This window comes from Pelobates fuscus, chromosome 2 (assembly GCF_036172605.1).
Source record: "Pelobates fuscus isolate aPelFus1 chromosome 2, aPelFus1.pri, whole genome shotgun sequence".
NCBI classification, from domain to species: Eukaryota; Metazoa; Chordata; class Amphibia; order Anura; family Pelobatidae; genus Pelobates; species Pelobates fuscus.
The window spans coordinates 362,626,400-362,692,975 of record NC_086318.1 but is presented as its reverse complement, the minus strand read 5'-3'; the positions used below and the strand labels follow the sequence as shown (position 1 = coordinate 362,692,975).

The window sequence follows — 66,576 nt, the reverse complement described above, 5'->3', positions numbered from 1 at the left end:
TGTTTGATATTGATTGTTGGTTAATTAGCTAGTAGCTATTGTTTGCAAATAAGCATAGGTTGTGGTCATTAGCTTGGCTAATATAGCTTGGTTGCTGCTTCTAAGTGCTGCTTCAAAGTGTGTGCTTGGAGATAAACTGGAGCTAATCTGAGGTATACAGGAGGACAAAAAAAATTAAGATTTGTTTGATTTAAATTACTCACCTTATTAAAATGGCAGACTTAGCTCAGTGTAATAGTTGTTATGCATTTGTTTCACATTCCACTTTTTGGAGATTTGGATGCTGTCTAATCTGGAGACAGTTCTCTATGTTGCGGCAGGAGACTGTATTTTTTGAAATCTGAGATTTGTAAATTAAACAAACTCAGGCTGGAACTGCTGCAAAGTCACTGCCGCAGAGACATACTAGGAATGGCAGACGGATTACTGTAGGATCTGGTAGACTTAGAGTTGTGGATAAAAGGCATATTGCACAGAATGTTGCTCTACATAATTCATTTTTGGCACTTTCAGAGTGTAGGGGTGTTATAGAGACAGGCTCAGGCACCAAGTGTAGTGGTGTTATGGAGACAGGCTCAGGCACTGAGTGTAGTGGTGTTGTGGAGACAGGTTCAGGCACTGAGTGTAGTGGTGTTGTGGAGACAGGCTCAGGCACTGAGTGTAGTGGTGTTATAAAGACAGGCTCAGGCACCGAGTTTGTGGAACCACCATTGTGACAAGACCAATCTCGCCACATTGCATTGGAGGAGCCTGGTTGCCCGCCTCTTGCCCTGCTACTATGGACCCTGGGAGATTTGGCCCATTCAGGAGCCTGAGAAAAGTGTGGCAGCCAGCAGGGGCGCCTAATGTGGATAAGTGCAAGATAATGCATCTTGGACATAAAAAAAAAACCCAATGGCAGAGTACAGAATATTTGATAGAGTCCTAACCTCAACATCTGAGGAAAGGGATTTAGGGGTAATTATTTCAGATGACTTAAAGGTAGGCAGACAATGTAATAGAGCAGCAGGAAATGCTAGCAGAATGCTTGGTTGTATAGGGAGAGGTATTAGCAGTAGAAAGAGGGAAGTGCTCATGCCATTGTACAGAACACTGGTGAGACCTCACTTGGAGTATTGTACGCAGTACTGGAGACCATATCTTCAAAAGGATATTGATACCTTAGAGAGAGTTCAGAGTAGGGCTAATAAACTGGTTCATGGATTACAGGATAAAACTTACAAGGAAAGGTTAAAGAATCTTAACATGTATAGCTTGGAGGGAAGACGAGACAGGGGGGATATGATAGAAACATTTAAATACATAAAGGGAATCAACACAGTAAAGGAGGAGACTATATTTAAAAGAAGAAAAACTACCACAACAAGAGGACATTGTCTTAAATTAGAGGGGCAAAGGTTAAAATATCATGGTCCCGTAGGACGTATACTGCTCCTGGTTTATCTGGTGGTTGATGATGAATTTGCCGTCCTGGTGCTGGTTCTGGTAGCTTTGAGAGCTCATGATGCTGGCTGCTTGTGGTAACGGGTTCCGTCCAGTCACTTTTGAAAGCGGGAATCCCTCAAATGGTTCTCCTGACACCACATGACCTATCTAAACTAACATGCATTGATGATTACATTAAAAAGAAAATCTCTACCATCTAGCAGGGTGTTTTCTGCATGCAGCTATATTTATTACATGTGTTGCTTGTTTAAAAGCAGGATGTTGAAATTTAAACATTATACAGTTTATTTCCATATAAACGCTATTTATACCTAGGTAAAATGAGAGCAGGAGAATGCCACATGGATGTCTTTCCTGTTGTATTGATTTCTTTGTGCCAGTTTTATGTCAAGCAGAGAAGACCCTCAGGTAAAGATTGGGTGGAATTACACCATATTTGCAACCTGGTGCATCCTTATATCCTTTAAATATAATTCTGTTAGATATTTTAGTGAATAACTTCAGGTGTGCAAGATCTGCATAAAAAAGTGATTTGACTCCTAAACTGAAGAGGCATGATCAATACACCAACTGCTTCAGTAAGCTTAAGTTGTTTTTGTGCTTAGAGTATCCCTTTAATAAAAATCTAAAAGAAGTTAGGACATTTTCAATGTGTATTGAGGAGTGACATTTAAAATTCTTCCTGGGAAATTAGTTTATTCTCAAGAGCCCCTAGAAAGAGTTGGATCCATGTTGAGCAACTTTTACCCCTCGGTATCTCAAAGATGGTGCGTAAACATATTAACATACTGTTGTTGATTCATCAAAACAATGTTATCTCCTTTATCGAATGGCTTAATGATCAAGTTAGTATCTCTAGACAATTCCTGCAGGACTTATCTGGCTGAAAGGTGATTGTATGTGGTGACTTGTTCTGAGAGGCTCTCAATTTCCTGACACACACATTTTAGGAATATGTCGATATTAGAAAATTCAAAGAGAGAAGAAGTAAATATTTACTCTTAGGTTTTCATGAAGTATTGGAAGTGGTTTGCTCTTGTTCTTCCAGAAGAAATACATGAGTTTGGACATGCTGGTAGTCTGAGGTAGATAGCCCCAGACTCCTGGCCTCCCTGTCGTATTTCTTCTGGAAGTGGGCATTGTCTGCCAATTTCTTCCCAAATAAATATAACTCCTTAACCCACTTCCAACAATCAAATTGAGGGGTTTGGATAAAGGTTAGTCCGTGACCAAGAAGATAAATATGTCTGTATTTCAGATGGTAATTGGATAAGCTAAGTATCTGGTTGTTATTATACCTTATTTTCACTGGGCTTTGTATTCCCACTGTTTGCAATCTTGCAATTGTACTGAAGGGAGAGGATATGATACCGTGGGTTTTGTTCCAAAAAAGAAAAAGAGACATTTCTAGGAATCCCTTTGGTCTGCCCTTTTTGAGCACCCCCAGATCTTAAATTGTCAGAGTCACTTTTGCTGTTTGCAATTTGTAAAGCTGGCAAGTATTGGCTTACATATATCAGCCCATGCTGTCAAATATATGCTGTCAAAACATCTTCTGCCCCTCCATCTACAGAAGATGAAAATACGTCCCTCATTAAAATTCTATAAATCTCTTTGAAAGGTTCTGTGTTTTTTAATCCTTAAAAAAAGTTCTGATATTAATCAATACTCGTTATTAATTTGTTTTTATACATTACAAGTATATAGTAAATCACCCTTACATTTTTTAAACTGATCAATTTCTTTCTGTAGTGTAATGTTTATCTCTGAGAGATTGTCCTTCCCAATTTCAACTAGGAAGGTCATCAGATTAAATGAACACTGTAATCGGTGGTCCTACCATTTTTTAATATGTTCCTCCTTAGTTTTTCTAAAGGCTGGTGGCATACCTGGACATAGCCTTCTGGGAACCATTTTTTTTTTTTTTTTAAATGTAGGATTCAAGGTTTTTCATTTCCCATCAAGTACTGATTTAATTTTTCTATGAATTTTGCACTTGAACAAAGTCCTGATTGATATTGGAAGATTGGCCTGGATTATTTGATAATTAAGAAGCTGTTGAATATACATTAGATGTATCATTTTACCACAGTTCTGGATCCACAACAGAAGAAATAAAGTCTATTATGTTAAATGCCTTATTAAAATATCTTATCACATATAAGGAGTGAATTGAATAATATTACCCTATGTGTTATTAACAGCAACAGAATTCTGGATAAAGTGTGAGCAAGGAAGATAACAGATGCAAACACAGAAACAAAACTTGTTGACACACAATATTTAGAATTAAAGTTTATAGATGGTCCACCAAAAGACCGAGTGGTTTAGGCCCTCTAACGTTAGTGAGAAAAAGCAAGAAAAACAGTGAAGATTACGTCTTAATCTTTATTAAATTGTTAATTAAGAAAGGAATATCAGCCCAGAATGAGAAACACCATTTGAATATATTTTAACACTTAATAAATCGTTAGGAAATCTGAAATAACTAACCGATCTCTGGTAAGATATTAATAGATTAAATTGCCCAAAGAAATTATTATTGATATGTAATAAATCATGGCGACCAATTTCGCACATTTGTTTTTTTGAGGTTTTTGGCTCCATTGGAAAGATCCTCACCATCTCTAAATACCCTTTAGGGGAGACAGGCGCATTATTCCATACATTTTATAAATTCTCTACCTCGTGGAGTTTTTTCTTCTTCCTATGTACTTCACCATATCTTGTCCTTTCTATTTGTAGATCTATTTTTGCCACACAGGTTGTATTGTTCTTATCTGGGTGTATCACATAACCCCCTATCCTAGTATATACTTCCCCGTTTAGGGACATATATAATTTTTTTGTTTCAGTATCTTTGAAGTGTCTGTGAGGTACACTTTTTTAGAGTGTTTTATCTACCCTTTCGAGTGTGTATATAGTAACTATATTGTGTTATACTCTGACAGTAACTTCACTTCCCTTGTAGAACTTCGCTCAGTAGTCTTTTTATTTTTTGTTTAAACTATTGTGTTTTTCTCTTTTTTTATCCTCTACACGGATAAATACCACCACCACTTATATCCCGGAGTGGGGGTCACACCACTCTACGCTGCATTTAAGGAATCGACGTTCAGGCTCCAAATTATTAGGGTGCACAATTTATATATCTACTTTGTCTACTGTTATTCTGGTCCGACATACTACACCATAGTATTTTCTTCTGTCCCTACATGCTGACGAACAGACCTGTGGACTACACTATATCCCTAGGCGGAGATCATTCCGCCCAAGTGAGATAACTGGAGCTGAACCTAAGCTCCTGAAAAGTGAGTGGACAATTTTTATTACTTGCTTTTATATGGTATTTTACATATCACACTATTAGCTTCTTTTCTTCTCATCTACATATTCCAAAGGACACATTAGGCACTACAACATCCCTCTGCTTTTGAATATATGGATCATGTCTTCTTGCAGAGGAGATATATAGATGACGTCCTCATTGTCTCGATGGGTACCAGGGAAGTATTCGCCAAATTTGTTGAAATCCTAAATGTTAATGATCTTAATCTCAGGTTCACTATGGAGATAGGTGCTCCATCACTTAAGTTTTTGGACTGCCAACTTACAATAACAGATAAGCTTGAGATTAATACCACCCTTTACCGTAAACCAACTTCAACCAACACTATGCTTAAATGGGAGCAAAGCCGGCGCTTCCTACAAGGCGAACTAGGCAGCCCCCATCGCCGGCCCTTTAAATGCTACAGCTGCCTAAGCGCTCTAAATAGAGCGCTCAGGCGGCTGCCATACTGCCTCACCTCCCCTTCCCTGTAGCGTGGCCGAGCTCTTCTCCGGTCCACAGTCCCGGCCGGACTGACAGGAAGTGCACACCTTCAAAGCTCTTTTGACACATTATAGATCCCCCAAGGGAACACCTTTTTCTTATACATATTTACTACAGTATATATATAAAAAGGAGGTTGTGAGGGTCATGTTATCAAGAAATTAGAGTGTCAGAGTAATTAACATCAAGGTCTAAAGCAGTCTGGACCTGCTCCCAACCTACCAAGAAACCCATACTAACTAATCACTCCTTACAGAATGTTCTAGTATAACTGGGGGAAAGAGATCAAAGGAAAAAAACTAGTGTAAAGACAGAACAGCTCTGGAAAAAGGATGTTGGATGAACCACTTTTTAGGAGGTACAAAGAATTTTGGGATATCTAGTTAAGGACTGCAAGAATCAGTCTTGAAAAGGAGAACAGCCAAGGAAGTCAGTCTTGGGGAGGAGAGTGCAGAAAGCAGAAGTGCTCTGGGTCAAGGTGGTGAACTGAGAGACCCAAGATGATTAATTGAAAGACACTGTCCCAAGATGAAGCCATTTTTTTGTGTATATCTGTTGATTATGGACTGGATGTGTTTACAATGTGTATTTAAAGTCTGAAACAGTAACCTAAATCAATAATAAAAATGCATGTATCTATACACCTGTATTTGTGTCTTGTCACACATTTCCTAAAGAATAAACTTGTAAAAGAGTTATAATTTCTTTCACATGTTTAGGTTAATGCAGCCTCCTGGTTTCACATGTGGGCATGTGTATGTGTATATACACAGTCCATATATGTATATGTATTTAGTCCATATGAAGAACTTTACTGGACATATATATTTTATGGCAATAAGGACAGTTTTTCTGACTTGACCTGTGAATGTGTCTTCAAAATTATGTAAATGATCTGCCTTTAGCATCTTGACACCTACATCTCAGGCAGAAGTTACCAAGACATATATGTTAGATTGATATATGTATCTGATACTATTTTTTATTTTTTTTTTGTGCTTTGTTTGTTCGATCTCTATCCATGATAACATTGTCACTTCTGAGTTTTTCATATAGATAAACTCTTTATAAAATACTCATGTTGGCTGCATTTGAATTACATTAAAATTCTATTTCAATCAAAACAAATCAAAATACAACGTAAAGATTACTTTGTCGTATAAGCAAAACCGAGGTCGATAAAACGTAACAAAAGGGTAAGCTTTCAATGTCAATTATGGACAGCTGTCACTAGCAAATGCTGTGGGCAAAGGTCTCATTTCATGCATTGAGCAAGTAGTTTTATGGAGAATCTAGTGGAATTATACATAGACATCAGTGTTGCGCTCATGAGCGTGAGTTCAACAGTAAAACGGATTCCTGACAGATACATTTTCAGAAGCTGATTAAAATCCCCAAAAGGAAGATGGTGGTGCCCATAATAAGAACTTTGAGTATCTCTTGTTTGCTACTTCCCCAGTTGCCACACACTAAGGAGATGTCACTTTTAGATGTTTGAAACATATGTAAAATCCTCGAAAGTGAGCAGAGCCTTTTTTAAAGGGGGAATCTAACTACCATAACCACTAAATCATACTGTGGTGATTATGGTACCAGAAGTCTGCTGGTGCTTTCACCTTGTAAGGAGTCTAACAATTTGTGAACAGTTTTACACTTACCTGAGTGCCAATGGTCGTTTTTAGGCTTCACAATTCAGCTAAAGTGGCTCTCATTCCACTTTCGCAATATTAAATTTTTACAACTTTTAACAGCATTTATGGGTTGAAAAAGAAGCATCGCATGAAAAGGTTTACATAAATTACACTTGATTGTGGATGTTTTATTTGACTATGAAATTTCAAGAAAAGGGAAACTCCCTCTTAAAAGGTGCAAGAGATTCTTGAACTTCTTGGCATTCTAATATGATATTAAATCAAAAAGATTTCTATAATATCTGCAGGCTACATCGCCACAAAAAACACTTCAATGTAATTGGAGATTTCGTCTGGATCATTGTAGACACAGCATCCAATAAATGATTCATCAAAAGTTTTTTTCTGGGAAATCAACATGTACGATAGAACTTTTCCAAGTCTTTTAAAATCTGAATCTACAGTAGAATGTTCAAAAGACCTGAAAAACAGCAATTGCCCTTTAGTTAAAGAAGAGGTGACTTATCTAGTTAATGGAAATATATAAGGTGTGATTAGGTTTTGATATAAGGTAATATACTTGTCATTTAATCAGTAACATAAAATTATTCTATGTACGAATGTGAAGACTGTTTCTTACCTAATATATAAGGACTTTTCAGTATACGTGTTATGGAAAACATTGGAGATTAACGGTTCAGGAGCATCTACTGTAGGGGGCAGGAAAAACGACAAGGTAGTGTTTGCACCTTTCTTTAATGGAACAAATATCATAAAAGGTTGTCCTGTCTCCACTGATATACCTTTAAGACAAACATAAGAAATTGAGATTGCAATTTTACCATCCTTTCATTCCTTTCATTTCTACAAATACATGCCTATGTGATCTCTCTCAATCTCTAAGTCTTTTTACTTTGAGTGTTTTCTCCTCTCATTAAAGATTACCCTGGTTTTTATACTATGTATGGCTCTTCTGTTGTTTGTCGGGAACACTCTTTATATAAAAGGTTTAAATACATTTAGAGGTTTTTGTTTAGTTTTTTTAGATTCATGTCCGTTCCCCCCCTCCTTTTTTTTTAGATCTGCCAGCATTAGGATAATCTCCTCTTGATACGTATTCTGTCTCTATTGAGATCATCAGTTATGATGATCTTGGTCCAATCCAATGCTTCTCATGGAAAAGAATTGGGGACCTACAGCCTAAATGCAATTGCTTTATGATGAGAAGAATTTAATCCAATGCTTCATTACGAAAAGAATGAACAGGCTATGACATCATCATGCGGAAGTGCTTATGTATTGCCTAGCAAAATGTAAAGATGAATTTTTAAGGCCAGTAATATTGCCATTATGGTACTGGAATGTCCTCAATAGGGGATTCTCCTTTGTAGCTGTATTGCCATGTTGCCTTAATTATTTTTGAAACTATTTATGGATAGATAATTGATGTGTGGAGCCTAGAATTATCTGCTTCCATATTTCAGAATGTATTTTAAAGGGTTAATCCGAGCATTTTGAGTGTGGGGACCTTTACTGTTTAATATGCCCTATTAGGCACGACAGAGAAGGTCCCCCTCGCCCCTTGATTTGCAGAATAACCAGGAAAATAAGCATTTTACTTAACTTGATTCCAGCATCAGGCAATGCTCCTGGCACTGATCTTCCATGCCTCCTCCGATGTCTCCGGTTCCACTCACGGCCCAATTACAGGCTTATCATAGATCAGCCTTTGAGTGGACTGTTTCATTGGATCAGAGTACATGCTGGCTTTGGCCAGCAAGAGGAGGGAGACCGAGAAAGAAGGGAGGAGCAGAGAGGGAGGGTTAAAAAAAAACAAACCAAACTATGTACACCAGAGAAAGGAGAGAGCTCACATTAGGATGTAGGGAGAAGCAGTCTCCCCCTTGCAAATGCTCTGCTGCAAATGGAAGATTTTTATGTCTGTTGGGAACATGCAATCACAGAGTTCTGAGCTGCCAATGCCATGTGCACTGGGGTGCAACAATATCTCTGTATGTGCAGTGTTTCAAGCAGAAACACTGCACATACATCATCCTACCATTTCAAATCCCCAAAGTGGTTATGGTAGTTGTGGTGCTTACACTACTCCTTTAATGCATCATGGGCTGACCAATGGTCTGGTTAAATAATATTAGATACAGTTAAATAACATTTCATAAGTCTCGATAAGGACTTTAAAATTGATATATTTCGGGGGCGGAGCTTGACCTGCTAACTGAACAGTCACATGTTCGCAGAGCTCCCGCTGTTCTCAGCTCATTCCCCACCGCAAATCGCAATCACACGACTTACCCAAGCACCAAACTGCTCTACCCGAGACAGGGGAGAGCTGGTGTACCCTCCGATACCTGAATTATGCGATTCCAGCACCGGGAACCTGAGCTAGCTAGCCGCGGCCTGCAGATGGCGGAGATTGGGGGAGACGGCCGCTCTCCTCGTCTTGACACTGGCGATGCGGACACAGCGACATACTACCTCTCCCCTCCCCCCCAGGGACCGGTGGGGGTGATCCCGGTCCACTCCAGGGAGGCAACCCTGCTGCACGGGACAAACGAGCAGGTACTGATCGAGCACTACCCAGCAACGGAGAATCGAAACATGGCAGGCGCCACGTGCTCTCACCCACACTGGGACCTCGAAGCCAGACTAGACAGCCTGTTCACAGCCTTCTGGAGGAAGCTGGAGAGTAGGCAGCAACAAGCACTGCTACCTACCAAGACAGATCAAACGCCTCATACACTGCCTCCCCGCTCCAGTGATAAACCCACAGTATCCAAGATACAGAGGGACAGAAAATGGCGGACCACAAAACCTGGCTCCCAGCACACACGGGCCACGCACCGGAAAACAACCAAGCTTCCCAGCATGCGAAAGACGCCACAAAAAGCCACAACCAGCCTGCCACAAGCCGACAGGGCTGCAGCACAGTGCCTGCTTTACAAAGCAAGCCGGTCTCTGAAGCCACACAGAAGAAGCTGCCGCTCCTCCACAGCCGGGCTTCCACAGTGACCCCTGAATGCAGACCCTCACCTGGGAAAGCAGCAAGGCTCCATCAAGAGACTCTCAGGGCTGGGAAGCGCAGAGCCCCCACATGGCATTGGATGACCTCGAGGCTGAGTATAGGTACCATGGATACACCCCCAGTGCCCACACCTTGAGCCCAGAACCACTCCAGTTTAACCCAGTGTGCTACCATGCTCTTACCCTCAAATTGCCATAACGAAACTCAAAGCCTGATTTACCTGGGGGGCCTCCCGGGGAACATACTCATCTACCACAGTGCTATAGTCCACAAGCTTAAGTCATGAAAGACAATCAAACACTAGCACTGTTTTCATGTTTACACGTATGCCTCATGCTATATTATAAAAATGTGCATTGTTTTTTCTCTTGCTATGCCTTTATAAGTCACTGTAGACTGTCATAACGAGTGCATATGCTTTTGGGGCAATGCAACCGCAAATGTAACTGTCTAACCTCTTTATGCACGCAAAAATAAAGAATTAAAAAAAAAAAAAATTGATATATTTCCAAGAATAGAGATGTGGAACTGCACTCAATCCCTTAAATAATGAGTCTGGGTGCAACCAGGCCAGTCTCAGTACCAGGAAACCAGTTGCTTAGTGAAACAAATGTAGAAATGGTCAATAAACAAGGCTTGATAAAGACCATATTGGTCGAAACATTGCGATTTTGCTGTGGGTTCAATAAATGGCCTTTTTCTTGAATTCTGGAGTGCCTGGACCTTTTCTACATTTGTTTCGGTAAGATTGAGATAAACCTGAGTAAGCTGTGATCAAAGCCAACTTCCATAGAAAATAAGGGTCTTATTTTGTTTTAATAAGTCTTCTGGTGGGCATGTTGCTTGGAAAACAATGCTAAGGCTGTATGGCAAACTGTATGCATTTTTCAAAATAAACACAATTTATAATGACATTTTCATGTTTAAGAGTCAACATTATTTTAGCAGCTGCTAGCACTGAACTGCAAGGACTGATTCCTAATTTATTATCATACACTGCATTTATATAATTATGTAACTTGTTTTTCTCTGATTTCTCACTCTCCAATCTATGAATTATTTCTTTGGTAAAAAAAAACAAACAAAAAAAAAACTATGAGGAATCTGTTTACTAAACTGGGAAATTAGGTCACTTTAGTTTAACTCAGTTCTCTTCTATTTCTTCTCGTAAAATTTATATGAGAATTGTTTTATTGGCTATCAGCAAAATAAAAAAATGCATTGAAATCAATGGTGAATTCTATTTTTAAATAAATTTAATTACTGCTGTAACAATACAAAAATTATTGCAACTGAGAAGCAGCTAACATTCCTTGCTGTAAAAACAAAACAAAAAAAAAGACATTGCTAACGGAAGAATAGGGTTTGGGGAATCAACAACTGTACTTGAACACCTCTGCGAAGCTCAAGTCACTGGCAAGCTTTCTATAGAGCTCTCCTTTGCTTATAGGTGATGGAGAAACCATCTTATGCAATTAAGTGGGAGGAGATGCAATGTACATTCTCCGCAGATCAGTGGCAGACAGTGATTGGCTCACTGGGAAACTAGCAGGATGCTTTTATTTAAATGGTACATGGTCCCTAGTAGACTCGCTTACATATACCCAGATTCATCACCCTTATGCTGGTGCTACTACTACATGTCTTTTGCAGCTGAACAAAAATTGGTCCATATTGACGCTCTGTACATAACCTTCGTAGACATCCCATTTCAGATGATTTCTAAGCTACAAGAAAGCAAGACGTGATGTCACATAGGCTGCTAGGCTCCTACCACAATTTCCATGGGGTTTTGTTTTCTTCGGACCAGTACTATACAAGGTCTTCTACCCCTCAATCCCGTGGGTTCTCCTTAATGGTTTTCCCTTTATTGTCCTACTCTTTATGAGCATGGCAACATGTGTACCATCATGTTTCCTCACACAGGGGACCTTTGTTGTGGTTGATCCTACGTATGGAGTAATACCGCTCATGATTATCCCTTATTTTATGTACAAAAGTTTATGCACAATTGTTCATGCCTCGGCACTGGTTAGTTTGGGCATTCCTTTGTGTGTACAATTCTTTTTAAATGCTTGAGATAGTGTATATGCTTGGTCTGTGTTTTATAGGGTCTGGGGAGAGATTTATGGTTGGGGTGTCAGGGGAATTTGATTTTAAAAAGGGAATCCAGTTGCAATTCAGTCTTTTGCTAATAGTTGAATTGCCATACGAATGGCAGTTCTAATTTGGATTAAATTAAATTTGCCTTAAATGAATAGCCAGTTGGGTTTCGTATTTAAAATTTTGAGTTGATAAAGCCAAATTTGGACAACAAAATTCCTTTCTGCATTTAGCAAACAGACCAAATAAATCGCATTTGCAAATATGAAAGTCACCATTTACAGTACATGTACATCTCATTAGACTTTCCTGACTAGCATGTTTTAAACAATACAATTTAAGGAACAGAAATTCAGCTTTACAGTTTAAAATCCAGATTTCTGCTATATTAACAATATTAACGACTCTTCTTTGAACCCCTCTTTGGGTAAGATGCTTTTTCATATTAAGGATGGTTAAGAAATAATGCCAATAAGCTTGTCCATGCTCTAGTAATTTCCTGCATGGATTATAGTAACCCTCTCCTGATTGGTCTTCCCAAAGCCGTACTGCAGCCCTACAGTCCGTAATGAACGCTGCTGCTAGACTGATTTTCCTCTCTAGTCGTTTCACTCACACCACACCCCTCTGCCAGTCCTTACATTGGCTTCCTGTATGCTATAGGAGTCAATTTAAGGTACTAACTCACACCTATAAAGCACTGAATAACTCTAGCCCCTCTTATATCTCCTCACAGATCCATAGGTATGTCCCTTCTCGGTCTCTCCGCTCTGCCCGTGACCACCTCCTGTCCGTTGTCTGCACCCGTCCGGCCAACTCATGCTTGCAGGACTTCCCGCGGGCGGCTCCCTTCCTATGGAATAGCCTGCCTACCGCCATCAGACTCTCCCGTAGTCTTGTATCTTTTAAGAAGTGCCTTAAAACCCATCTCTTTAGGAAAGCTTATGGCCTCCAAGACTAACCCCTACCTCACATACCTGTCTCTTGCCCTCTCCTAAAGGGCAGCCCACCTTATTTGATTGCAAATTCCTGTCCTAATGTGTTTTACACCCCACCTCCTATAGAATGTAAGCTCGATTGAGCAGGGTCCTCTTCAACCTATTGTTCCCGTAAGTTTTCTTGTAATTGTCCTATTTATAGTTAAATCCCCCCTCTCATAATATTGTAATGTGCTACGGAATCTGTTGGCGCTATATAAATGGCAATAATAATAATAATAATATAACTGATATTACATTTTGAACAAAACATGGCAGATACCAAACCTTTTGCATTTGATCCCTTGATATACTGGTTGAGACGAGAAAATCCATTGTCAATGTCATGGTCATCATGACTCCAATCTAAATCGGTTGTTACCCAGTTTGTTGGCTCATACGTTCTATGCTCAAAATTCTGAAATCCAGACAGAGATAGATAGAAAATCATTACTGTAATGATAATTATGTTTTCTGTGCAGGTTTTTTTTCTTGGGGAGAGTGAGCTGATATAGAAAGATAAAGATATAGAAATACTACTTTGCAGTTATTATATCAGGCTGTAACTTGCTTATCTTCCTGTTGAAACCATACTTATTCTATTAGGTTTTATCATAGCTGCATTTATGCCCTATTGGTCATTTGTAGCTTGCCCCCCCCCCCTTCCTCTCTTTAAAAGTTAAAAATTATTTAACACTTACCTGAAATCCAGCGCTGAGCAAAGGTCCCTCTCTCATCACCTTCCTCTATTCAACATCATGGCAGCACCGGTGCTGTCCAATCACAGGCTTCTCATAGATTGGACTATTTTGCCGGCTCACAGCACATGTGAGCACTCTGAGCTGGCAAGGGGAGAAGGGAGGGAGGGAGTGGAGGGTAGGAATTTGTAAAAAAAAAACAAAAAAAAAAACTTAATACATGGAGGTGGAGGGACCACACGGATGATGGAAGAAAAGGGACTGGTGAGTATGATTATCACGTATGTTGCCAGCGCCCTGTTGGCTGCCTATGTCAAGTGTGCCAGTGGTGTAACTAGCCCCAGGCTCACAAGTGCAAATATCTCAGAATGTGCAGTGTTTAAAGTAGAAACAGACAACTAGTACTATAACCCTTTATGTATTAGTATGCCGAGTCTCTCTGACATAACAGTCCCCAAGCATGAAAAAAATTAATTCACTATTACTAAATATATGCATGTACATAGGGTGGGTGTCTTCCATAATCTTGTCCTGTAATAAAAATATATTTTTTACTTACCTAATGCAGCATGGTCCCATTGACTAGGCATCCTTGTAATGGGAAATTGAATACATATCACATTCTATCAAGCTTAAATACAGCCCTTCAGTTTGTATTCTTTATAAATGTCCCAATACCTTAAAAGGTTGAGCCCTGTTGGTTGAACAATTTGTAACACTGACAGTAATAAAGAGTGCAGTAAGACAGAGAAGAACATAGCTTCCAGTAATAAGCATAACCTTTTCATTCCCTTGACAGATACATGACACACACAGGTCTTTAGATTACATAATTTTATGGTACCCAGGTTAAGTCACACTATACAGCCCACTTACACTATATTTCTTTACCACTCGATACCTGGGACACTTTGCCCCTTTACAGAAATGAGGAGTCTGGTACCCATCAGAAGCTTCTTTTTCAGCTGTTACCCCACTGCCCCACACACAGAGGAAGCTCAGCACCAGGATTCGTAGTGTGTACATCTTTACAGCTTGATACCCAGAGCTTAGTGCCAGGAATGGGCATGTATTGTTCTTTTATACTGTATGTAGGGGGTGTCACAGAAACTAACCAGTGCATTGCTAGACAAAATCTCTCAACTAAACAAGATGTAGAAATGAGGATATCTTATATTTCTTTCTTATGGCAAAATTAAATCTTTTAATAGGCACCTTGTTTTTTGTACTGTAAGGTAATTATAGGGTATAGTGTACCTCCTGATTAATGAAATGGAAATAGAACAAGTTATAAATCTGAATTGTTAGTGTAGGACTAACATAATAACGTGGCAGGTGAGTATACACTTAAATGGCCATTGGAGTGATATTAAAAAGCCTCCAGTTATTTAAATGTGCATGGGGATTTGGGATTGTGAGCAAGTAACTTTTTCTTTGTTTTTTATTGTGTATATTGAGACTGATGTGTACTATAGCCATTGCTGCTGCCCAGGAGTAGTGGGAGTTTGAGCGCAGGACTTAATTTTGTAAGTTTGCATTTGCGTTTGTATTACACAACCATGTTACAGTGCTGCCATCTACCACATGTGTTCCCTATAAAGGGTTAATAAGTGTGTAGGGGTTTAGAGAAATACCCCTCTCAGCAGTGGCGTACACATGACCCATGGGGCCCCGGTGCGAAAATTGATCCGTGGGCCCCCCCCAACCCCCCGCGCTTACTCTGGCGGGCCGGGGCCGCAACACATTGCGGCGGGCACCTGGTCGCAGGGGTTGCAGGGCTGCGAATCCTGCGACCGCGGTATGTACGCCAGTGCATGCAGATGCACACACACTTAAAGGACCACTACAGACACCCAGATCACATCAACTCAATGAAGTGGTCTGGGTGTCAGGTCCCTCTAGTTTTAACCCTGCAGTTGAAAACATAGCAGTTTCAGAGAAACTGCTATGTTTCACTGAGGGTTAATCCAGCCTCTATTGGCTGTCTCACTGACAGCCGCTAGAGGCGCTTCCGCGATTCTAAGACACTGAACGTCCATAGAAAAGCATTGAGTAATGCTTTCCTATGGGCGGTTTGAATGCGTGCACGGCTCTTGACGCGCATGCGCATTCGGAGCTGAGAGGCGGAGGGATCCCCTGCACCAAGGGAGTCCGGCGCTGGAGAAAGGTAAGTGCTGAAGACACACACACACTCACGAACAGACGCATACACACTAGCTAACAGACACACACATTTACTGACAGTGACACACTCAGCGACAGACATACATACACACTCACTTACAAAACATACACTCTCACTGACAAACACACACTCACTAACAGACATCAAACAGACTCACTAACACACACAAACACACTCAGTAACATACACACACAGTAACACACTCACTGACACTCACTAGCAGTCACACACTCAACAGACACACTCACTCACTGACACTAGCAGACACACACACACTCACACTAGCACTCACACTAACACACACAAACACACTCAGTAACAGACACACACAGTAACACACTCACTGACACTCACTAGCAGTCACACACTCAACAGACACACTCACTCACTGACACTAGCAGACACACACTCACACTAGCACTCACACTAACACACACACAAGCACACTCAGTAACAGACACACACAGTAACACACTCACTGACACTCACTAGCAGTCACAAACACTCTAACACACACTCACACACACACACTAACACTTACACACACACTCACACTAACACTTACACACACTCACACGTTTTTTTTTTTTTATTTAATCCCCCCAGCCTCCTTACCTTTTGGAGTGCTGAGGGGTTCCCTGGGGTCCAGTGGTGCTGCTGGGCTCCTGGGGGGGCCGGTCACCCGGCGGGCAGTCAGGCTGGCGGGCGCGCGAGGGAGCACTCTCCCCTGAGTGCTTCCTCTTCAGCTCCCTCGCGCGCCGCGTACTGATACCGGCGCCGGAAGATGACGTCATCTTCCGGCTCCGGTATCAGTGCGGTGCGCGAGGGAGCTGAAAAGGAAGCACTTAGGGGAGAGTGCTCCCTCGCGCGCCCGCAGGACCGGCCGTGGGGTGACAGCAGGGCCAGCCTCGGGGGGCCCGGAGGTGGCCGGCTCTAGGGCCCCCCAGGAGAAGAGGCTGGCCAAGTGGCTACAAACCGGGTCGCAGGGGCGGCCGGGCCCCCTGGTGGGCCGGGCCCGGTCGCAGCCGCGACCCCTGCGACCCTGGTATGTACGCCACTGCCTCTCAGTTTCATTAGGGATTTTACCTTATAGCTCAAAACAGCAAAGTGAATTGTTAGTGTAGAACTCATCTAAAAAGGTTTTGCCTTTACATGGCAGGTGAGCTTACACTTAAACGGCCACTGGAGTGATACCAACAAAACCTCTAGCTATTTAAATGTGCATGGGGTTTAGGATAGTGTGCAAGTAACTTTTTATTTGGTCTTTATTAATCTAGACCATGGGTAGTCAACCTTTTATTACCTACCACCCTCTTACGTATCTTTTTTATGGTAAAATACCCTCCCACCGGTGCTGCATTAATTCAATTTTTGTAGCACAAGTGCAAAATTACTTTCAGAAAGGTTTTATGGTTTTATTAAAAAAAAAAAATGTACTTAAATGTATTTTTTTCATCTCTACTTCCTTTTCTTTTTTTTTTCCTTTTCCTTCTCTTTTCTCCTTCCTTATTGCAATCACCAGCATGAAGGCTGAACTATGTAGCCCAGTTTATTATTAGTCAAAAACAAAAAATAAAATGGAAAAAATGAATATCTATATATCAGGGTGTCACGGTTCTCACCATAACATCCAGAGGGCCATAGGTGGTCGCCCCAGAAGTGCCCAACAGGGGATATGAACCTGGATCCTTATGTGGCCTGGGCCTGCTATACTGCCTCTAAACCACAGCAGATTCTGTCCTTTTGAATATGTTCTATCAATGTTTTTTTTTTTCATTTATTTAATCTATATTCATTTTCATTGTTTTTTCTAAAACAAAAAAACATAACTACACAAGACATGAATTCCATAATATTCATACACTTATATAACATTTTTCTCCCCTATTCTAAAACCTCACATTTATATTATGACATTATCTCATTTTGTTAAGCGGGGTTACATATAGAACAACATATATGTCAGGCAGGACAGCTCCTAGAGAGGTTAAATATCTTCTCGACTAATCCTTGGGTTATTTATTATCATGTTCACACAGGGATCCATTTTATCCATGTTATCTATGTTCTATCTGTGTTATTCCTGGCTTTGACTGCAGCACTAGGGGGCTAGACTCCATCTGTGGCTGATACCTGTGCTTCATCTGAGGCAGATCGCTAATCAACCGGTTATTTAAACACTGCCTTGCCCTGGGAACTTTGTCAGTTCTTTGATTCTGATGATCGTGTGTTGTTCCTGTTTTGTCTCCTGAAAAACTGTTCTCCAGATTGACCCAGGCTCCTGACCTTGGCTTATCTTCATTTATCCTGACCTCTGGCATCCTCTGACCTTGGCTTACCCTTGTTTATCCTGACCTCTCGCATCCTGTGACTTTGGGTTCTCCTCGACAATCCTCCTGCTTGTGTCCTTACCTGTACTGCGACTTGGAGCTAGATCCTGCACAGCCCCGTGCATAGACTCACAGGCCAGGTGGCTTCTTATCTGGTCACCTTGGTCTGTGTTTATTTGCAAGGGTAAGCACAAATCTCTGCCTACTGGACTCCCACCTCAGGTAAGACCCTGACACAGGAATCTCTTTTTTTCCTTTCTCTTTATTATCTCCTCCTCAGTCCTTTACTCATTTTTCTTCTTTCTTTTATTTTACTTTAAATAAACCAAGTAAACAGAAAATAACAGAACTTAGCTTGCCAAAATTCACTATCAGCCACTCTAAACGCCACGCTTCTTCCTGTCCCCGCTTTCACATCGAGTGCATCAACTCCCCTCCTCTTCTGGCGTGTTTCATCGCCCCTGTCCATACTGATCAGGAGTGCAGATGTGCGCTCTTCCTTTTAGCCATCAAGAGAGATTGAGCAAACATAATTTTTGTGAGGTCTCCCTCGAAGACTGGGGAAAGGTGCACTCCTGTGCGGAGCATGTGGTTTTGCTGGAGAACCGAGTTTCGCAGATAAAACCCACCACTGCCCACCATGAAAGCTTGAATCGCTCACTAGCGGACAGTAGAGAGCAGCTTGACGACCAATGATTCTAGACAAACTGAGCAATACATAAATTACTCACTAATATACATATCATAATTTAATCTCAATTTTTTCTTTAATGTGCGCATTTATAAGTACTGGGCAAATACATACATAGCTTTTGTATCAAGACCATTTGTAGTTTACAAACTGCACTGATGAAACACATCACACTGAACGCAAACAATCTTAGTTTTCTGTTTTTTCCCTACACACCTTTTCCTGCTTTGTTGTAGCTTACTATACACCACTAGTTCTAGTGCTCTATGTTCAACACACAACCTTGATAGTACCACTGCTTTACCATATGTATGTACCCTGCTGACACACAGCACTGTATTAGCCAATTCTCAAACTTTATGATGTATGCTCTACATCTCACATGGAACTACTGCCGGCATGGAATTATAGTTCTTGTCAACCACACCAAGAAGTATCATATTTGAATTACTTATGTCTATAGACAATATTTTCCAAGTCTAACATTTTTAAAGTTAAAGTTGAGCATGCAAAGAACAAGAGGTTAACTTTCAGTTGTGACTTTCCCCCCAGTGTGTGTTTATCAGAGAGGTATTCTGCCTTGCCATTTGTAGGATCCCCCAATCTTCATAGGTTGGTCACATGATCTCTCAGTTCTTTCATGGATTTCACCTGCTCATCCAGGTAATGAGTCTCCAGAAAGTCACAGAGATGGGGGTCATTGGGATCCATGGATAGTTTGTGCAGCTCCAACAGGGACTGGTTAACATTCTTCTACAATTGCAGGGCTCACTCTAGAGCTTCTAGACAACTCCCCCATTTATTATGGTCTGGTTTCTACATATCCTGCATGAATATACACTTGCCGCCTTGGTTTTCTAGTTCATCAATTTATCTGCATGCTCATGTTCTTCATGGGTCTGGTGCAGAAAGTACTTTGAGATATTTTTTAGCGCCACGTCATTACATGTAAAGTAACAAGAGGATGGACAGGTACCCATAGAACACATACACAGACTCACGCACACACACACACAGACTGACTCACCCCACATAGACTGACCCATACACACAGACTGACGCATATACTGACCCATACACTGACCCCCTCACACACTGACTGACCCATACACACACACACACACACAGACTGACCCCTACACCCATACACACAAAGACTGACCCATACACACAGAGACTGAACCACCCCACACAAACTGACACACACAGACTGAACCCCCACCTCCACACACAGACTGATCACCACACACAGACTGAACCCCTCCACACCCATACACACAATTTGAACCCCACCCATGCACAGACTGAGCCTCCCCCTCTCACCCCCCATGCACAGGCACAGATAAAAAGGTTTTAGAAGTTAAAGTTGATTGTGAAAGTTTTATTTGATTATGTAATTTCAAGAAAAGGAATAACTCCCTTTAAAAGGTGCAAAATATTCTGGAACTTCTTGGCATCCAAAAATAAGATTTAATTAATAAAATTTCGATAGTATATGCAGGCTATATCGCCATAAAAAACACTTCAATATGTCGGGAGCTTTTATCTGGACCATCATAGAGACAGCATCCAATAAATGAACCATCAAATGATTTTTTCTGGGAAATCAACATTTTTTGTAGAATATTTCCAAGTCTATAAATATCTGAATCTACAGCAGATCTCTGTAAAGTCCTGAAAAACAGCAATTGCACTTTAGTTAAAGTAGAGACGACTTATTTAAAGTTAATAGAAATGCTTTAGGACTGATTAGGTGTTAATATACTAGTAATTAAATCAGTAATATAACATTCTTCCAAGTACCAATGTGAACACCATTTCTTACCTAATATACAAGGACACTTCAGTAAAAGTTTCATGGAAAACATTAGAGATTAATGGTTTAGGAGCATCCACTCCGGGTGGCAGGAAGTATGATATGGTAGCGAATTGGCCTTTTTTAATTGGAACAAATAACATCACAGGTTGTCCTGTCTCCACTGATATACCTGGAAGATAAACATAAGAAACTGAGATTACAATTTTACCATTCTGAGGATCTGCCCATTATAGCCCAGCTTTCATTTCTATTTCTGAGTATTTCCTTATCTCATTAAATATTACCCTGGGTTTTACACTATCTATGGATTTTTGTTGTTGCTGTTATTAGTTCTTCAGGTTGTTACCGGTCGTATTTTGCTATGACTTATTTGTATTGGCTAGCAAGTTTGGACACAAAGACCATGAAATCCCTTTTCTAAAAGAAGGTATAAAAATAAAATGTGAGAATGACAGCCTCCTTCTGCAATCTGTAAATTCAGTGTGAATCTCACATTTTACAGAAAAATTTACTATTTGCAAATATCTTCCAAGTCCGTTGTATCTAGGTGAAATCGCCAACAAATGTATACTAGAAGATGTATATCCTGAGCATCATATGGATGAGTTAAGTGCACACGCAACTGTTTTGCAACAAAATAATACTTGACGCTTTCCGCAACAGTATAGTAAAATATTAAAGGCACACTATAGTCACCAAAACAACTTTAGCTTAATGAAGCAGTTTTTGTGTATAGATCATGCCTCTGTTTTATTGCTCAATTCACTGCCATTTACGATGGTCTTGATCCAATTCAATGCTTCTCATAGAAAAGCATTGGGGCCTAAATATAAACAGCTTAAATATAATTGTTTTTTTGTTCCCTCTAATATTCATTTACCAAATCCTTTTTTACAATTCATATCCTTTTTTTTTTTTTTTTTTTTCTTTATTCAACATCATGGCAGAGTAAACAGCACATTTATTTTTTCAAGATATAACAGGTTTGGTACAAGTGGATAGATCTTTTATAGCTAATCTGTGCATGCTTAGTTGAGCAGTGATGATATGGTTCTTAAGTTACAGGCTATGCAAATTAACGTCAGGTATAGATTTCTCAACACTGCTTAGATTTAAATTTAACCACCAGGGGGCAGCGAGTCATATCCTTCTCATAAGTGTTTTATAAGAATAAAAAAATGTTTTAGTTATTTCACATATTTTGTACATATATTTTAGATTCTTAATACGAATTAATCCTTTTTTTAGCTAAAACTTTTTTATTCTGTAATATCAAACTATTGAACCTTCCTCCTTTAGCTATTATTAAGCATGTATTAAGTTTATATATTGATTCTCTTTTTATAACTATGGTGTAAAGATCTATTAAGTCTGCCTATAATATCCACCTTGCACTTTTGATCTATCATTAAAGGAACACTATAGTCGCCTATATAACTTTAGCTTAATGAAGCAGTTTTAGGGTATAGAGATCATGCTTCTCATGTTTCACTGCTCAATTCACTGCCATTTAGGAGTTAAAACACTTTGTTTCTGTTTATGCAGCCCTTGTTACACCTCCCCTGACTCTGATTGACACAGCCTGCTGGAAAAAAAAACTGGTTTCACTTTCAATTAGATGTAATTTACCTAAAACAATTGCATCTCTTTCTCTGTAAATTTAACTTTAATCACATAAAGGAGGCTCTTGCAGGGTATAGCAAGCTATTAACATAGCAGGGGATAAGAAAAACTAAATTAAACAGAACTTGCAATAAAGGAAGGATAAACTTTAGATGACTCTTTACAGGAAGTGTTTCGGAAGGCTGTGCAAGTCACATGCAGGAAGGTGTGACTGGGGTTCATAAACAAAGTGATTTGACTCCTAAATGGCAGAGAACTGAGTAGTGAGACTGCAGGGACATGATCTATACACCAAAACAGCTTCATTAAGCTAGAGTTGTTTTGGTGACTATAGTGTCCTTTTAATAATTCATCTAAACTTATCCCACTAAATTATCACCAAGCACTTTATATATTTGTATTTTGCCTCCAAAAGTATGTTTAAAAAAAGTCAGCTTTCAATATTTTCCACTTTAAATATAACGTTATAAACAAAAAAATAAGTATCAAATATGTAATATATTGTAATGTACATATTTATTCATTAAGGTAATATTTACCGTTGTCATTATGTAACATAGCCACAATTATACAGTATACTCATATACAGAATTATGATACTCTTTTTCTTTTATTTGATGTATTTATGATTGGTATGATCTATACAAATTGCTGCCCGAAAATCTGTATAAGAGTCGGAATGTTAATGGCCGCTGGAACGCATTACGATACGCATGACTGAGATAACGGAAATGACGTAACAGCATTTTACCCGGAAGTCACCAACATAAGAAGACTAGTGTTGTCGCGAACCCGGAATTTTCGGTTCGCGAACGGCAAAAGCGAACTTCCGCAAATGTTCGCGAACCGGCGAACCACGCGAACCGCCATTGACTTCAATGGGCAGGCGAATTTTAAAAACAACAGGGACTCTTTCTGGCCACAATAGTGATGGAAAAGTTGTTTCAAGGGGACTAACACCTGGACTGTGGCATGCCAGAGGGGGATCCATGGCAAAACTCCCATGGAAAATTGCACAGTTGATGCAGAGTCTGCTTTTAATCCATAAAGGGCAGAAATCACCTAACATTGACACCTGTCCTCAAAGCCCAGCCTTGATACACACTGACACAGAGCAGAATAGAGACTGTTCCCCCTACATAGGGTCACTTGGCAGATATGGATTGACACCTGTCCTCAAAACCCCTGATACACACTGACACAGAGCAGAATAGGGACTGTTCCCCCTACATAGGGTCACTTGGCAGATATGGATTGACACCTGTCCTCAAAACCCCTGATACACACTGACACAGAGCAGAATAGAGACTGTTCCCCCTACATAGGGTCACTTGGCAGATATGGATTGACACCTGTCCTCAAAACCCCCGATACACACTGACACAGAGCAGAATAGGGACTGTTCCCCCTACATAGGGTCACTTGGCAGATATGGATTGACACCTGTCCTCAAAACCCCTGATACACACTGACACAGAGCAGAATAGAGACTGTTCCCCCTACATAGGGTCACTTGGCAGATATGGATTGACACCTGTCCTCAAAACCCCTGATACACACTGACACAGAGCAGAATAGGGACTGTTCCCCCTACATAGGGTCACTTGGCAGATATGGATTGACACCTGTCCTCAAAACCCCTGATACACACTGACACAGAGCAGAATAGAGACTGTTCCCCCTACATAGGGTCACTTGGCAAATATGGATTGACACCTGTCCTCAAAACCCCTGATACACACTGACACAGAGCAGAATAGGGACTGTTCCCTGTCCACAGAGACCATGATACACACTGACACAGAGCAGAATAGAAACTGTTCACCGTCCACAGAGACCATGATACACACTGACACAGAGCAGAATAGGGACTGTACCCCCTACATAGGGTCACTTGGCAGATATGGATTGACACCTGTCCTCAAAACCCCTGATACACACTGACACAGAGCAGAATAGAGACTGTTCCCTGTCCACAGAGACCATGATACACACTGACACAGAGCAGAATAGGGACTGTTCCCCCTACATAGGGTCACTTGGCAGATATGGATTGACACCTGTCCTCAAAACACACTGACACAGAGCAGAATAGAGACTGTTCCCTGTCCACAGAGACCATGATACACACTGACACAGAGTGTCCGCGTGAAATAGGGCCGTGAGTAATGACGTCACGGGTAGCCTGCCCATAGTATCGCATAGGGTGGAAGAGCTGATAGGACATCTGAAACGTATTGGGATGGAGATGCTTAATTGTTCTCCAAAATGCTTGACACCACCCCATAGTGAATCTCTGCAAACTTTAATACCATCAGAGGAGGAAGAATGTGGCAGCCCACTGGGATTATTCGAAACATTTCAAATTGATGATTTTCCAGACCCTGGGGTTGACATTAGTCCAGATTTACATCTTGTGACCCATGAGGATGTTCCAGGCACTACTTGTGAAATAAAGACAGATAATAAAGTGAATGATCCTTCTCCTTGGGACTTGCACCCTGTCGTTGAAGGTGGAGTAGGCAATGGCAAGAGCATGCTGTGGGTAGTCAGTGCAAACACTCTCTTCCCGGTGAATAATGAGGAGACTAACTATGATGACGTTATTTGCGTTGAAAGTAATGATGCCAGAGATCTTTTGAAACCATATGGAAGGAACGAATTGGTTAAAAGAAAGGCAAGAGACCACCTGCATATAGACAAGAATACGCATAAGAGAAAGAAGAGAACAGGTGAAAAAGAGAAGCTGCAGACTGCCTATCTGCAAATAGTTGAGTTATGTCCTGAAGATGTCCGTGTTACCACAGTGCAGACTTTGTTTGATACACTACTGAGGAGAGTCAGTGAAACCCCAGATCTTCACGTATTGGATGAGTCGGTGCGTGGAGTTGCAGAGAACGTAGAACAAGAAATATTTAAACTTTTCCTGTGTACTGACAGCAGATATAAGAATAAATACCGAATCCTCCTTTTCAATTTGAAGGACCCTAAAAATCAGATCCTGTTCCGTCGTGTGGTCCTTGGTGAAATCACCCCACAGTGTTTGGTTCTAATGAGTGCAACGTAAATTGGCAATGTGCACTGGAACAGTTCTGCAGAGCACACGCTGAAGGAAGGACTGACAGAGCCGCTTGAAGACAAGTAACTGCTATTCAATCTATAACAGTGAAAAACAAATTTTGGTTTTAAAAGCACGCTATAGAGACACCAGATATGATTGGCAATGTGCACTGGAACAGTTCTGCAGAGCACACACTGTAGGCCTGAGACACCCGCTTGAAGACAAGTAACTGCTATTCAATCTATAACAGTGAAAAACAAATTTTGGTTTTAAAAGCACGCTATAGAGACACCAGATATGATTGGCAATGTGCACTGGAACAGTTCTGCAGAGCACACACTGTAGGCCTGAGACACCCGCTTGAAGACAAGTAACTGCTATTCAATCTATAACAGTGAAAAACAAATTTTGGTTTTAAAAGCACGCTATAGAGACACCAAATATGATTGGCAACTGTCAAAGCACGCTGGAACAGGTCTACAGAGCACACGCTGAAGTAGGCCTGACACCCAGACGCTTGCAGACAACTAACTGATCTTCTATTACAGTGAAAAAAAATGATTTCTTTAAAATGTAAAGCTTAACCAATTGTTAAAACAGATATGAGTGGTGGCACTGGGCAAGTAGGCACAGTATCCAATGTGAACCTCACACAGAAGCTGGCAGGCAGGCAACTGCTCTTCTATTACAGTGGAAACTAAATTTTGGTTGTAAAAGCACGCTATAGAGACACAAGATATGAGTGGCAACTGTCAAAGCACGCTGGCACAGGTCTGCAGAGCACACGCTGAAGTAGGCCTGACACCCAGACGCTTGCAGACAACTAACTGATCTTCTATTACAGTGAAAAAAAATGATTTCTTTAAAATGTAAAGCTTAACCAATTGTTAAAACAGATATGAGTGGTGGCACTGGGCAAGTAGGCACAGTATCCAATGTGAACCTCACACAGAAGCTGGCAGGCAGGCAACTGCTCTTCTATTACAGTGGAAACAAAATTTTGGTTGTAAAAGCACGCTATAGAGACACAAGATATGAGTGGCAACTGTCAAAGCACGCTGGCACAGGTCTGCAGAGCACACGCTGAAGTAGGCCTGACACCCAGACGCTTGCAGACAACTAACTGCTCTTCTATTACAGTGAAAAAAAAAATATTTATTTTAAATGTAAAGCTTAACCAATTGTTAAAACAGATATGAGTGGTGGCACTGGGCAAGTAGGCACAGTATCCAATGTGAACCTCACACAGAAGCTGGCAGGCAGGCAACTGCTCTTCTATTACAGTGAAAAAAAAATATTTATTTTAAATGTAAAGCTTAACCAATTGTTAAAACAGATATGAGTGGTGGCACTGGGCAAGTAGGCACAGTATCCAATGTGAACCTCACACAGAAGCTGGCAGGCAGGCAACTGCTCTTCTATTACAGTGGAAACAAAATTTTGGTTGTAAAAGCACGCTATAGAGACACCAGATATGAGTGGCAACTGTCAAAGTACGCTGGCAGGGTTGTGCAGGGCAGACGCTGAAGGAAGGCCTGACAGAGCCGCTTGAAGGACACTGACTGTCTGCTATTAGCTTACACTGGAAACCTTTTTTCTTTGTAAAAGCACGCTAAAGAGACACCAGATATGATTGCCAACTGTCAAAGCACGCTGGCACAGGTCTGCAGAGCACACGCTGAAGTAGGCCTGACACCCAGACGCTTGCAGACAACTAACTGATCTTCTATTACAGTGAAAAAAAAAGATTTCTTTAAAATCTAAAGCTTAAGCTATTGTTAAAATAGATATGAGTGGTGGCACTGACTGTGCAAATGGGCAAGGCATCCAACCTGACACAGAAGCTGGCAGGCAGGCAACTGCTCTTCTATTACAGTGAAAACAAATTATTTATTTAAAATCTAAAGCTTAACCAATTGTTAAAACAGATATGAGTGGTGGCACTGACTGTGCAAATGGGCAAGGCATCCAACCTGACACAGAAGCTGGCAGGCAGGCAACTGCTCTTCTATTACAGTGAAAAAAAAATATTTATTTTAAATGTAAAGCTTAACCTATTGTTAAAACAGATATGAGTGGTGGCACTGGGCAAGTAGGCACAGTATCCAATGTGAACCTCACACAGAAGCTGGCAGGCAGGCACCTGCAATTACATTACACAGGAAAAAAAAAAAAAGCAGCCTGATGTTATAGCCCTAAAAAGGGCTTTTTGGGGTGCTGTCCTTACAGCAGAGATCAGATGAGTCCTTCAGGATTGTAGTGGACACTGAATACCCTAGCCTAGCTATCAATTTCCCTATCTAATCAGCAGCAGCTAAACTTTCCCTCCTCTCACTAAGCATGCATCTTCCGAATGAATCGAAAATGGATGCTGGGAGGGAGGTTGGAGGGTGTGGAAGGGAGGGAGTGCTGCTGATTGGCTGGAATGTGTCTGCTGACCGAGAGGCACAGGGTCAAAGTTTGCCCAATGATGACGAATAGGGGGCCGCGGCGAACGCGAACACGCTAATTTCGCCGGGAACTGTTCGCCGGCGGACAGTTCGGTACATCACTAAAGAAGACTGAAAACGATGCTTGACTCGCATCGCGTCTCCAATTAAATGGAGATTTGCGTGCGTAGATCAAAGCCCAAAACCAAATTATTCCCCTATTAAGGGGTTATATATAGCAGGATGGGTCCATGCAAGAATTTCAGACTTTTTCACCCAGTTGAGGAAGCCATTGGTGAAACGCGTCCTGGGAACAGTAAGCATAAGACTCTTTATGGACTATTGCCGAATAAGTGTTTTTTGAAGCTAAATAGTTGTTTTTTATGTGATAATGAAGTATTTTTACTGCACTTATGACACTTCCTGCTTTTTTAAAGAAGGAATGTGGTCCTTAACCACATGTGTGATTTGATTTGAGCCTAACTTATGGCTTTGGGCTTGTGAGTATTCACTTTACCACTCACTTAAATTCATATTGGATGAATGACAATATTGCACCATATCTGTCTTTTCTCTAAATACAAACAGTAAAGAAAAACTAGAAAACAGCTCCTAAAGAAGGGAAAGGGTTGCCTTAACGGACCCTAAGGCGAACTCACTTGAGCTGAGTTTTTAGCTCAAAAATTGAGTTTTTTTTTTCTTGGCACAACAATATATATAACAGTTGTATATATAGTCTGCACTATTATGTGTATCTGTTTGGTTTTAAAGCGAAATTATTTACATACAAATACTACTGAATAGTGAACCCTTTAAAGGGACACTATAGTCACCTGAACAACTACAGCTTATTGAATTTGTTCTGGTGAGTAGAATCATTACCTTCAGGCTTTTTGCTGTAAGCCCTGTCTTTTCAGAGAAAATGCAGTGTTTACATTACAGCCTAGTGATAACTTCACTGACCACTCCTCAGATAGCTGTTAGAGATACTTCCTGGGTCATGGCTGCCTAAAATACATCCAAACATCCAGTGTCTCCTCCCTCTGCATGCAGACACTGAATGTCAGGGGTGGCGGTCCGGTGACCGCGACCCAGTATGCCTGATCTTGATAGTAGGAGTCACATTATCAGGGCCTGGTGCAGGCTAACCGCACGCCCCTGGTGTTGAGCACCAGCGTTCCACATACCAGGACCCTGATGCAGCTTCTGCGGATCCCAGGTGCCAGATGACCATAAGCAGACCTCCCAGGATCTGAATAGGGAGGCTCTGCAGCAGATATGTATCCAGTACTAGAAAAAAGGCAAGACTAGAATAGACACCAAACAAGAAAACAAGACAAAACTAGGAGAAACCCAGAACCAGAGAAGGATAAAAAGCAAAACCCAGAACATTTACACAATACATAAGGGAAACAAGAACATGACAAGGACAGGGCAGGACATGACAGGACTGTACATGAACTGGGAATACAAGACAAAATAAAACAAGACAAGAGATACAAGGCAAAACAAGAGGAGACATAACTAAGTACTATATATGTAAAACATTGGAGATTTAGACATACATAAATGGTAATAAAAGTAAGATTTTACTATCTTTAGGGAGGCCAAGGGGGCTAGATAGTGGTTTTAACACTATAGGGTCAGGAATACGTTTGTGTTCCTGACCCTATAGTGCTCCTTTAACCCCGTAAGGACCAAACTTCTGGAATAAAAGGGAATCATGACATGTCAGACATGCCATGTGTCCTTAAGGGGTTAAAACAACTCTTATTTGAACCTCTTTAAGTAAGATGCTTTTTTATATTAAATATGGTTAAGAAAAAATGTCATACATTTCAATTCAAATTGATGTTAACAGATAAATTGGCTTAAAGTTTTGTGTATGTCATGAAATGTTTGTATAAATGAAAACTAAATAAAAAAAAATTATATATATATAAAAAAAAGCATAATGTCATACAGAAAACTGATATTACATTTTGAAGAAAACATGGCAGATACCAAACCTTTTACATTTGATCCATTAGTATACTGGTTGAGACGCAAAAATCCATTTTCAGTGTCATAGACATCACGACTCTTATCTACAATAGTCGTTATCCAGTTTGTTGGCTTATACGTTCTATGCTCAAAATTCTGAAATCCAGACAGAGGTAAAGAAAACCATTACTACAATGAGCAGATTAATTACTACTATAAGTATTCACTTCTACAGTGACCCTTTCTTTATATCATACTTGCTTCCTGTGTTTTCTGCACTAGTTTTTTATTGGGGAGAGTGAGCACATTAAAAACCACCATTCCCAGTGCTGCACATCTGGTGGCAATGCCCTAATCTCCAACCCTTTTGGAGACAAGTTCACACCATGCTGACCTCCTTGACCGCAACCACCTTACCCTTCCAACCTACAATATATCTAACCATGCTCCTGCAAGATGGTCTCCCTAAGCATCTGCAGAAACTAATGTACCATGTCAATGGGGGAAAGAGATGGGAATCTGCAAGAGACCCAGTGAGAGTTGTGCGCAGGATAAAGTGATGAAATGTGTCGTTGTGTACATTATTTAATGTGACTATGTATCTATGTAATGTCGCATGAACATGTTGCACCTCCTCCCCTTCCCTCCCCCCTTTTTCCTTCTGTAATCCCCCTCCCTCCCTAGTGTACGAAAAATAAAAATTTGTCAAATCTGAAAACAAACAAACCACCATTCCACGTAATGCATAGTTACTATCCACACTAAGGCAATCTAATGTAGTAAATTATATAGTTACCATAGATATAGAGATATCACTATGTAGTTACTATATCAAGCTCTACATTGCTTATTTTTCTGTTAAGACATGCTTATTCCTATTAGGTCTAATCATAGCTGCATTTATACCCTATTGGTTATTTTTACCTGAGCCCCTCATTTAAAAGTAAAAAAATATTTAAAACTTACCTGAGATCCAGCGCTGGGCAAAGGTCCCGTGCTGATCACCCTCCTCCAACCAACATCATGGCAGCACTTGCGCGGTCCAATCGCTGGGAGCTGGCAAAACGGTCCAAACACTGAGAAGTCTGCAATCATTTTGCCAGCTCCCAGAACATGCTCACACTCTGAGCCAGCGAGGGAAGAAGTAGGAGGATGGGATTTTTTAATTTAAAGCTGAGAGGTAGAAGGACCATACAGAGGATGAACAGAATGGGCGGGTGAGTAAGATTTCCCTTGCAGGCACTCGGCCTGCAAGGAAGAAGGTTATCATGTCTGTTGCCAGCCTGTTGTAAACTGCTGGGATCACAAGTGCAAATATCTCACAATGTGCAATGTTTGAAGCAGAAACACTGCACATCCAAACTCCAAGAACCATAACCAGTTAAGTATTAGTAGGCCGGGTCCCTTTGGCATAACAGTCCCCAATCATGAAAAAAAAAAAAAATTCACTAAAACTAAATATGCAAGTATATGGGGTGGGTGTCTTCCATAACCTTATGCTGTAATACAAATATATGTTTTACTTACCTAATGCAGCATGGTCAAACTATACAAAAATAATCCTCATCTTCTGCTCATTGACTAGGCATCCTTATAAAGGGAAAGTGAGGACATGTCATGGTCTATCAAGCTTAAATACAACCCTAAAGTTTGGATTCCTTATAGGTGTCCCAATACCTTAAAAGGTTGAGCCCTGTTGGTTGAGCAATTTGTAACACTGGCAGTATTAAAGAGTGCAGTAAGAGAGAGAAAACACATAGCTTCCAGTAATAAGCACAACATTTTCATTCTCTTGACAGTTACATATTCTAAAATAGACAGAGGTCTTCACGTTACATAATTTTATGGTACCCAGGTTAAGTCACACTATACAGCCCACTTACACTATATTTCTTTACCACTCGATACCTGGGACACGTTATCCCTTTACAGAAATGAGGAGTCTGGTACCCATCAGAAGTTTCTTTTTCAGCTGTCACCCCACTGCCCCACACACAGAGGAAGCTTAGCACCAGGATTCGTAGCGTGTACATCCTTAAAGTTGGATAGTACCAAAAGCTTCTTGCCAGGAGTGGGCACATATTGTTCTTTTATACTGTATGTAGGGGAGTGTCGAGGAAAGTAACCAGTGCATTGCTAGACACAATCTCTCAACTATAGATATAAAAATGAGGATATCTTTCACATGGCATAATTTAATCTCTTAATAAGTACCTTGTTTTTCTACTGCAAGTTAATTATAGGGTATAATGATTAGTAACTGATTAGTGAAATAGAAATGGGACAAATCATTAATGTAGACATACTGAACAATACCTAAAATGTCTAAATACACATATCAAATTGTAATCTAGCATGTTTATGCAATTTGCATGGATAATTAATTAAAAAAAAGTATACCAACAAGCAGGGTGGTTTGTAGATGCAGCTATATTTATTGTTGCTAGTTTAAAAGGGGTATGCTGAATTATATACATTATACAGTTTATTTCCATCTAAACATTATTTATAGGTCCCGTGAGAGCAGGATTGTGCCCTTAAAGCCAAACCATGTGGATATCTCTCCTGCTCTATATTTCAGCTAAACTTGAGTGTAAAACACAGGATTTCTACTGGCTCTGTGTTTCCTTAATCAGGAGTAACCTGCCATAGTTGGGGACAAAGCTCTACCACTCTACCAAAATTAACTGAGATTTACCTAGTATTCTGCGACTGTGGCCTGCTAGCCTATTCCCTACTATTTACGGATACCCAGTAATAGTTCCCACCCTTTTGGGGTTATCTTGATCCACCAATACCTCATCATCAATCCAGTGGCTGCTCAGACTAAATACCTTACCTGATATTCTACAGCTCATAAACACCAGTTCAGTTATTTCAAGATGGCTGCCAGCTATAATCTTGCAGCGCATCTCCCGGCTGCGCATTCCAAGAGGCACATGGAAGACTCGCTACAGACCTTTGAGAACACAGCAGCACCCACACACATTCCAGTTGATAACTAGTTGATGGGTGTCCTGGGCAGGATGCAACAACTTTCTGCAGGCCTCAGACACCTGGTCTCACGGTTTTGGGGTGAATGGGCTCAGAATGCAGAGATTTGGACAGACACAGCCAATAGTCACTAAACTTAAAGTCTTTGTTGATAAGGCAAAAGGTATAACTGAAAAGTCTCACTGCAAGCTCAGGACCAGCAAACAAAGTATTGATTGACAACTCAGGTAGATTTAAATAATATAAAATCTTTAACGGGTTGAGCAAATAAACAAGGTTTTACCAGATGGTCTGCACTAGATCAGTCAGGCTTGGGTTAAACTCAGCTGGTACTGGATTAACCAGGCAAGGACACATGCTTAAGGATTAACCAAAGCTGGAACAGACTTGAAGCAGTTAACCAAAGCAGGAACAGGCTTGAAGCGGTTAACCAAGGCTTGTGACCTATAGGAAGGCTTAAAAACATCTGAGCACAGAACCCAGGGAACACCCTTAAAACATCTCGACTGGGAAGCACAGTATTATTGCCCATAGTATAGCCTGGAGGCTGAATGGTGACTGAACCTGGGTCTCTAAAGTTCAAGGTTTTATGGCAGTGAGGGTAGAGGGCCTATATGGTTATCCGCTGTCCCTGATTCTGTTTTACCTACAACGAGGTGTCGGCTAGCTTACCAAGGAATACATTTTCATAATGCTGAGTGGTCTTGAGTGTTCAGCTATTTCTCACTCTGTGTTTCTTAACTTGCAATTTGTCTCATGCAATGTACAGTGGAAATATAAAAATAAAATAAAAATATGACCACTCTGTCATATTTTTTAAAATTCTATTTTTATATTCCCATATGGGCATATGTCACATCAGCAAAAAAGATGATGCTGATAATGATTTATATATTTTTTCCCTTAAATAATAATTTGAGTTAACTGTTTTTCTATGATTTATGAAGCCATACAGTAAAATAAAGGCTTTTTAACTCCTTAAAATCTTAAAGTCAAATGCAGTGTTTTCAAGCACATTTGCAGATGTTAACACCAATCCTATTTCTACACCATACTTAAGCAGAGCCATAGGAAGGATGAAGCGTGTGAGGGACCCCATAGGAAGGGTGAGGCGAGTGCCTGCGCATCTGTGTGGGGTTGCTGCCATGGCAAGCCTTTGGTGTGTGAGTGGTGTGTGAGTTAAGCTATGGCACCGAGCACCATGGCAACAAGGGCACCAAGTACCCGCACAGCTCAGCGAGCTGGGGTGAACACATCCCCCCTCCCCCACAGCATGTTGTGCCCCAAATTGAAACGCCGCCCCAGCAGCCATTGGGCAGCAGCAGGTAATTAAACTGTACAGAGAGCGCATCTGTCATTTGTGTGTATGTATGCATGTGTCAGTGTGCTTATAAATTATGCTTACAGTTTATACACAGATATTAATTTAATATATACAGTTGCAAGAAAAAGTATGTGAACCCTTTGGAATGATATGGATTTCTGCACAAATTGGTCAGAAAATGTGATCTGATCATCATCTAAGTCACAACAATAGACAATCACAGTCTGCTTAAACTAATAACACACAAAGAATGAAATGTTGCCATGTTTTTATTGAACACACCATGTAAACATTCACAGTGCAGGTGGAAAAAGTATGTGAACTCCTAGACTAATGACATCTCCAAGAGCTAATTGGAGTGAGATGTCAGTCAACTGGAGTCCAATCAATGAGATGAGATTGGAGGTGTTGGTTACAGCTGCCCTGCCCTATAAAAATACACACCAGTTCTGGGTTTGATTTTCACAAGAAGCATTGCCTGATGTGAATGATGCCTCGCACAAAAGAGCTCTCAGAAGACCTACGATTAAGAATTGTTGACTTGCATAAAGCTGGAAAGGGTTATAAAAGTATCTCCAAAAGCCTTGCTGTTCATCAGTCCATGGTAAGACAAATTGTCTATAAATGGAGAAAGTTCAGCACTGCCTCTACTCTCCCTAGGAGTGGCCGTCCTGTAAAGATGACTGCAAGAGCACAGCGCAGACTGCCCAATGAGGTGAAGAAGAATCCTAGAGTGTCAGCTAAAGACTTACAAAAGTCACTGGCAAATGCTAACATCCCTGTTAGCGAATCTACAATACGTAAAACACTAAACAAGAATGGATTTCATGGGAGGATACCACAGAGGAAGCCACTGCTGTCCGATCAAAACATTGCTGCACGTTTACAGTTTGCACAAGAGCACCTGGATGTTCCACAGCAGTACTGGCAAAATATTCTATGGACAGATGAAACCAAAGTTGAGTTGTTTGGAAGAAACACACAACACTATGTGTGTAGAAAAAGAGGCACAGCACACCAGCATCAAAACCTCATCCCAACTATGAAGTATGGTGGTGGGGGCATCATGGTTTGGGGCTGCTTTGCTGCATCAGGGCCTGGACGGATTGCTATCATCGTGGAAAAATGAATTCCCAAGTTTATCATGACATTTTGCAGGAGAACTTAAGGCCATCTGTCTACCAGCTGAAGTTTAACAGAAGATGGGTGTTGCAACAGGACAATGACCCAAAGCATAGAAGTAAATCAACAACAGAATGGCTTAAACAGAAGAAAATATGCCTTCTGAAGTGGCCCAGTCAGAATCCTGACCTCAACCCAATTGAGATGCTGTGACATGACCTCAAGAAAGCGATTCACACCAGACATCCCAAGAATATTGCTGAACTGAAACAGTTCTGTAAAGAGGAATGGTCATGAATTACTCCTGACCGTTGTGCACGTCTGATCTGCAACTACAGGAAACGTTTGGTTAAAGTTATTGCTGCCAAAGGAGGTTCAACCAGTTATTAAATCCAAGGGTTCACATATTTTTTCCACCTGCACTGTGAATGTTTACATGGTGTGTTCAATAAAAACATGGCAACATTTCATTCTTTGTGTGTTATTAGTTTAAGCAGACTGTGATTGTCTATTGTTGTGACTTAGATGATGATCAGATCACATTTTCTGACCAATTTGTGCAGAAATCCATATCCTTCCAAAGGGTTCACATACATTTTCTTGCAACTGTATGATTTCATATACATGTGGATTTGCATAGGACACTCACACAAATTGTAATGAATAAAAATGACAAATGGCATTAGTCCAGGAGTTAAAAACATGGCATCAGGTCCCAAACAAGGTTGGCGCAAGCCTACGGCAACCAAGCAGCTGGCACTGCCATATGCCGTGGGGGTTCTCACTTGGCAGGTGCCCAAATATCCTGTTGGGGGATTGAACGAGCAGTGAGGGAGCTATTTACTTACTGGGTTCCTTCTGAACAATTCTCTCTCGCACCCTCTAGTGTGCCAGCAGCTCGTATATGAAATCACCCTGGCATCACTACAAGGTAAAGATGGAAGCTACGCAGGAAGAGCACAGTGAGCCCAGCAGCCCCACTGAACCCCAGCGAGGGGATCTATTCCAGTTATCCCAGGCACAGATAGGGAGGCTGTGTATGCTTGTGATTATATGTGTGTATAACAATTGTGTGGGTTTAGTAAATAGTTCCATAATTTGATATGTTTACCTTTGACAATCCCACAGAAGGATAGCAAATTAGGCAGCTATCTATTATGCTGCTGAAAGATCAAAATTAAGAAAATAGCTTTTAATTATCTGTTTAGTATATAACTCCCTAAATTGGTACCCTTATGTAGGACTGCCATATTTAAGGATGCTAAATTAGGTAGATGTTTAGCACATAGCTCCCTTAATTGGGGGTCCTTAAATATGTCAGTCCCATATAAGGATTACAAATAAGTGAGTTATCTGTTAAACAAAGTTCAAATTTAAGAGGTTTCATTAGCCAGCCCAGAACAAGAAATCTGGGTGGCTAATGAGAATTCTTTGCAAATTTGCTGTCTGATGTCAGTATGCATAGCATGCTGATGTCAGACATCCAATAGTGGCACATTACCCCATCCCCTAGTGAAAATTACTAGTGATCCCCAATTTGTCTGTGGTATCTTATGTTCCCACATCTATATACAGGGAGTGCAGAATTATTAGGCAAATGAGTATTTTGACCACACCATCCTCTTTATGCATGCTGTCTAACTCCAAGCTGTATAGGCTCGAAAGCCTACTACCAATTAAGCATATTAGGTGATGTGCATCTCTGTAATGAGAAGGGGTGTGGTCTAATGACATCAACACCCTATATCAGGTGTGCATAATTATTAGGCAACTTCCTTTCCTTTGGAAAAATGGGTCAAAAGAAGGACTTGACAGACTCAGAAAAGTCAAAAATAGTGAGATATCTTGCAGAGGGATGCAGCACTCTTAAAATTGCAAAGCTTCTGAAGCGTGATCATCGAACAATCAAGCGTTTCATTCAAAATAGTCAACAGGGTCGCAAGAAGCGTGTGGAGAAACCAAGGTGCAAAATAACTGCCCATGAACTGAGAAAAGTCAAGCGTGCAGCTGCCAAGATGCCACTTGCCACCAGTTTGGCCATATTTCAGAGCTGCAACATCACTGGAGTGCCCAAAAGCACAAGGTGTGCAATACTCAGAGACATGGCCAAGGTAAGAAAGGCTGAAAGACGACCACCACTGAACAAGACACACAAGCTGAAACATCAAGACTGGGCCAAGAAATATCTCAAGACTGATTTTTCTAAGGTTTTATGGACTGATGAAATGAGAGTGAGTCTTGATGGGCCAGATGGATGGGCCCGTGGCTGGATTGGTAAAGGGCAGAGAGCTCCAGTCCGACTCAGACGCCAGCAAGGTGGAGGTGGAGTACTGGTTTGGGCTGGTATCATCAAAGATGAGCTTGTGGGGCCTTTTCGGGTTGAGGATGGAGTCAAGCTCAACTCCCAGTCCTACTGCCAGTTTCTGGAAGACACCTTCTTCAAGCAGTGGGACAGGAAGAAGTCTGCATCCTTCAAGAAAAACATGATTTTCATGCAGGACAATGCTCCATGACACGCGTCCAAGTACTCCACAGCGTGGCTGGCAAGAAAGGGTATAAAAGAAGAAAATCTAATGACATGGCCTCCTTGTTCACCTGATCTGAACCCCATTGAGAACCTGTGGTCCATCATCAAATGTGAGATTTACAAGGAGGGAAAACAGTACACCTCTCTGAACAGTGTCTGGGAGGCTGTGGTTGCTGCTGCACGCAATGTTGATGGTGAACAGATCAAAACACTGACAGAATCCATCGATGGCAGGCTTTTGAGTGTCCTTGCAAAGAAAGGTGTCTATATTGGTCACTGATTTGTTTTTGTTATGTTTTTGAATGTCAGAAATGTATATTTGTGAATGTTGAGATGTTATATTGGTTTCACTGGTAAAAATAAATAATTGAAATGGGTATATATTTGTTTTTTGTTAAGTTGCCTAATTATTATGCACAGTAATAGTCACCTGCACACACAGATATCCCCCTAAAATAGCTATAACTAAAAACAAACTAAAAACTACTTCCAAAAATATTCAGCTTTGATATTAATGAGTTTTTTGGGTTCATTGAGAACATGGTTGTTGTTCAATAATAAAATTAATCCTCAAAAATACATAGCTACATAGTTACATAGTTACATAGTTAGATAGCTGAAAAGAGACTTGCGTCCATCAAGTTCAGCCTTCCTCACACCTGTTTTTTGCTGTTGATCCAAAAGAAAAAAAAAAAAAAAAAACCCAGTTTGAAGCACAATTTTGCAACAAGCTAGGACAAAAAATTCCTTCTTGACCCCAGAATGGCAGTCAGATTTATCCTTGAATCAAGCAGTTATTACCCTACATTGAAAGATTATATCCTTGAATATTCTGTCTTTGCAAGTATGCATCTAGTAGCTGTTTGAACATCTGTATGGACTCTGATAAAACCACTTCTTCAGGCAGAGAATTCCACATCCTGATTGTTCTTACAGTAAAAAACCCTTTCCTTTGCCTTAGACGAAATCTTCTTTCTTCCAGTCTAAACGCATGGCCTCGTGTCCTATGTAAAGTACAACTTGCCTAATCATTCTGCACTCCCTGTATTGTTCAGAGTTGCCACTGCACTCACCCCAAAGGCAGCCCTTTGGGGCTGGCTGCAGCCAGCTGAGGAGTCCTATGGCCAGAGGGATCATAAGGGAGCTGGTACTGATAACTGCTCCCTCAAAATTTCCTGTATACTAAGGCTGCCAGGCAGAGGCACAACTGGGTGCCTGTATAAAGGGGTTCCCAGCTGGCTTCAGACATAGTTTGGATGCAATGCGGGGCCTGGTAGCGTGTATCATGGGACCATTTATTACTATCTGGAGTGGATCTGAGGATTGCTGCTGCTTACCGCTGCAAGTCTCCGATTCTTCACTATTTTCTTCCCAGGGAGTACAGCACTCACCATGCAGGTTGTGTACCAGCTGTGGCTATTTCTGGCCCACTTTATCCCCTCCCTCAAGGTCAGAAGAGGGAGGGTAGATTAAAATGTATTTTTTTTTAACACACTTTTTTTCCATCATGCCCTACAAGCATCTACAGACCCTACCCACATAACATACAGTCCCGGTCCCCCACTGTCAGGGTACCTGTAGTCTCTACCACTGAGACGGGTAGAGACTTAGACGTTGTTCCATCCAGACGGCATGATTCTTCCGTTCCTCGCGGTCCCCTCGCGCATGTAAACGCCGGCCGCGAGAGAACTATGCCTTTTTGTAACGTGACGCTCAATAGTCGACGTCATGACGCCATTCTAGCCCGACCTGTCAGTCAAATCCCGGACACGAATCAGGTCTCGGCGGAGGCGTGATTAGTCTCTAGAACCAGGGTATTTAAGGGAGCTCTCAGCATTTGCTCATTGCCCTGTCGTGGTTCTAGCCAGCCTAGTCACACAGTGCTCTTGTATTCTCTTGTCTTTTGGTTCTGACCCGGCTTTGTTATTTACTTACCTGTCTTCTCTGTTATCCTTGACCCGGCTTGTCTCTCGCTTACCTGTCTTCTCGTTCCCTCGACCTCGGCTTGTCCCTGACCATTCTATACGTAGTTTTATGTTAAGTCCGGCCATTCTAAGGTCCGGTATACGTATCTGCTACTCTTTGTACTCTGCGTGTTGGATCCCTGTCCCGATCCTGACATTACGACAGGGCCAATGGATCCTGCAGGTACAAACTGTCAGCTTGGTTCTCCTGATCCTAGGTTTGACGCCATGGATCATAGAATGGATCAGATGGCACTAGCACTACAGGCGTTACTATCACGTCCTAATAATCCACCTGAGGAGATGCGTAATACTTCTATTCCTCCTGTGAGTTCAGGGCTAGAGGTAGCCACTGTAGGTGCTTCTTCCCGAGTTACCCCACCTGTACGTTATGCTGGATCTCCTGAAAGGTGTCGTGGCTTTTTGAACCAGATCAGTATCCATTTCGAGCTACAACCCCGTTCCTACCCTACTGATAGGGCAAAGATGGGATTTATTATCACCTTACTCATTGAGAAGGCTCTGAGATGGGCTAATCCGTTGTGGGAGAATCATAATCCATTAGTCTATAACTATAATGCCTTTGTAGCTGCTTTTAGAAGAACTTTTGACCCCCCTGGCAGAAAGGTCAATGCAGCTAGATTACTGTTGCGCCTTAGACAAGAGAACCAAACACTTGTGGATTACGCACTAGAGTTCAGGTCTTTGGCGGCAGAGGTTAAGTGGAATGAACAGGCTTATATAGACGTATTTTTAAACGGATTATCCGATGTAATACTTGACGAGGTAGCGACGAGAGAGCTTCCCGAGAATTTGGAGGACTTAATTTCCTTTATCTCTCGCATTGATGAACGTCTAAGAGAGAGGCAGAACACTCGAGATAGAACCGGTAGACCTTCCTTTAGACCAGCTCCATCATTTCAAAGTCCTGAAACCAAAACTCCACAGTTTCCAGAACCTATGCAGATAGGCCTTACTCGCCTCTCAGAAGAGGAGAGACAGTACAGGAGAAGGGAGGGACTGTGTATGTATTGTGGAGTCAGAGGTCACTTACGTTTGAATTGTCCCAATCGCCCGGGAAACGCTCGCACCTAAGTTTCTCTAGAGGACAGGCCTTGGGTGTTTCTATTTTGTCCTCTACTCATAACTACAAAGAACAGAGACTTCTATTACCCGTCTCTTTAACTTGGGAAAAGGGAACTTTAGAGACTATGGCATTGATAGACTCCGGAGCTGCTGAGAGCTTTATCGACCAAGTTTTTCTCACCAAACACGCTATCCCATCCCAGTTAAGGAAGACACCTTTGGCTGTTGAGGCCATAGATGGTAGACCTTTAGTTGAGCCTGTGATTTTCCGGGAAACCACACCTCTTAACTTAACTACTGGTATTCTACACAAGGAGGAGATATCTCTACTACTCATTTCATCTCCTTCTGTTCCCATAGTCCTGGGATACTCCTGGCTGAAGAGACATAACCCCATTATAGATTGGAAATCAGGGGAAATAGTCTCGTGGGGTCAGGGCTGTCAAGAGAGATGTTTAAAGAGAGTGTCACCCCTTTGTATTGTTAACACACTTAATAACTCTACCGACTCTACTAAAGTACAGATACCGTCCTTGTATCTAGATTTAAAGGCGGTATTTGACAAAGGAAAGGCTGATACCTTACCACCACACAGGCCTTTTGATTGCAAAATTAATTTACTTCCTGGTACTATGCCTCCCAGGGGCCATGTATACCCTTTGTCTACGAATGAGAACGTAGTCTTAGAGGAGTATATTCGTGAAAACCTAGACAAAGGGTTCATTAGGAGATCCTCCTCCCCTGCTGGGGCTGGATTTTTTTTTTGTTAAAAAGAAGGATGGTTCTTTAAGACCTTGCATTGACTACCGAGGTTTGAACAAGATAACCATTAGAAATGCCTATCCGATCCCCTTGATCACCGAGCTTTTTGATCGATTAAAGGGTTCCAAGATTTTCACTAAGTTAGACCTCAGAGGTGCTTATAACTTGGTGAGAATTCAGCAGGGACACGAGTGGAAGACTGCGTTCAATACTCGTTATGGGCACTATGAGTATACAGTAATGCCTTTTGGTCTCTGTAATGCCCCGGCGGTATTTCAGGATCTAATTAATGAAGTTCTTAGGGAGTTTCAACATGACTGTGTTATTGTATACCTCGATGACATACTTATACATTCCAGGGATATTGAGACTCACCACGGACAGGTCAGAAGGGTTTTGCACAAACTTCTTCAACATGGCTTGTACTGCAAATTAGACAAATGTAGCTTTGACCAATCCCAGACTGTCTTTCTTGGTTACGTGATTTCTGGAGAGGGCTTTGAAATGGACCCGGAGAAACTCCAATCCATTTTAGATTGGCCTTTACCTAAGGGTCTCAAGGCCATTCAGAGATTTATTGGTTTCTCTAATTATTACAGACGTTTCATTAAGGGTTACTCCTCTATTATTGCTCCTATCACCAATATGACCAGACAAGGGGCTGACACTAAGAATTGGTCTACTGAAGCACTTCTGGCTTTTAAGACTCTCAAGGAGCTGTTTGCTTCCGCACCAATTTTAGTTCACCCTGATACTACTCTGCCTTTCCTACTCGAAGTTGACGCTTCTGAGACGGGTATAGGTGCCATCCTGTCCCAAAGGTTGGGTGTGGATAAACCATTACATCCATGTGGGTATTTTTCCAAAAAATTATCGGGTACTGAGAGCAGATATGACATTGGTGACAGGGAACTCCTAGCGGTTATCATGGCTTTAAAGGAGTGGAGACATCTATTGGAGGGAACTTTGCATCCTGTTACCATTTTGACGGATCATAAAAACTTATCCTATATTGGGGAGGCTAAACGATTATCATCGAGACAGGCCCGTTGGTCTATATTCCTTACTCACTTCAATTACATACTCACATATAGGCCTGGTTCTAAGAATTCTAAAGCTGATGCCTTGTCTCGCCAACATGAACCTTCTGCCATATCTGAGCCGGTTTTATCCTCTATAGTACCTAAGTGTAATATTATCGCTAACACAACTCTCAAAATCCATTCTCCGCTTCTTGATCAGATCAGGAGCTTGCAGCATCTGGCACCTAGACTGACTCCTGCGTCTAGACACTTCGTTCCTCCTGAACTCCAACTGGAGCTCTTACAGTGTCTTCACGAGAGTAAGGTGGCTGGTCATCCGGGCGTTCGCAAAACATATTCCTTGATCTCTAAGGATTTCTGGTGGCCTTCTTTACGGAGGGATATTAAGGATTTTATCAGAGCCTGTGAGGTCTGTACTAAGACTAAACTACCTCATTCGCTTCCTTGTGGTCTCTTACATCCCCTGGAAGTTCCAGAAAAACCTTGGTCCTGTTTGGCGATGGATTTTATTGTGGATTTGCCTGTTTCGAAAAAGCACACTGTTATTCTCACAGTGGTGGATAGGTTTACCAAGATGGCTCATTTCGTGCCTTTACCTAAACTTCCGACTTCACCTGAATTAGCGGAGATTTTTGCTAAAGAGATCTTTCGCTTACATGGGATACCTTCCGAGATTACTTCTGATAGAGGTTCCCAGTTTGTTTCACGTTTCTGGAGATCATTCTGTTCTCAACTAGGCATTAAATTGAATTTTTCTTCTGCTTATCACCCTCAGTCTAACGGAGCCGCCGAACGTACCAATCAAAAGATTGAACAATATCTGCGTTGTTTTGTTTCTGAACACCAGGACGATTGGGTCGGTCTGATTCCTTGGGCAGAGTTCGCACACAATAATCTTGTTTGTGATTCAACTCGCTCTAGCCCCTTTTTCATGAATTATGGTTTTCATCCTTCCATTCTTCCCTCGGTTCCTTCTTCCCAGGGGGTACCGTCGGTTGATACTCATGTTGCCAATCTGAAGAAGTTGTGGGATCAGACTCGACAAATTCTCCTACATAATTCTATACTGTATAAAAAACACGCTGACAAACGCAGAAGGCCGGCTCCTAGTTTTGTACCTGGTGATAGGGTATGGTTGAGTACTAGAAACATTCGTTTGAAAGTACCATCTATGAAATTCGCTCCTCGCTACATTGGACCCTATAGGATTCTGAATCGAATTAATCCTGTTGCGTATCGCCTAGCGCTTCCCTCTGCCTTACGTATTCCTAATTCCTTTCATGTTTCCTTGCTAAAACCCCTGATCTGTAACAGATTCTCCTCCAAGGTCTCCTCTCCTCACTCTGTTCAGGTTGAGGGTCAGGAGGAGTACGAAATCAACTCCATCGTCGATTCTCGAATCTCCCGGGGGAAAATCCAATACCTGGTTGACTGGAAGGGATATGGTCCAGAAGAGAGGACCTGGGTACCACAGGAGGATGTCCATGCTCCTCGTCTTCGCAGGGCTTTTCATTCCCGCTTTCCATCTTGTCCCGGTTCCTTCCGCCCGGTGGGCGTTTCTGAGAGGGGGGGTACTGTCAGGGTACCTGTAGTCTCTACCACTGAGACGGGTAGAGACTTAGACGTTGTTCCATCCAGACGGCATGATTCTTCCGTTCCTCGCGGTCCCCTCGCGCATGTAAACGCCGGCCGCGAGAGAACTATGCCTTTTTGTAACGTGACGCTCAATAGTCGACGTCATGACGCCATTCTAGCCCGACCTGTCAGTCAAATCCCGGACACGAATCAGGTCTCGGCGGAGGCGTGATTAGTCTCTAGAACCAGGGTATTTAAGGGAGCTCTCAGCATTTGCTCATTGCCCTGTCGTGGTTCTAGCCAGCCTAGTCACACAGTGCTCTTGTATTCTCTTGTCTTTTGGTTCTGACCCGGCTTTGTTATTTACTTACCTGTTGTAACGGACCGTTTCAGCATACAAGAGGATAAAACCCAGTTTAGGCGATAATCCCCTTTCCTCAGAAAGGCACAGCTACTGCAGAACATCAGAACTCACGAACTGGATATAGGTGAATAAGGTAGCACTCCAGCTGGAACCTCACAAATAGCTGCTAGCAGATGAATAGGAAAAGCAGACATCAGCTTACACTCCTAGCAGTCAAATCTCCAACAGCATACAGTGAATCCCCCCAAGAACGAGACAAGGCTCCGTGTTGAAGGTCAAGCAGTGGACTGAGGTGCTGGGCACCCAGCCTGGTTTTTATTACATGAGTACACATACAGGCCACACCCAGGGGGAGGCATAAAATAACCAATAACATAGATGTTACCTCCCACACATCCCCTCCACTTAGTGTGACACTTAATCCCATTATGTGTACAGTTCAAAATATACTTTTACACAACTTTCATAACTTTACAACCATACATCACATTCACATAAAAATACATATCCACAATCAATCCATTCAGGGGAACAACATATTAAAAAATGGCATGAATCCGACCAGGGGTTAAAAAGTTACTAAAAGTATCTTTTGTTCCTTCTGGCTCAAACAGTAAAAGTAAAACATCCCCACAATGCATCCTGGCTTCCTCCCTTCTGCCCTGGAGATAATTGGAGAGGAAATCTAATTATCCAGGACTAGAGGCAGACTCCATTAACCACATGGTTGCAAAACAACATAAAACTCTTTAAAATACATAAAGTCACTTTTTATACATTAAACACAGACATTTAACATATCCCCAGATAGCTCAGGTCTGCGTGCACATTATTAGGTGAATGGCACGCAGACCACACAAATACAGTTTAATTGCCATGGAGCCAAAGTCTTTCCCATAGTCTTTCATTATATGAATAGGCTCCATGGCATAGCTATCTGGGGGGTATCACTGCTCACACAGGGCAAGTACCGAATGGCCCCACTGTATTTAAAGGGCCAGAATGAGTGACATGCACTCTGTTAGGGCCGAATACTGTTTGTAAAGGGCCCAATCTCCCAGGGCCATAGTCCAAAGGCAGCAGGCGGGCAACCAGGCTTCTCCAGTTCTCAGTGGCGAGGTTGGTTTCGTCACACCTGTCTTCTCTGTTATCCTTGACCCGGCTTGTCTCTCGCTTACCTGTCTTCTCGTTCCCTCGACCTCGGCTTGTCCCTGACCATTCTATACGTAGTTTTACGTTAAGTCCGGCCATTCTAAGGTCCGGTATACGTATCTGCTACTCTTTGTACTCTGCGTGTTGGATCCCTGTCCCGATCCTGACACCCACTACATCACAGCTTCCCAGGCCCCCCTACACCTCTTCACCACAGACTCTGCCCCCCACACTTCAGTCCCTATCCCCCTCTACACTAAAGCCCATATACCGCTACACTACAGTCCTATCCTTCTACACTACAGCCTATATATCCTTCTTCACTACAGCCTCTACCATCTATGCTACAACCCCCAACCCCCTAACACCAAAGTCCCATCATCCCACATACAGCCCCTATCATACTCAACACCACAGCCTCTACACTACGGATCCTATCACCATCTACACTTCTGCCTCTACCCCTTCTACTACAGCCACAAACCCCTTACTACAGCCCCTATCTGTCTACATTGCAGCCCATCACACAAACTAGTCCCTATCACCCACAAACACACACGTTACTGGTCATACCTCCATTACATTACAGCCTCTATCCTGCCACACAAACACTCTGGGCACATATAGCTCACTCACCTGTACAGGGCTGGATAAACAGTGTAATCCAACATTCTACCATGTCTCCCAGCTCCGCATCACTCGGTACAAAGAACTTCGTGTACTAATGAAGTCCTTGTGGCAAATGGTCAAATAATGACAAAGATGTCATTGTCCCACCTGAAAAGACACATTCTTATGGTTATGATCCACTGTTATATTAAATGGATTAGTTATCTAGCTGTAACTGCCCTTTGGACAATCTTTGCTCATATCTTGGAAATCAAAGTACATTATTGGAAATTTCTGGAAATGCTTAATCCAGTATACAGTTAATAAAAGGGTTTATAAATTGTGTGTCTTGATATTAGATTATGTTGCTTGGACCACATTGTGTAATTATTGGAAATGGCAAAGTATTATCATTTACTGAAGCGTTAGTAATATAAAAATATATCGAACAATTTCCCACAAAGGTTCCTTTATTCAAATTATTATAATTAGTAGTAATTATGCTGTGAACTTTCCTTGTTGAATATTTTAAGTTTAGTATATAGTGAAATTACTGAAAAAGCTCAAATGTTTGTAATCTTTAAATACATGGCCATATTGTATGAAGATTATATCTGAAATCTAATACTAATATGTTAATTCAGATCCTGTTACATAGTATGCCATACCATGATTAGCATGCTCATGTGACAAACTACTTATGTTTGGCAGGTACTATTTTCTAATTAATATAATTACAGAAGATCAGGACATCATTTTCTAAAATAATGTATCTCCTTGGATATGGCTTTAAAAAAAAAAAAAAAACAACTCATTAGCCGTCCACACAACTTATTCAATTAATAGGATATCCTTTGTGACAATGGTAAATGTTTCAATGCCATCAAGAAGATCAACTGGCACAGCTGGTCACCATTATGTACTACAATTCTAGAAACTTTTTATCAGGTAAGAAGGGAGCAGGAAAAAACTGCAACAGACGTTTGGCAGTTCTTCTCAGGTGATAAGATATATACTATGGATATGCAAAGAAATGCATGCACTTCATATTTGTTTACCAGCCAATACTCGGAATGTTGGTCTGGTGACAAAATGCAGGCAAATTAAATTGGTACACTAGGGTCAAGATTATATGATGCATGGGGGAACCTACCTACCACAACACCTCACAAATAGTGAAACCTGTATTTAACTGGCAGTGGAACCTGTATTTGACTGACTCTTCTTCTTTAACAGATTTTACTTTGCTGCTTCTGTTTGGTACCTTGATATTGCCTTACATGTAATGTCTTTGTCAATGTTATGGTTAGGCAAACTGAGCCCATACTGGTAATATGGAACCAAAAATTAGTTTAGATTGTGAGTGTCCTGGATCCTTTTGCTAATTTCCCTTCTCCCTAGACACTGCCTTACTTTTTTTGTCAGTCTCTCTCATGGTTATTCTCTAACATGAAAGACCTTTTGCCAGATTTTTGAGAAGCTGTAGAGTCAAATATCAGCCACTACAATTGCTGTTTTCAGTTTTCCTGTTTGCATTAACTGATTTTCTGGGTCCAGATCCTTTTTGAAACAAACAGAAGTCCCTAAGTACACTTTGCCCCATCATGACATGCAATTTACTAAAGAAGACAATTTAAACTATTCAAATGGGCATTTTGAGTATTTTCACTTGGACATGTCATCACTCACTGCCAAATCTAGCAGTAAAATGTATATATTTTTTTTTTTCACGTACATAATGATTTTATTGTGAATTCAAAAGGGTTTGTGCGTCTTACTATTTCAAAGACCTCAGGTGTATATTCTGCTACATCTCCTAAGTAGAACATTATCCCATATGTATACATTTGAAACATTTATGGAGAACTTAGAAGGTCAAATTGGAAACATACCCTAATTTTGAAATCCATCTTTGGATGACAATCTGTGTTACCATACTGAATATGTCAGTCTCCTCCACACACGTACAACACTCAGTTGCTCCAATTCACAGAACAGTGCCCATGGTTGTAGGAAAGGGGTCAACCTGGCTCTGAAATCTTGTGTTCAATTATACACATATATAACATACATTTTATATTTTGTAATATTACAGTCAACAAACATAATAAATATCTGAAAGAGGGGGGCGGAGCCTAACCAGCAAGCGGACAGGTCGTGCTCTGCCTGAGCTCCTGCCGTCAAGTGCACAAACTCCGGTTTAATCCAAGCTGATATGCCTCAAGCATTTGGTAATCTGGACCACTACACTGGGGTGCGCATCCCGAGCCTGACAATACCAAAATTGACACCCAGGTCTACCGGGAACCGCAACTGCAGAGCGAGGCCTACCGCAACTGGCGGCGGGGAATGGCGTCCGCTTTCCCGCCAGCCGCATGAAACTGCACAAGAGTATGTACAGCTCCCTCCCCCCCCCTATGGACCAGTGGGGGATATCCCGGTCCCCACCAGACGGAGTGCCCTCCAACCCACAACCCCCGATTCCGCGAGCGAAGCATACAAACGACGTGGGGCTCGGAACCTCCAAAATGGCGGACACATCTGCTTTAAATAAGCGAGACACAATCCTGCTTACCTGGCAGGGCACTGACGAGAACAAGAGAGACCCCAAGATGGCTGATGCTATGCAGGCCCCCACCACACGAGACCTACTGGAGCCGCTTGAAGTCCGACTCGACAAGCTGCTTGCGGACTTCTGGAGGAAGCTTGAGAGCAGACCGCAAACTGCAAACCCGCAACTCGACTCTCCTCACCCTCCAAGATGCTCACCAAACCGGCCCAGTCCACCCCAGAGACATAGGCCTCGACAGCATCCTGCCTCCCTCCTAAAGTGCGATCCAGAGCCGTGTGCTAATAAGGGCTTGACCCCCTCCCAAACACTGAGAGGGATGAGGGTTACACCTCGCAAGCTACCAAAGCACAGGGCTACGCTCCGACCCCAGAAGCAACGGGAGACCACGCTCCAACACAGGCGGAGGAAGAGACCCGCGCGCCCACTACTGCCCCAGCAGAGACCTGCTAGCTCTCTCATCAAGCGACAGCACCTGGGGGCTAAACAGTCCTGGAATACCGGCGTTTATAGACGCACACCAGCGACCAAGCAACCGGTCAGGGAAAACAGAGCCTGCCGCCTTGCCAAGCAGGCATGGTGCCTGAAGCACGCAACATGCCGGGCTCAAGAAGGGACGAAGCACATACCTGCCGCGGGGGTCGGCTGAAACTGGACTGCTTCACTGAGAGGAACGGCCGCTGGCCGCACTAACCATTAATGACCATGAAACTTATTCAGGACTAAGTGCTCCCTCCCTCGTGATACTCTAATGCTTGGTGCACTACACTAGTAACCTTTCTTGTTTGATTTTTATTCTTATGTTTCCATGCTTAGTTAGCCACTTTGCAATCCTAGACTAATATCGTAATAGCATACTATATAGCACATTCCGGCAGGGGTAGATATTAGATGCCTTAACAGCCTGACAGATCCAGATATTAACAGCTTGAAATGTATCACTCGTGCTATGCCTACAGCTTTATTTTATTATTATTATTATTTATTCTCAGGCGCCAGCACACAAACCCCGTGTGATCCCTTATCTTTTTCCTTGTTAAGTTGTTGTTAAGTTGCTCAAGCAGCTCACCTTGCCTAGTGGCACTCAGATTTACACAGACCATCACAAACTCACACTACTTGCTTAGCCAGAGTTTAATAGGTGTCTCACAGGCTGCCGCTCTTGAATACCACTCAGGCAGTAAACACACGACATACCCCACACCAATATGTAGACGAAAACATGCCTATCTGTTTAGTAATGGATCTGGTCAGCCAATATAGCCTGCACACTATACTGTTAAGTTTCGCATACTGACCAACATTTTAATCTTGACTAGTATCACTGTGATCGACATTACAGACTTACTGACATAACTGACCAAGCATATTTACTCTGTAACTCTACGGTCTCTGCTGAAGCACTACCGACTACCCAGTTAGGCCTCTGTATATATAGAAACGCTTTCTCAGATGCATAATCTTAAGATCAGCAACCTTTATTGTATACATACCTAGACTAGCATGTTGGCGTCTTTGCCACTTACTTTTACCTAGCTTGCTTACTTCGTATTCTAGCGTGTTTATTAATCACTACTAATCGATGATACCTCAGATCTTGTTAATTCCATATCATAAAAAATGTGCTGTTTTGAAATGCCGCAATGTACAATGCTACGACTATGCTTGCAGCAGCTGTTGTGGCTCTGCACGCTTACTGTTACTCCAAGCACAAATAAAATAAAGAATGAAAAAAAAAAAAAAAAAAAATATCTGAAAGAATTGTCGCTACGAACATTTTCTAAAAATATTAATCCCGAAGTAAGAAACAAAATCAATCTTTACCATATATAGCTATATATCGTCTAGTTCTAAAAAAAAACAACAACAACAACTAAAAAAACTACGTACATAAAAAAAAAATACTGTAGTAATGATTTGTTATCTAGTGGAGAAAAAAAAGGAAATAATTGTGCTCCAATCAAGTTAACTTAAGCACATATCTAATGAATAGTCAAAGGTAAGTACCGAGGTGTTCCTAGGTTATATGGCATGGTGAAAACGTACTTTAGTATTCTCGACAGCCAAAGAGCACTCACCACCAGCAGCAATGAGACAGTAGGCAGGTGCCTGTCACTTGGGGCAAATTAAACATTGTTAGAATATTGGGTGAGTAATTAAGACAAGAATAAATATGTTTAAGTCAAGAAAAAGCTAGAAAGAAAGACTCTAAAATGTAAAGTATATGTAGTACAATTAACCAAGTCATGGTCATGGCAGGTTCACTTTAACAGAGAAAAGCTGCCAAGACACTAAATGCACAATATGATGTATCATAATCATAAACCATATATTTATGTGCTGTTATATTGATATTTACTGGTAATGAATACTCTTTAAAATGACAGTATAGTGACAAGTACACTTTAAGATTAAAAGGAAAAGGACAAATTAGTATCAAACTTGATTATCTCATCCAGTGTCCCTCCCGGGATCCTCCCCCAGAGCCAAAGAACATGCACCACCAGCAGCAATGAGACAGTAGGAAGGTGCCTGTCATCTTGGGCAAATTGTACATGGCTAAAACATTGGGTGAGTAACTAAGACAAGAATAAATATGTTTAAGTCAAGAAAAAGCTAGAAAGAAAGACCCTAAAAAGGAAAAAGACTAATTAGTATCAAACTTGATGATCTTATCCAGTGTCCCTACCGGGATCCTTCCCCGATCCCATGCTTGTAGCTGAGAGTCTTGGGAGCTAGTTGCTGTTGTGTTTGGGACTTAGGCTGCAAGAAAGAATCTGAGTTAGATCAAACAGCAAATTAAATGTGGGGAAGACACATATATTGATGTGAAAAATGGCACTTAATGAGGAAAAATAAATAAACAGAGGATAGGTCATAAATGGTGAACATAAATTAACAAGAGTATTAGCAATAACTCTATACTAACAAAAATAGGGGTAGGTCATAAATGGTGGACATAAATTAACAAGACTATCAGCAATAACTCTAAACTAACAAAAATAACTGCTCTCTTTCTTCTGGCACTGTCCCTGCTGTCCTTAAACATGCTACTGTAGTACCTATCTTAAAAAAAACATGTCTTGACCCATCCTCCCCCTCTAACTATCGTTCTATATCCCTGCTCCCTTTTTCCTCAAAGCTTCTTGAAAGACTAGTCTTTACCCGTCTGCTTCCTCAACTCCAACTCTCTCCTCGACCCTCCTCAGTCCGGCTTCCGCCCCCTCAACTCTACTGAGACTGCCCTTATTCAAGTCACTAACGGCATTATCACAGCTAAATCCAAAGGTCACTATTCAATACTAATTCTTCTTGACGTTTCTGCTGCCTTTGACACCGTTGATCATGTTCTTCTTCTCCAAACTCTTCAATCACTTGGTCTCTGTGACTCTGTCCTCTCGTGGTTTTCCTCCTATCTCACCCAATGCTCATTCAGTGTCTCCTTTTCTAATGATACCTCCGCCCTTCATCCTGTCTCAGTTGGAGTCCCCCAAGGCTCTGTCCTTGGTCCCCTTCTATTTTCTCTTTATACTGCTTCTCTTGGCAAACTTATTACCTCATTTGGATTCCAATACCACCTGTATGCTGATTACACCCAGTCAGATATATCTCTCCTCCCCGGACCCCTCCCCTGATGTCCTGCAACTTGTCCCCTTTTGCCTTTCTTCTATCTCTGATTGGATGTCCTCACGCTTTCTGAAACTCAATCTTTCCAAAACAGAACTTCTTGTCTTTCCTCCTCCTAATATTAATCCTCCTCTCTCACTCTTCCTTCAGATTGGTGGTATCCATATCAGCCCATCCTTACAAGCGTGTTGCCTTGGTGTTACTTTTGATTCTGGCCTCACATTTGAGCCTCACATCCGGTCTGTTATCAAATCATGCCAATTCCACCTTAAAAACATTGCCTGCATCCGCCCCTTTCTTACTCAAGATGCTACTAAAGAGCTTGTCCATGCTCTGGTAATCTCTCGCATGGACTATTGCAACTCTCTCCTAATTGGTCTTCCCAATAGCTGTATTGTCCCGCTACAGTCTGTAATGAATGCTGCTGCCAGACTGATTTTCCTCTATAGTCAGTCCTTTCACACCTCACCCCTCTGTCAGTCCTTACATTGGTTTCCTGTATCCTATTGGAGTCAATTCAAAGTGCTAACCCATACATATAAAGCACTGAACAATTCTAGCCCCTCTTATATCTCCTCACAGATCCATAGGTATGCCCCTTCTCGGTTTCTCCGCTCTGCCTGCGACCTTCTCCTGTCTGCTGCTCACACCTGTACGGCCAACTCACGCTTGCAAGAATTCTCATGGGCGGCTCCCTTCCTATAGAAGTTTGGGCAGCTTACTTTGACACATGTCATTAAGATTGAAATGATCCGGTAACTGGACTATTGCCTTCACTGATTGTTTTGGGCAGCTTACTTTGACACCTGTTATCAAGCTCCAAATGATCCGGTAACTGGACCACTGTTTTAACTGACTGTTCTGACAGCCTGTTGGATACCCTGCATTTAGAGACCTAGATGTGATTGATCCTGTTTTTTACTATAGGGACCACTGCTACTTGAGCAAGGATATAGGAGCCGATATAGGGACAGAGCCCCCCCCCCCTTTTTTAGCTCTGCTTAGATTCAGCTATTTTCCACACTTTGTTTCCTCTACATCTGATCTCTCTATCCTTTCAATTTATTTCCTTTTGGTAACACTAGACACATCAGGTCTTAATTATTTTGTTATTTTTAGTTTTAACTGTTTGATATTCAAACTGGGGGTAGTGGTTGTGAGGTGAAGCACCCCGTATCCACGAGGAGCTTTCCTCACTACCTTCTCTTTTTTGATTACTTCCTATAGAATAGCCTGCCTACCGCCATCAGACTCTCTTCAATCATTTAAGAAGTGCCTTAAAACCCATTTCTTTAGGAAAGCTTATGGCCTCCCAGACTAACCTCTACTTCACATACCTGTCTCTTGCTCTCTCCTAAAGGGCAGCACTCTACTCTCTCCTCCAGATCTGCTTCTCTCCCACCTCATTTTATTGCTATTTCGTGTCCTAATGTGTTTTATACCCCATCTCCTATAGACTGTAAGCCCTCTTCAACCTATCATTCCTGTAAGTTTTTTTGTAATTGTCCTATTTATAGTTAAATCCCCCTCTCATAATATTATAAAGCGCTACGGAATCTGTTGGTGCTATATAAATGGCGATAATAATAATAATAATAAATAGACACTCAAACCACTTGCGTTACTAACATGCCGTCTTAGTCACCAAACGTTTAGGTCTCACAGGTTTGCTCCGCTCTACATACTCTCCAGCTTACACAGATACCAGATTATATCTTAAGAGGGGTACTGTCACATCCCCCGTGCCTCCATACAGCGTGGCCGCATCTGTTCGATGCGGTCACGCTGTTAAAAATAATAAAAACTTACCTATGGCAAGTCAGCTTGCCATTCAGCACCCTCATGGAGCGATCCATGACTGATGCGGTGTTCTAATGAATGCTGGCCGCTGCGCTCCCAAGCAACTATGTAGCCCCGCCTCCGTCCTCAACAAAGATGACGCCGAAGTGGGTGTGACATCACGCAAAGAACATGCACGCATCTTTTGGGGTCAAAGGCTATGTACAACCAATCATAGCTTTAGGAAGGTTATATAAACTCAAAATAGCATTTGGTCAGTACCCTGTCGTGGTTTCCACTAGTTGGTTAAAAGAGAGTGCGTTCCTATTCTAGTTCTTTTTGGTATTTGACTTTGGCTTGTATTTTGACTTCCCCGTATTTCTGGTATCCTTGACTTTTGGCTTGTTTCCTCTGCGTGTCTCTTTCAGTGTCGCCAGGGCCGGACTGGGAAACAAAATTAGGCCCTGTGGGGATATTTATGGGATAATAATAGTAAACAGTTGAGAATTGCCCACTATTTCAATTCTCAGATCCCAAAGATCGTTATCGTGTAAGTGAAATGTATTCCATATAAATAAAATCACAATTTGTTATAAAAATAGATACATTTTTTGTGACAATTTAAATAATAATAATATGTAACATGCGTGACAATAATCAATGAATCTTTAGTATAATATAGTATGCAATACAATGGCAATACATTCCACTGGCTAACATAGCAATTGTCAAGACAATGATTTTTGATGGGCTTCACAGAGAGAAAGTGAAAGTTTCACACAGAGAAAGCTTCCAGCGAATAGCCATAAAAACTTTAGCTGACAGTTAGAATAACCCTTTCAATGCAGGCTAGACCTCCTAAGTAATTAAGACATATTCTCATGTAATTTTATATAAAATAACATTTAAACCAGCTCATTAGTCGTTTCCTGGAACCATCCAATAAGAGTAATCTACTATGTTCTATAAGCAGAATTTTAACTTGCCTAAACAGATATTTTATCTTATTTTAGAGCAAATCAATACACCTGGATAAATATCACGATATGCTAACATGTGATATGTCACATTAATACATATTATTATTCCTTTCTATCTGCAGAATAGAATGGTTATAACCACGTACTTCTTAGTTAACTAAGATTTCTAAATATCGAAATCTGATCGTGATTTATCCAGTCATATATCATGCTATTAGAAAATTTTTAATTAAATTAGACTAATTAAATGAAACCAGTATAATTACCAGTTAAGTAGATTTTCTCATCAGATATTCTCAGGTAGCTAAGTGTCAAGGAATGTTTCTTTCTCGCTCTCACTCTGCTTTTCTTTCTTCCGACTGCCTTGCTTTGCTTTCTCTGCATACCTCTCTCTTCCCATTGTCTTAACTTTTAAAGGAAAAATTCACTAGGTGATAGACCAATAGAAACACTGGGGGTGTGGTTACCTTCCAGATAACAATTTAAGTCTATAGAGGGCAGTCTCGTCCCACTAAACATACCTATCCAGGAAAGAATTAACTTTTCCTGGTGGCTATTTTGACGTCATTAAACTTATCTTTATAGTTGTCTATAAATCAAGTTTTCTGTCAGTTCAAGAGTTTCTTCGAATTTTCTTCAGACTATGTGTCTGGCAAATTCGGCTATAATTTCTAATATGACAGTTCTAATACTAAATATGACCCTTAAATTACAAAGGGACTCTTATACATTATCGAAAGTTAAATTTAATTATTTAATCTTCTCTGTCACAAATGTCTGGGTTTTAGAATTAATTATATTCCATTAGCATTTAGCTAACAGTCTGTCCATCCCCCATTCTCATTTCTTATCACTCGATTTGTATATATAAGCATTCCTTAGCTCTGGCAAAGTGGTTAGTTTTACAGAAAGGATAGAAGTTTCGTGTCTCTTTGTTAACTTGAAAATAACAAAATGGAGTCTGGTCTGTTCAGATTGACTCTGACAATATACATTTTAATTTCTATCATAACACAAAATGTCTGCCGATATAAATACCCTGACATAACCCCCCTTTAGTGCATGTCATAGCCAAAACTAATTTAGCTTATGAATAAGCACTACGGAAGTTACCAGACATATTGTGCAATGACATCATTTCTAACATAGGCCCGTGCGTAGAATGAACATTTTTGTATATTTTTGTACCTGTAAGTGTTTTGAACTTTACACTTAGTGCAATCAACCATAATATCATTATTATCATAGCACACCCAATAACAATCTTAACATGGATGAACCAGTCAACACGAGCAATAAGGTCAGTATCTAACTCAGAGTACTTAAATGTGTCCACAGAAATGTTATCTTTTCTGATTGACATTTGAATAGTGTGGTTGGGCTTATGGTCCAGCAAGAACTTTAGATTAGGATCTAGAGGGATATCTAGATTCTGGAAGGGATCCACCATCTCGATAGCACTTTCGATGACGTTAGTGTACACTGGGTAAAGCGTAACGTCACCGTAACGTTAGTGTACACTGGGTAAAGCGTAACATCGGGTACCTTGATCAGTGAGACAGGTGCTGGTAAGGCAATTACTTTATTAGTCACCTGGTCCCTGCGAAAAACACATGCTTACCAACCATTTATCTTTTACTAAGATAGCATGTACTAACGCATTACTGTCGGTTTTTGACATAGTTACTTGACTTGTTTCAGAGCCATGTTTAAGGTACTCGATCCCACACAAAGCATTGGTAGAATCGTACACAAAAGGTTTTCCATCACATTGGAAATTATTGTCTTTGAATTTTTCACAGTCATTCAAAATGGGTATTGAATACCAAGCTGGTATCCACGGTTGAAAAGCCAAAACATCTGGGGTTTGGACTTTTACATGGATATTTTCCTTCCATGTACCGACGTTGTAAATTGTTTTCATTTGAAAGGCCAGATTTAATTGCATAGGCTCAATCGTTTCTCCATCCACATTGGCAAGCATCGCATGAACAATATCCTTGGATACAAAATACAGAGGTATGCGTCCCCCTGCCAATTCGATCATTCCAGTTTGCACTTCGTCAAGAAAAGCAAGTGTGTGGAACAATAGTGGGTCATGCAGAAATAGAAGTTCACGCTTAAATAAGTCATGACTTTGGTGCAACTCAGTGGATTTGGCAATTAACTCCGAATGCAAATTTGTTGTAACAACTGTGTCTTCCACAATAGTTAACACGTCTTGGAGAAGTGTTCTTTGCTGTTTTATCACCTGATGAATATCGTTAATGTGTTGCTTTAGCGCATAGATTTCCATATCCAGCTTTTGGACAGTAATAGAGTTGGCTGCAGACATTCCAGTTGTGACAACTGCACCTACAGTGGCACAAACTAATGCAACAATTATGGCGTGAGGAACCTTTTGGGTCGGTTGCTCATTGAAATAGAACTGGATACAAATGGTTTCCGGACTTGCTCCAAGATGTTTTGCACATGGTCCTGTGCACTTTGGAGGTGCATCTGGTACCAAGTCTGTAACTCAGGAAGCTGCATCGATGAAATGTTGTATGCCTTCTCGATGGAAATCTTGGTGTCCAAGCTGCCGAAAACACACGTCGGGTCAGGATCCTCTTCTCTGTCAAGATGAACCCTGGTGTCTCTTGAATCAGGATGCCGGTGGATGGTCCCATCTCTGCGATCGGGTCAGTCCATAGCTCTTGGCACAGGAGCAGTACGATCCAGAAACACGCCACATCCTTCTTGGACATCTTTCGACAGTCACGGATCAGGAACTCGTTTCAGACTTATCTACTAATGATTCAAGGTTTGTTAAGCATACAAACTTATAACAGTGTGACATCACTTGGCCTAGGACAACACATTATTACGATTTTTCAATATCAATTCTCTCTAATTCTATTTTTATAACTTCATCCCTCACTACATTTATTACTGACTCCTCAGCAATATGCCTATAGCAGTTAAACAAGCTAGTAACCTGCTTAGAAAATGTAGTTATTGGATGGCAAGGAAATGGTTAATGACATGAACGTACATGAGATCATGGCACAACACAACATTTCACATCATACGATACCACGTGAATCAAGCATTCATCCGGGTTAGTCGTTCACCCTTCTGCATCCGAATCCACACCTATAATCCTTAATTGAGATTTAAGATGACAAGCACGCAATTGGTTAATGTGAACCCACTTTTCAATAAAATCACCATTCTTAGGAATTTTATCTTGTACGCTACTGGGGAAATGTTGTCAATGATGACATATGGCCCTTTCCAAGAAGGTAAAAAATTATTTTCCTTGACTTGATTTCGTGCAAAATTATACAGATAATCTTTTATCTTATATTCCTTTTTCGTGGTTTTTAAATCGTAATAGGTCTTAACCCCTGTCGCTGCTTTTTCTAGATTCTTTTGGGCAAAAGCAAACGCATGCTGTAAATGCTTGCGCAAATCTTCGATATACTGATGCGTAGTGGCAGCATTGATCAAATTATGATCCGAAGTACGATATAGTAAATGCTGTGGTAAAACCATCTTTCTTCCTGTCATCAATTCAAAAGGTGACAATTTGGTAGCAGTGCTAGGTGTAGCTCTAATCGCCATCAAAACTAGGGGCAATTTAATGTCCCAGGCTTTACCAGACTCTTTAACGTACTTCTTCAGAATATTAACGATAGACTGGTTATATCGCTCAACCCCCCCCCCCCCTTTGCTAGACGCAGCGCGGTATGCAATATGTAGATTTCGTTTAACACCTAGAATATTCCACATCTTAGCCATTACTTCACTGGTAAAGTGACTACCTCTGTCTGACTCAATTCTTTGAGGCAGACCGAACCTGGAAAAGACATGGTTAATCAACAAAGTGGCGCACACGGTACTCGTGTTCTCTTTACAAGGCAAACACTCTATCCACTTTGTGTACATTCATGTAACGGTTAACATGTATTTGTTACCTCTTGAAGATCTTGTTACAGGACCTATAAAGTCAATTTGGATATCAGACCAGGGTAATGACACCCCCCTCTTCTGAAGTGGTGCACGATGGGTTGGACCATGGGGTTGATATTGCGGACAAATCAAGCATCCCTGACAGTATGTCTTAACATCTCTTAACATGTGTGGCCAATATGCATAATCACGCAATATCTCATATGTGATCTTATCACCACGATGCCCAGATGTAGGTGCATCATGTGCGTGTTGGAGCATTAACCTTCGGTATACAGTTGGGACTACCCATTGTTGAATACCATGTTTAGAAGTTCTGACCAGCAACCCATCCATGATACTAAATTGGACTTTATATCTCATCAAGATTCGTAAATCTTCATTATCTTTGCAATCCTCATCTGTGATGGGATTGACAGTAGGGTCTTCTATATATTTATAGAATATACCTGTAACGGATCGCCTGGCACCCACGACTGAGTACCTCCGTTAATGGATGCTCCTAGTGCTTCCTGAGGACTCCAAGCACTCTGGCAGACACCACAATCACCGAATCCGAGAAACCTTTAAATTCTCCCAAGCATATGAATGCTGCAGACCATTGAATAGGAACCATACGAATAGGCTTGTACTCCTAGCAGTCAACTGGAACAGCATGCAATAAATCCTTCCCCCAATAATGAGACGACACATCACTTTGAGGGTAAAACAGGAACTCTGGACTGGCTCATCCAGCCCGGCTTTTATTCACAAACAGGTACATACAGGACACTCCCAGGGGGAGGATGAAATTGACCAATCACATGGATGTACCTCCCACACCTTTCCTCCCCTTAGATTAACACTTAATCCAATTATATAGTACACATTTTTCCCCAATTCCTGGATGTACCCCAAATACATATGATACACCCCTAAAACAGATATCCCCTGATAGCCCTGATCTGGGTGAGCAACATACTCAAAAATCACCCAGATCGGACCAGGGGTTCGGGAGTTATGAGCAGGCAAAGTTTTGACCGACCGCATGGGTAAAGTATCCGAAAACAGTTCCATGCATTTTGGCCCTGCGGTCGGTCACAAACAAGGGAATGAAAACAGGCGAATTGCCTGTGTTATAGAGCCTGGAGAGGGTTTGAATGAATTCCCTTGTTTGAGGGGTTCTTTCTACCGAACGGCGGGCCATTCGGTAGTTTCTATACGAAATCCTGGAAGTCTGGAGGTCTCAGCGGTGTTTGCCTAGTCGAGTGTCCGATTTTAGTTCCAGACGCTCGACGGCAAAACACCGCTGTTCGGTAGTTTAAGATGGCCGCCGCCACGTGTTCGGCTCCCGAATGGCGGCCACCCAGAGGACACAGACCACACTGCACTGATTGCCAATTACCTGTTTGCAACATTGTTGCACACGGTAATTGGAGGCACACTCATTCCTGGGTGGTCTGGTTGTTCGGTAGTTTCACTCAATATACTGAATGGAGTGATTCTACCGAACAATCAGATGAATGCTGCATACAAATCACCCAGGATAAACTTAACACATCTATAAATACATATATAATATTACAGGCAGTACACTCGAATATGCTTCACAGTCTTAAAGGGACAGTAGTCCCAAAAGTCCCAATATGTCCATAGATGCTGTTAAAAGGGCCAGTAGCAGCAATATACAGTACAATATGCCCAAAATAACCCAGGGGCCATAGTCAGTAGGTAGGAGGCTAGCAAACAGGCTTCTCCAGGGCCCAGTGGCGAGGTTGGTTTCGCCACAATACCTATGACAGGATCGTTCTTCTGACTGGTAATCAGGTCCTCACTAGGAGCTTCTTGACTCCATTGCACGACATTTAAGTCGGCATTATCTCTAGCCTGTCGCCTAGTTATGGCTTCAACGTGAATTGAACCCATAAGATCATCAATATTTAGGGTTTCACCATTGATGGCTGCTTGTTTTGCCAGTGAAGTTGTAACCGCTGGCGGTTCCCTTATTCACCACTATAATGTCTTAAAGCATAGAACTTAGTAGGGCTAACCATACAGATATCTTAGCCATAATTTTATATAGTTAGTAAGAGATCCTCTATTTAACATATATAAATAATTGAGAATACAATATAAAATAAGGATTGTCTTGGAAGCAATAGTTTTGTCTTTAGATATTTATTATATAAAAATATAAATATAGACATATAAAATCCATTATAGCAGAGTTTATAAGATGAAATTAAATGCTTGCAAATATCATTAATAGGTTAACATACCCTTCTGAACATGTCTTCATGTCAGCCTCTCAGTCATTTTAAGATGGAGCAGCGTCTGTCTCCAAGTCTCTCCTCCGTGTTAACATTTAAAAGGACACCTATTTATACCTTAGGTGTCGTCATTTTACGGTCACCATAGTTCAAATATGAAAAAGTAACTTGTCTACTTTAAATCAATTTAGGACCTCCCTTTCGATACAATGCCATAACTAAAAGCAAGTGCACACGTCATGGAAAGTTTCCTGACTTAGTTCAAGATGGCATCTTAAAGTCTGAATAGCTTATCTGTTGTTTATACTGAGACGTAAGTGCACAGTCGTGGGAGATTCCCGGATTTGGGGAAGTTCCATTAACTTGGGGTTACCACAGTATATTGTGTACTGAAAGAGTCGTAGTATAGCCTTGAAGCTTGTTTATGCATTATTGTTATTGTAATTCGTCTGGGACAAAATGGCGCAAACATATTATGCACTGAGGTTATTGCTTAAAGAAACATCTATGAAAAACAATATGTTCCATTTCTAACACCTTGTCAACTTGCAATATCTCTTAAAGACAAAGTACACAGTTTAAGAAATACAACATTTCATTCTAAAACTTGTAATATTTGCATTTGCCCATAACACCCTCTCCATTAAACTGTGGGCATTGTAGACCATTTCTTCCTTAAATTAGTAAACCAAAGTTCTCCAACAGTCTTTCGTTTTTTGTGCTCCCAGCATCTTTGATCATTGTTGTAACAGTAAAATATCTGTAGTGTGATCTTTGCCTGTAAAGGTGGTTGATTAAAATGAGCAAAGCTTTTGTCTGGGAAAGAATTGAAAAGAACACCAAGTTCCAGAGTAAGATATTCTCGGATGGATCCGGATACAAATTTTAATCCAAAGTTAAAAGTAGTAATTGTATTTGTAATCCAAAGTCTGTAAAGGCCTGTAGAAGTTTACATTCCTTAGATACTTTGCTGGAGGTTATGTTTGTAGAATACCCGGGTATTTGTTGTAGAGTATAGGTTGTAGGGTCCAGCTTCCCAATATTTGGCTAGAATTGGTTGCAGATATTGAATCAGCATCATCTGTTATCACCGTGGTGATTGCGTTGGTATTTGTCTTTGTCTTTTGTTTTTTATTTTGTTTTTTTTCATGAAACATTATTACACCATTTATGATGTGTATAGATTGGGTACTCTCCGATATTCTTTTACGGAATAAATTAATTGACAGCATTTCCAAGACATTGTCTTAAGTGACATGGATTCCATTATAGTAAATGTTATGTTGATACAGCAATCGAAGTGGATACTCAAGAACGCCTCTTTTTGCTATATTGGAATCTTTGTAACATCACAGTGATAGACATCTCAATGACATCAGGTGCTGTTGTGCTAAAAATGTTAACAGGTTAATTATGTGGAAAAATCTATACATTTGTTGTTATACTTTGTATAATAATGATGATAGATGAAATAGTAACATAGTTAATCTTTGTAGTGTTTTGTTTTAAAGATAAACACTCTTGTATAGGATTTAGAGACATAAGGATAATTTGAAGCAGCAAAGTATTTACCACCTTTGTTCACAATGGTATATAAAATTAAATTCTCTTTAAATGTTAAAAATACTCTTTTATTCAAAATCTCTCAATATATTTAGAATAGTTGCTAATTGGAAATATGACGTTAATTATCTTTCTTTGACCGGTTAGGGAGAAGACAACTTATTCCCTAAGTTACAATTAGTAAATATAATAACTACAGTTATTAGTGGTTTAAAATACCAGAGACACCCAAAAATCGTCTTTAATTTTATTTTTAATTTTTTTTACCTCGATCTGACTTTAATCTTATTTTTATATTGCTTAGAACCATTGGTTCTATTAGAGAAATTTAGGGAATTTTTTTTTCCAGCCCACCTCACCATGCACCACCACCTATTTCCTACTGTTGGCCAGCTTGTCCTGGAGAGGGTGTCTGCGAGAACTTTTACTAAGGAGAACAATCAGAGCCAACAGAGAACAGTAAGTTTTGATATTTTACAACCTGCTAAATACTTCCAGGACGTTCACAGAACCACTGACTGATACAATTGATGCTGTTAAAGATGACGAGATAAACAGAGGATGACAGAAATGCCACCAGAACACAGCCACCAGAATCATATCCACGTAACAGACTGAATCATGATCTGACATCTGAACCTGCAAATGTGAAGGAGAAGGATGAACAGACAGACGTGATACATTCACAGTTAACATGGAATGTATGAAAAATGAATCATCAACATCATTATAAGAAAGACTCTAGAGAAAAAAGACTGAACCTGCATTATCTTATACAGTAAGAAAGAAATGCAAAGATGGAAGCAAAAGGATGCTAGAAAATTGGTTATGGTGTCTCCTTCTTACAATCTGCAGCATTATCATAACATCAACCCTAGCTGTCGTTTTAAAACTGCATTGGAATTATGTTAACAAGCAGGAAGCACCTGAGCTGAATTGGACTGCACACTATACAAGTTCTTTGATCGTGAGGACTACCTCCAAGAACTATCTCAAAAGGAGAGACATAGCTCACAGTGAAATGATTGCTAATGTGACCTACACTGGTATTTCACAGGAACCTATTGAGATTATTCCGAAAACCGATTATACATGAGAAAGATGTGATTGGACTATTACACATCCTAATAATTTATTCAACAATGATGGCAAAGCATGCTGAAATCAGAAAAAGACGAGACAGATGCTTGTGAAAGACTTTGGATGCACCTATGAAGGTGATGCAAAAAAATACTTTGCCATATAGTTTATCATTGAATGACTACTGCAAACAGCCTTCTTATGCTGAAAAGAAGTGCTATGCTAATTCTGGACATTGCTATTATGTTTCCAGACAGAAGATGACCGGAAAAAGAAATAAAGGCTGATAACTGTCAACACCCAGCTGTTCCTAAAGATGGAACATGGTACTGAGAAAACCTGATTGACTATCAAAGCACCTCACAGTACAAGACACAGATTGTTACCTACAACTCAGAAAAAGTGGTTAATAGGAAGGAGAAGAAGAAGAGGAATATAGATTTCCTACTGGAGTGAAAAACCATCCTGGTACAATATTCGGTAACAATGAACTTTACAATGACATTTGGTGCATATGAATTTGAATTCGGCAGAAACATATCAATTAACAAAAGAAACCTTGATGCAATTAATAAATAATCTTATATTTTTTAAAAATCCAATTCATCTTAAGCTACACCCAACAGCCACTGAAAAATATATTTAAACAATTAAAGATTAGGGCACTTTGATGCAATGTGTCTGTGGCCACTGGATCACAAAAGCATTCCCTATCTCTCAGTCATGTGGACTGTCTGTCTGTCGCTTCTGTGTCATGAATGTTTTCATTAAGCCATAATGCAATTTTCTTTGCATTCTTGGAATTAGACTTCAAATTTCATCGCTCTGTCTTATCACTTTTCTTTTGACAACATTTTGCATTAATCTTTATTCTGTGCATGCATACTAAGCAGCTACAAAGAGAACATATCCCTCTGTCTGCCATCCACTGTCCTGAAACTAATGGGCCATGCTGTGCTGGTGTATTAGGCATTTTAGGGTGTTTACCAAATATGTATATTTGCTCTCTTATGATATTAAGATCCACAATATCAGCATTGTATGCTAATTACAATGTACCTGTCACCTGAACTTAAAGTGCCTTGTACAAGTTCACATTAATATCATCTCTAATGATGAAGATCTCTCTCTGAGTCTGGGCTACAAATAGCTCAATAGATTCTTGATATTTCAAGACTTGTGCCATGACAAAGTATTGTGTCTTCTCTTACGTATAAGAGGTTACCTAGGTATTTATTATTTTTTATTCAACGCTTCCAAGTACAAGTCCCTTCGTGGTCGCCAATTGTAACCGCTGGCGGTTCCCTTATTCACCACTATAATGTCTTAAAGCATAGAACTTAGTAGGGCTAACCATACAGATATCTTAGCCATAATTTTATATAGTTAGTAAGAGATCCTCTATTTAACATATATAAATAATTGAGAATACAATATAAAATAAGGATTGTCTTGGAAGCAATAGTTTTGTCTTTAGATATTTATTATATAAAAATATAAATATAGACATATAAAATCCATTATAGCAGAGTTTATAAGATGAAATTAAATGCTTGCAAATATCATTAATAGGTTAACATACCCTTCTGAACATGTCATCATGTCAGCCTCTCAGTCATTTTAAGATGGAGCAGCGTCTGTCTCCAAGTCTCTCCTCCGTGTTAACATTTAAAAGGACACCTATTTATACCTTAGGTGTCGTCATTTTACGGTCACCATAGTTCAAATATGAAAAAGTAACTTGTCTACTTTAAATCAATTTAGGACCTCCCTTTCGATACAAGGCCATAACTAAAAGCAAGTGCACACGTCATGGAAATTTTCCTGACTTAGTTCAAGATGGCATCTTAAAGTCTGAATAGCTTATCTGTTGTTTATACTAAGACGTAAGTGCACAGTCGTGGGAGATTCCCGGATTTGGGGAAGTTCCATTAACTTGGGGTTACCACAGTATATTGTGTACTGAAAGAGTCGTAGTATAGCCTTGAAGCTTGTTTATGCAATATTGTTATTGTAATTCGTCTGGGACAAAATGGCGCAAACATATTATGCACTGAGGTTATTGCTTAAAGAAACATCTATGAAAAACAATATGTTCCATTTCTAACACCTTGTCAACTTGCAATATCTCTTAAAGACAAAGTACACAGTTTAAGAAATACAACATTTCATTCTAAAACTTGTAATATTTGCATTTGCCCATAACAAAGTCATTACCATTCTTGTCAATACCTTCTATTTTAGAATTTCCTTTGGTTTTCTTCCAATATATGGTTAAACCATTTTTCTTAACCAACTCATCGATTTTACAAAACAATTTCCCATGTTTAACAGGTTTGTTAATGCTTTTCAGCATTTGGTTACGTTTCCAGCTAGGCAGATATTCGACGAAACTGTTGCGA

At 40.8% G+C, this 66,576-nt stretch overlaps 1 protein-coding gene across 1 annotated transcript; it reads right to left on the bottom strand.

Annotated features, from left to right (window-relative positions):
- Positions 1-20,438: 20,438 nt before the first annotated feature.
- LOC134586344 (heme-binding protein 2-like) lies at positions 20,439-30,946 on the bottom strand. The gene is made up of 4 exons (XM_063441812.1): positions 30,818-30,946; positions 29,878-30,007; positions 20,762-20,924; positions 20,439-20,610 (listed from the first exon to the last, which is right to left on the bottom strand). The coding sequence occupies exons 1-4, from the start codon at positions 30,944-30,946 to the stop codon at positions 20,439-20,441; spliced, it is 594 nt and encodes a 197-aa protein (XP_063297882.1).
- Between the last annotated feature and the right edge of the window lie 35,630 nt (positions 30,947-66,576).

Excerpts from the sequence above, each read along its gene's own strand:
- LOC134586344 (XM_063441812.1), bottom strand. The coding sequence starts at position 30,946 with ATGATTGCAGACTTCTCAGTGTTTGGACCGTTTTGCCAGCTCCCAGCG. Across the intron at positions 30,008-30,817 it reads TGCCCAGCGCTGGATCTCAG|AATTTTGAGCATAGAACGTA; the intron begins GTAAGTTTTAAA and ends TCTGGATTTCAG. Across the intron at positions 20,925-29,877 it reads TAATGGATCAAATGTAAAAG|GTATATCAGTGGAGACAGGA; the intron begins GTTTGGTATCTG and ends TTTATCTTCCAG.